The 72089-nt window shown below is 40.9% G+C and overlaps 2 protein-coding genes across 2 annotated transcripts; one reads left to right on the top strand and one right to left on the bottom strand.

The window, feature by feature from the left end:
* Positions 1–26449: 26449 nt before the first annotated feature.
* On the bottom strand, positions 26450–54142 carry PDILT (protein disulfide isomerase like, testis expressed; the record flags this gene model as incomplete). The annotated part of the gene is given in 14 exon segments (XM_080618135.1): positions 26450–26487; positions 26490–26514; positions 30307–30396; positions 33668–33848; positions 35222–35325; positions 35329–35346; positions 36662–36859; positions 37590–37715; positions 38713–38823; positions 39557–39694; positions 41949–42082; positions 44985–45191; positions 53948–53986; positions 53989–54142. Coding segments are annotated over 14 exon segments (1563 nt in total).
* A 1626-nt stretch (positions 54143–55768) lies between these two features.
* LOC308220992 (acyl-coenzyme A synthetase ACSM3, mitochondrial-like) lies at positions 55769–69648 on the top strand (the record flags this gene model as incomplete). Its single annotated transcript, XM_080617731.1, has 14 exons — positions 55769–55781; positions 57228–57493; positions 57727–57937; positions 59232–59439; positions 60280–60423; positions 61285–61441; positions 62298–62377; positions 63517–63640; positions 64384–64464; positions 64614–64715; positions 67869–67996; positions 68104–68203; positions 68824–68943; positions 69562–69648. Exons 2-14 carry the CDS (start codon positions 57293–57295, stop codon positions 69646–69648), a joined length of 1743 nt encoding a protein of 580 aa, XP_080473857.1. The 5' UTR covers positions 55769–55781; positions 57228–57292.
* Between the last annotated feature and the right edge of the window lie 2441 nt (positions 69649–72089).

Raw genomic sequence — 72089 nt, 5'->3', positions numbered from 1 at the left:
TGTACTGTTTGAGTCATGTGAGAGATTTAGTTTGAGGCTGGTCATTCTTTTCAATTATGAATTAGTAATGGTGCGTATTTCCCTATTGGTTTTATTTTCTGATCATATCTTGGAATATGCTAAAAGGTTATCAAGAGGCTGCTGCTTAGTTGAGAGATTTTGTCTTGAAAGAAAACAAGGAGGGTGAAAAGATGAATGGGCAACAGTGGCATCCTAAAGCAGTATGTAGGTATAAAACAATATATTACCCTAAAGGTCTAATTAGCAATGAATCACCTGTAGTGAGAGACTGCTTTCTTAAATGATCTTCTCAGCCCCATTCATACATGGGTTTGTACTACCATCTTCTATAAGGCATGTTAGGATACTTCTATAGAAGCAAGAGAGGGGAAGAGAATATGTGCACTGTCAGATTCCCCTTAATGACTTGAGTGGCCCAGGTGAGAGGGTGTCCTTAACACACAGCATAAAGCACAGAGATGATTTTGCAAGGGATCTGTTGTTATAAACTGTGAAGAGGAGAGATGACAGCAAAGTCTCAAGCAGCAGCAAAAATTTCATAGTGAACATAGAAGGCGTCTAATGAATCACAGAGCTAAATCCCTGAGAATTGTTACTTGGGATAACTTTATCTCAAAAACTCGATATGTGTGTTGACCAGGAAAAAATCTGTAACAAAACCAGCTGCATTTAATAGTAATTATCATACTTTGATCTATTTATGAAATGGGATATTGTAAAATATCCCCAGTCTTTCATCAAAACTGGGCATGATGCAGGTTACTGCTAACAGACAGTGCCTGCTTTCTGTGGTATAGTCCCAGGCTCCTTAATGCAAATGCTATACTGATGTTAAGACTCCTGTGAAAAAGCTGCTTACAGCAGTTAGCTCTGAACATCTTCAGTATTATCTTTATGTTAGGTCACAAATGCTGAGTCCTGAATGGTTCTGAGTGCCTGTAATACGAAATGATTTAATTTAGGGTTTGATTTTTATTTATTTCCAAGTGGAAACTCGATCTGTGTGCTCAGCAGATGCTCAGCTTCTATCAGGAACCAAGCCCTGATTAATTCATATTCCCTTTTTTGTATTTGTTCTCTGAATGTTTTTGCAGTGCGGATGAAGCTCTTGAATTTAAAAACACTCGTAAGATCGAAACATCTGAAAATGTGCTCTTTAAAATTCAGTTACATTGTGAATCAGCACTAATCTCTGAAAATAAAATCAGATTTTTCTAGCAGAATGGATCTGCTATTGGTCACCAGATTTATGTTCCTTCTAAAGCCAGACAGAGTCAGACGTTGGTAGTTTGGGTATAACACTACCCACATCTAGCAAGGAGTTGGATACACAGTAAACACATAAACTGTTGACAGAAAATGTGTTAATCTCTTCTGTTTTGACATCAGATTAAAAAAATGCCTCAATTGCCTCAAACGATGAGGCAAACTTCCTGAAGGAGATTAATACAGGAAACATCCTGGGATATCGCACTGTATTCTTGGGGCCAGATTCTTCATCCAGCATAGCTGTGTCCTAGCTGCTACTCCTCAAGATCAGTTTATAATAGGTGACTGTGAAGAGTTTTGATTGAGGGCTCAGATGCCTGTACTTAATTTTGAAGTCAGAATGAAAGGGCTGTCAGAGCCTCCAAAGCACTTTGCAGTCACAGTGATTGGTGCAACATTAGTGTAGTTTTGAGGTTTCCTGTTTTCTTAACAGAGACTTTCAGAAGAATGAGATTCGTTTTTGTCAGTGTGTCCTGGCTAGGTGAAATACAGAGTTTATAAAATATTTAGCCATGGAAAATGTAACACTTGGTACCTCTTTCTAACTAAATGACACATGAAGTCAGATAAAATGCAAAAGGAGCTTGTGCTATGCTTGTGAATAAAAGCATAGGTGTAGTGAGAATGAGCTTATGAAAGCTGACCCCTTTGAAAATAGTCATTTAAGCCTCAGTAAAACCCCCAAATATCCAAGTGCTGCTGTCTTTCTGATGGACTTGATTTGCTGTCCTTTGATGGGGGAAAAACAGCCAAATGAGGACAGGCTGTGGGGAACACAGGCTGGCAAAGAGGGTGATGAATCTGCTCACTGTAGTCTAATAACATTGTTCCTGCCTTATTAAAGGTAATGAGCTTCTATGAGAAATGCGCAACTTCCAGAGAAGATGTTTGGCAGGGGACAGAGAGGAGAGGCCCCAGCTTGCCCGCCTGCTGCAGAGCAGGGGGAAATACTGAATGCTACCTGCATACTGAATTCAGAAGTCAACACATGCCTCATCTTTTTATTAAAGTGATAAACAGATCTCCACCATTTCTTATTTGAAAAAGCACATTAATACACTGCTTCAGTTCAGATGATGCAAATGCAATAATAAATGGTGGTTTCAGCCAACTGACTTGCTGGTGTGAGAGAGGAGAGCAGCTATTCTCCAGTGTTGTGCAGTGATTTTTCTGTGTCCTTGTAGAATAGGTCCTGTATTCAATTCCTCACTAATAATTAATTTCTCTTTCTTTTCCTTTTTAAAACCAGTTTGATATAGCAAGAAAAATACATATTCTAGGGCATTTAAAGTATATATTCTGGACCTTTTAAAATAGTGAGGCAAGAGCTTTTAAAGCCACTGTATGGGCAGTCATATTTTGAAGAGATGCTGCTGTAGCTGTGGGGCTGTTCTTTTTTTACAGGATTTAGCAGTCAACAAATGAAGTCGGCTGTCTGTAACTGGCAGTTCCGAGGCCTCTAGAAATGAGTTTGACAGGTAGCTGCCTACAGCTGGTACTCTTTAGGGGGAAATGCCATTAGGAAAATAACAACAAAGAGGGAGCAAAGTAACCACCTAACTTCACTCTGTGTATTCCAGTCTTTTCACAGGGGTTGGAAGTTGCAAACAACAAGCAGATACATCCCTTTGACTCACAAATCCAAAGTCAAATAACCTGTGAATAACACTTGCAAGTAGTGGTAAATATTACATTGGATATGGGAGCATTACAACATCTGAGCTTCATGTAGACCTTCAAACTGGTCTGTTAGATCAGAAAGCTTACTTACAGCATGCTTTTGGTACTGGAATAATGAAAGCAGGAAATTATAAGTATTTCATAGGAAGTATACCTCTTAACAGAGAAAGTTACTCGCTTTCGCGACTTCTTACAGAAGAGCCACTTACAAAATTTCAGTAAACTTTGTTCACAACAGGCTCAGGACTTCACCTCTTTCTGATACAAAATTAAAAGCCTGAGCTCCCCCAGCAAAGAAAGGTTTGATGAATCAGTTGGAAAGATGGTTCTTAAAGTTCATAATTCAGTACAGTACAAGCAGGGTTGGAGACAGGGAAATCACTTATCATAATGACATTGACTGTCCTAAGGATTAAAATAAGAAGAGAGTTTAAAGCAGTGCAGACATTAACGGAACATGGAAGAGCAGCTGTGATCCAGAGCACATCCCAATTTGTTGGTGTGGTCTTATCAGTACCAGCTACTGCGGTAGTGCAAGCAATGTTTTCCTCTTTCACTTATTTCAATGCTGACTGATGACCTGCAGGATGGCGGTTAGCATCCAGCTGTTATCAGCAAGGTTTGCATTAAATAATGGAAAAGAAATGTGGGTGTTAATTTAAAGAAAAAAATAAAAACAGTATTTAAACTGGCTCCAGTTTTCCTCAAATCAGCGGGAGTGTGCCCCTTTAAATAAAGGCTTAGGCTAAATCCATAACATTAGAAACAAGACAAAAATAATGCCCTCTCCCTTTACCCCTCTGCTTTCAATTTCTCCCAGTGGTGTCTGGAAAGATGCTGCATGTGGTAAATGTGTCTGGAAGAAAGGGCATGCTTTCTATGTCCAGAAAGCATGGGGCTGCTGGCATGTAAGCAGGACAGTGCCACAGAGCTTGCAGTGCTGGAGGTGAGGTAAGCCTCCTCTGTGCCCTGGAAGGACTGTGGGATGTTTTACCCATTGACAAAGTCTCCACTTCACTACAGTGACTTGTGGCTTGTGTATTGTTTTCCTAAAGCTGTTCTGGGTGGGATACAAAGCTTGCTGTGGACTTGGCAATGTGGCAGAACAGCTGTCACCTGCAAGAATCTGTCAGTCCTAAATACAAGTATCTTTGGAAATTGCTTTTGTAATTGCCTTGTTGTTGCATTCAACAGATGTGTAGATTAGAACTACTGAAAAGTCTCTTAAATAAGGTCAATACATGCATAGCCAAAGAAATAGGTTTAAAACCATTGGGACAGTCTTTAAAAACATGACAAAATTAGTTTTGAGCCTGATTCTTCACTAGTGTTCTGCTGATTTCGATGGAGCTGACCCAGTTTTCACTTAACAAAACCTTTCATCAGCCTGTGTATGTGCTTGCTGCGAGTGATGCGCTGGAGCTGTGCTGGAGGACCATGGTTACACTGGCAATCCAGGCTCTGCACGTTCAGGCAGAATCAGGTCTGTGTGCTTTCATGGGAGAGTTGCTTATCTGAGGATTTGGGATGGAATTTCCGTTGCTCTAAAAACAGATCTCCTGCTTTTGAAGTAGGGAAGGAGGTGGATCATGAAGCACTTCTTGAAGTGAGTCAGGTTTGTTGCTGGGATAATGTTCTACCTCTACCCTGGGTGGAAATAGAGTGCAGGGTAGTGGTGATGGGAATGAGTCAGCTGTTTTGCATCAAATCATCCAGCTGCTCAGAGGGAGAGAAGGCATGTGAAAAGGTTTTATATATTGAGTTTCAGTATATGCGTGCAGCATTGCACATTTTATAGTGTTCTCCTTCTTCTAAACATAACCTCTGAAGATATTTATCTTCTGCATGGGAAAATTACCACACAATCTGCTATAAGACCATACATCTTTAAAGTGTCACAGTGCAGTATCTTGGGGTATAATACTGTCTTCTTGTCCTCTTTTTTTGTGTGTTTTTAAACACTCTTTGCTACCCAAACCAGACAAGTTGGCAGCTTGACAAAGAGAAGCTTTGAGGTTTCAGTTTTATGAACTTGCTACCTGACACCTCACACAAAGCTGCTAATTTCTTTGGCTATAAAGCAAAGGTTGAGATGCAGAATGGCTTCTGGGCACATGTTGTGTATAATGAAATCTTAGTTTAGGGATTCACTCTCCGCTCAGTATTCAAAGCTTGAGTCTGATTCCTCACATGTGGAAAATGTTCAATATTCCTCTTAAGGCCAGTGAATGGGCACTGTTACATGACAGAGGGTGCATTTGCTGTCCGCTTGCTCCATTCACAGTTTTGTTATTTTGCAAACACATTGCTTTTTCTAATGTCTGTGCCCCCAAAATTTATAGCATGAAAATACATGACCTGTTGTTTTTGATGCCAGCTGTGCTCTGTAAACAGTGGTGTGAGGCAGAAGAGATGTGACCTTTTCAGGCTGCTAAATAACTCCATATGTTGCAGTATCCTGGAGACTTTAAAATGTTACTTAATGTGAAGATCACAGCTCATTCACATCTCTAATCAGAGTGGGAGGTATTCTGTCTTAGTGTAATAGTTTTGGTCCTCAGCCTACAAGCTGGGTTAAATCATGTAGCTGAAACACAAAGGAACAGCAATAATGAAAATAAGCAGTGATCAGTGATTCTCTAGGTAAATCTTGGCCTGTTACAAAACCACTGGACCAAAGCTCCTTCAAGTCACACCATGCTGTACTTATGTGTTCTTGGGCTTCCCTTTGTTTGAGTAGGATACAGCACTGCCTTTACTTTTCAGCCTCCAGCATGTGTCTGAGCCCAATGTCAGTCTGTTATCTCCTCCATGTGGAAGTGGCTCTTAGGATGAATACCTCTTAGCCTGGCTTTGTAGATGCTCCTTTTCCCAGCACCCATTTTCCAATCCAATTGGATTTACAGTTCACCTCTCAAAAAGCAGAAGATGCTCCAGTCATGTAAGGTTTATAAAGGGTTACCCTAAACTCTATCTGAGGAAACGAGTGGCACCCTTTTGGCACCCTTCGTTGTCAGTGCATTAGCTGCAGTCTTGACTTCTACCTTGATGTGGAGACCAAAGGGGACAGCAGACAACCAAACTCCATATTGTGTCAAAATGCAAAGTCTGTACTCAGAGTCCCCACATGTTCACAGGCTTCATGGGCAGATCCACAGTAGGAAATCTGCCAGAAACATACACTCAAGGCACCCCTGGATCTTTCAGTGGTCTGGAATTTACTGTGCATCCAGCACCATAAACAGAGGACTTTGGAAGGAAAAGAGGCAAAATGAAGGTGCTTTGAGACACGTTGCTAGGATCTGCTGCAGGCCTGCCACAGGCACCAATGCTGCTTTTACTTCTGCTGACCAGGAGCTATGTGAATAAGTTTCCTTTCCTTGCCTGTTCCTCATAATCACTTCAAATTTTGCATAAATGCAATCTGCTATCAGTGTCCCAGACCAAGCAAAACATCTGTGGGGAACTTTGAATCAGCAAGAGTAGTAGCCCCATGTCTGTGGAGAAATCTGAATTTCTGGTTACCTTCCATTGCATTTCTGCTAATGGCTGATGCTCAGCTTCAGAGCACATAAAAAATTTAAAGAATCACTAAATGGTAAGTAAAATAAATACAGTGGAGTTCTCTGCACTCAGTGAAATTATTGAAGCAATAAAGAATAATGCTTTTGCAGATGAGGCTCCAGACCAGGCATTGCAGAGTAAATCAATAATGTCATACTTCTTGCCAGAATCAAAATACTAGTGGAAATAGCTGTGGAATGGAAGGGGAAAAGGTTTGTTTCAATCAGTCATGCTTGTTGTATAATGCAGTATCACAGACCAAACTAACTTGCTTGCTAGGGACTTTAAGAGCTTGAAAAGCATTTAATCAAAAATGTTGAGGCACTGTTTATCCTGAAGGCTCATTATAGAGGGATAATGTGATGGATACAGGGGAGGCAGGCTAAGCCAGCAAGGCTGCATCAGGTCCAGGACGCTTCCCATGCATGTCCTCATGCAAAAATCAGTTTTCTGATGCTTCAAGCCTGACTTTTAGTTCAGAGCATGTCATTGCATGTTCAGCCTGTGACTGCCAGTGAAACAATGGCAGAAATGCCCAGTCAGGGTGTGCAGACTGGGAGCAGCTTGCTTGGTATCTTGATGTTTGTAATGCAGCATTGCACTGGAGTCCAGCTGTGAGTCGTTCTCTACTCTGCCAGCTGTTACAGGTCACTCAGTGTTTAGGTGATCTTGCTCTTGGGTAGTTTACAGTTTAAGCAGTTAGTGTATGCTTGGAGTAGGTGAAAGTGCTAATGAAATTAAATGACCTGCTCAGGAAACGTGTAGTGGAGCTGAGAGTTGAAAACAGAACTCATGAATCCTAGGCCCAGAACTTTATAGCCAAGCTGTCCTTTGTAAACAGCACCAAGCTAATGCAGGCAAACAAATTTGCATTAGAATTGCTCTCTGAACATGGCTGCGATTGAGAGCAGCTTACGTTAATGTGTCTAGGGCCCAAAGACTTTAACAAGGGGATAATCCATGATACAGTAAGTGGCCATCCAGTCTGGAATATAGTGGAATATATAGATGGAATATATTCCATCCAACTGGAATATAGTGTCCAGGGTTTGGTTCAGGAGCTCCTGTTGCAGCTGCACAGGAGCTCTTCAGATGTAGAGCATCAGACAATGCTCTGAACTTAGTGCTGGTTTGTTTAAATGATACCTGTTTTGATACCTGTATTGAATGTGTCCGTGGAACCTCAGTTCGCCAGGTGTGAGAAAACTCTTTTCATAGCTTCCCTGTTTAAAAAAATTACTTTTTTTTAAGAAAAATAAAAGAGGAACATGATCTTCAGCTTCTGCTGAACAGAATGATGCAACAGAAATGATTGTTTCTCTAGTACACACACTCTCTGAAGCAGCCTGTATTGTGTATTGATCAAGAGGATGTGACAATTTCCCTCTCTTTTGATGTCAGTATTTTATTGCTGAAAGGGCAGCAATTCCAATTTCAGCAGCTTTTCAGGATTTGAAACACATTAATTCTGCTGTGGAGCAATATGAACTCTATTTTTATATGAATGTGGAATTGCTGTCACTTAATTTCGAGGATGAAAGTCCAGTTTTGTGGGGGACACCAAGATCCATGTGCTCTGACTCGCACATAGGAGTTCATGTGCTTAGGTCATTTCTTATCCCAGATATTCCTGACTTGGCCAGAACAGGGAACTGAACCTGAGTCTCCCTTCATTCTATGATACAGTCATCTCTGGTTTTATTTTTTTATTTTTTAAAAAGTTCAAACTAATTAATTGCCACAATTTATTTGCTAAACCAGCACAATTCTACAAGGTCCAGCTGAACCAGCAAAGTTTTGATGACTAGTTAGACTATCCTGCAGTTCTCTTGAAGGTCATCTGAAGGCTTGAAGCTTTTTGGGTTTTGGAATGGAAATTGTAATCTTCATTCGTTTTGAGTAATAGTGGAAAGAACTAGAATTATAAATTGAGATTCAGTTCTTCCTCATTCAGCTACTGAATGAAAAAAGTTGTATAAAATGAGAACCATCTTCTGATTACTCAGAACAGGATTTTCAGCCTCTCATAAGGCAGGTCAAACAATGCCCAGAAAGTTTCCCCTCCTTTCCTTAGGCCATTAGAGAATTAAATTGATTGCATCATTTTCAGCATCATTTCACAACAGTCAATAGTACATCTTCCAAATTACATCAGTGCCTCGTACCATAATACCCATCTGGAAGAAGGAGCAGCTGCCCCTTCCTGATGCACAAGGCATTTAAAATTCTCCTACAGAAAATTATTCAAACAAAACAGCAAAATGGCAGCAATTTACCAGCTATTTTCTCCTGCAAATAGTCTTTTGTAAGCAAAAATTATTTACTGTTGTTCTTTTTTCCTTCTCCCATTAAGTAGCCTAAATTCACCATTATGTAGAGAAGTTTAGATCAGAAGAGAATACACGTAGTAACTGTGCTGTAATAGTTATAGGCATTAGCTGAATAAAGCAAAGTCAAGAAGTCAGCTTGAAGGCTGGGAGGAATCAGTTCTGACAGTGTGCTGCTATGTTGCACTGTTGTGTCTTCTTACCTGGAGGCTTATTTAATGGTGGAAAGGGGAAGGACTACCAGCCTGGCTGATGTGTGCCTTGGGAGTGAAGCAGGAAAGGCAGTAGGAACTGGAATATGGTTTCACGCTTCTGGAGGCTTTTTTCCTCCCAAGCTGCAGTTATTTTTCATAACCGCTTCATGAAAAATACTCTGTCCCTGGCTGACCCTTTACAGATGATCCTTCTCCTGAACTTAGTGGTGTAAAAAAGAACTACTTAAATTTACCCTGTGAATGTATTCTGTATCAGTAACAGGGTGCAGCTGTGGTCCAGAGCAAATATTAACTTTAGCCTTTCTGCCCTTGAGTCCTGGATATGAATCAAACCAATTTATGTGTGTATTTTTGTTGTGTGATCAGCCCACGAGGAGAAAACATGTCAATAGGCTTGTAACAAATGTAGCCCCAGTCCTCCTTTCCACTCCCACTCAACTGTTGTCCCAGCCCGCTAGTGTCCGCCACAGCCTTGTGACCAGTGGAGGTTGCTGCTGATGCTACTGCCTAGGCTAAAAAGTAGAGAAAGCATGTTATAAGCAGCAGCAGTTTGTCAGTTACTGGCTCAGTACCGCTGCCAATGGGCCAGCAAAGACTGGCCATCACACTCTTAAATTGAATAATTTCTGCTTTTTTTTCCTGAGGCTTAGTGTTCCCAGAATATCAGTGAGTTAAAGGGCATGAGACAGAAAGCACATCTCTCAGCTGGCCTGACCTGTGTGTTAACCGAACAAGCTGGACTCTGGACCATAGTGCGTTTCAGTTGCTCAGCCTAAACTTCTGTTCTGCAGCCCTGAAAATGTTGCTGCAGTGCTTGGTGTGAACAGCTCAGAGTGAGCCTTCTCTACTGCTTGCTTATGGTTTGAGGGACCTCTGAGCTCAGAATTTTCTTTTCCTGGTAGATCTACAGGATTTTCCAAAGCACTGCAAAAGCAAAACATTTGCACACCTTTGTTGCCTCAACATGGAGTTGATCCCTGTGGTAAGGTGGAGCTGTAGCACTCTGTATGTCTGCTGAGGTGTGATTGATAGTATTTTAGGACAAATTGAAAGAAAATGCAGAAATTCACAATTTGTTGTTCTGCTTTCAGTAAGGTATTTGTTAAGACCCAAAAGACTTGAAGAGTCTACAGCAGAGTTTGCCTGTAGCTGTTCTGTTCGGTTCCTTTCACTTTGTTGTATTTTTCCCCCAAATAGAAATGCTACCGCTTGTTTCTTTTTCTGTAGCAAGACAGAGGGTGATAGTTGCATGAAAGGCAACCATAGTTTATATTTTTACTTTGATTTGCTGTCATGGTAGCATATGGAACAGCTAGTGAGGCGTTTAAGGAATGTATTCAACGTCACTACTTTTGCTTGGAAATGTGGCTCAGTGGTAGCCTGGCTGCGTAAAAAACAGTTCTCCTTTCTTTTTCATCCCAGATGAAGAGGTATTGGAGCATCCAGGGACTACCTGCCCTTTAAGCAATGGCTTGATCAGGTTGCTGCCTGGATTATAGAGTCTCCTGATGCCTTGTGGTCAGTGTGCATGATTGCCACATGGATAGAACTTAGGAACAGAGTTGAACAGAGTTCAGATTCAAAACTAGAGTTGGTGAACTTTTCACCACTTTGATCCATTGGTCCATCCTCTTTGTCCTACTAACCAGTCTCCAGAAAGTGCTTTCTGAACCTGTTTGCTGCTTCCTTGCCTTTAGCAGAATCTCTCAGCTAAAACTTCATTCTGCTTGCATTTTGCCACTGCAACACCTCATCGTCCCCAGGGCTGCTTGTGAGTTTGCCTCTTGGACGTTTCCCAAACTGCAAAGGGACTGTTTCCCCATCTTGCTGTGCTGAGGACTGTTGCAGAGCAGCTTCTGTGGCACAGATATTACAAGGGCATCCTTGGTCCAGTGATCCTAAATGGGAGGAAGGCCATACCAGCAGTAATAATCCAGTGCTGTGTCCTGGAGACATGAGCTGTAAGCTGTAAGATTAAAGTCTAGCAAACGTTAATTCTCAGCATGGTCTTGGTGCAGGGAAGCCTTTGGCACAAACAGTTCTCACATCCGGGGAAATATGGTAACCACTGCAGTGTTACCAGGTAGTCTGGCTTGGAGAAGTTAGGAGGTGATCCATCAGTGCCATCCACCTTGCAAACCAGACTAACTTGCAGCAGCTTAAAACATGGAGGTGTCATGGTGGAATTTGGTGCCATGTACCCTTGCACTGGTTTGGTTAAAATCAGCTGTAGTCAGCAGGGCTTAATGATTTCAGGCCCAGCACCTTGCTAATGCTGTTACTTGGCTTCTGGTTTTGGCCTTCTGGTAACAGCCACTTATTCAGAACTCTCTGGACTGTACTTGATTTGGGGTGTAGCTGCGCCCTATGTATGTAATAGAGGTATAGATAAACCAATGCTTATACTGCTGCTGACCAACACTAATCTATAGTGTTTTGTTTTGTTATTGATCTCAGCCAGTGTTACCTCATCTGTATCCTACCTCAAATGCATACATTTAGACAGCAAAGTAACTTTCCCTCTGGTGATTGCCATGTGTAAGTGAAGGCCTCGCTCCACAGGAACCGCTGGGTATGTGATTGCAATCCTCCCACCAGACCATCTGCCTGCAGTCACCAAGTTATTTTGATCCAGACCACTGTTATGAGGCTGGTAACAGAAAATCCCTTTTGGGATTGAGGTTTGAATAAGGCAAAGTGAAATCTTTGCCTTATTGATGGTGTATTAACCTGCCAGTTTAGGAGGTACCCACCCCACTGTGAATATAAACATGCTCTTAATGAGAGTGCAGAAACTGTCAGGGACCATTTTCAAAGTGAAAACAGACTCTTCAACAAGCACTGTAATCTGTTAAATTGCAGGATTACCGTTTGAGGTGATACAGGGAGGTGAGAAGAGTCCTTAGCTTGTCTAAGAAAGTAACCATTTCGGGTAGGATGAGAGTTATTTCTGATAAGGTTACTTGTAACAGTTCCAGCCACATAATTTCAGTCTCCCTGGGAGTTAATACACAGCCAGAAAGCAGCTCTCTGGGTTTAAGTGGGAGATACAAAGCTAGTGATCACATCCGTACAGGGTAGAGCTACTCCACTTGTACCCTCTTATTTTCCCAGAGGCACATCTAGGCTCACATAGAAGTTTCTCCGTATCATCTGAGACAAATCTGTTGTTCCAGATTTCTCCCCATCTCAGTGGATGATGTTGTATCCTCTCAGGAAACATCATACTCTTTTCCTGGATATTTGACAGTGGCCATTCCCCTGGCTGTTATTACATGTTTACCAGCAATTAGAATATATCAAAGGCCAGATACGGGAAATGAGATGTATAAAGTGCCTGAGAACGTAATGTGTGCCTCTGATAACAGAACTACTCTGAGTACATCATGTTAATAGGACACTTGTATCTATAGAGTTTGCTCCAAAGACCTGCAGAGACTCCATCACAGGCTTTGCACAGTTGAGAGCAGCTGTTGTGGTTTAAACCCAGGCAGCAACTAAGCCCCACTCAGCCACATGCTCACTATCCCCCAGTGGGTCGGGTGAGAAATCAGAAAAGTGAGAAAACTTGTGGGTTGAGATACAGTTTAATAGGTAAAGCACAAACCATGCACACAAGCAAAACTATACAAGAAATCCATTCACCACTTCCCATAGTCAGGCAATTGTTCAGCATTTCCAGGAAAACAGGGCTCCATCATGCATAACAGTGACTTGGAAAGACAAAACACCGTCACTCCAAACATATGTTTCCTCTTCCTTCTTCCCTGAGCAATGTTATACTGAGCGTGACATCACAGGGTATGGAGTATGAATGACTTGGAAGGAGCATTCTTTGGCTACAAGTTTGGAGGGATTGTTTTTTTCCTGTACTAGGTGAGTTGCGGCAGGCCATATTAGGGATGGAATAGCATAGCTGTATCTGTGGATGTCTGTTTGGTGCAACCAGCAGCCTGCAGGCCTCACTGAGCACTACTGATAGTGGGTTGATACCATGAGTCCTCCTGCTCCTAGGTTGTCTTATATATTCAAAGTGATGTGGACTGTATTCTGCGTGCCACTGAGGTCTGGTTGCAGAGGGAGTCAGAAACAAACTGGAAAGTGCAAATGACTGCAGCTGCACCAAGACATTCTACACAACCTGCTGTGACCTCAGTGAGAGTCTTCATGGCTCACCAGGTGGATTTATCTACTCCAAAACCAGTGTGAGACTGTGTCAAGCTCCCAAAGAAGCAGGGGGAGAGATTATCCCATATATCACTGTCAGTGGTATCATGCCACTCATAAAGCGAAGAAGTTGCATCTTCTTGCTGTTGCTATCAGCCTTTACTTTGACATTAGAATTAACACGATTTCCTCCAAAATGTATTTATATTGACCAGCAGAGACATCTACCATCAGCAGACCTACATATTCAAATATATTTTCTTGCTTTTTGTTTCTTTTCTCCAAATGACACTTTGGTCTAATAGCACTCCTACAGTCTCTTTCAGAGATTATAACTGCTGTAGACTGCATGCCGCAGGAGGTGAGCTCTGAAAATTGGCAGGTTTGCCTCTCTCTAAATCTTCTGCCAACTTGCAGAGTTCATGTGGTTCACCCTTTAGGCTAACAGCTTCGTTATATTTAAGCATACACATACGCTTGCCCTCACAGTTTTTCATCTTAACTCAGAAAAGCATTGCAGCCTTTTTGCTATTTCATTATATATTTAAATGATAATTGGCTCTCCCTTTTATAGTATAGCCACATCAGCTGGTCAATTACTATGTTCGATCTTCTGGTAGCTTTAGAGAAGAAAAGGGGGTTTGGCTTTCTCTGTGCTTATGCTGGGCACTTTAGGAACAACACGTAATGTAAATGATAGCTGATGTGAGTAATAGATGTAATCGCTATTAGGTCTGTTAAAGATAGTGGTTATGTTGTACTCCAACTATGCTGTGCCATAATTGTGTGTCTGCACATTCCCCATGCTATACTGTTTTATCTGAAAAACCTATGCCAACCAAAGGGGCAAAGTTAATACTGTTATAGGACCATTCAACAGATGCACTTAATTAGTCACAGATCTGTTCTATTCTTTGCTTTTAAGGTGATTCTTTCATGGCTATTGTCATGTATTACTCTTGTAATTACTCTTGTAATAACTCATGTATTACTTTTACTTCTTGGAGTCAGTTCTGGCCAGGAAATACTGACTGTACAGTGCCTACATGACATACATTTGGCAAACATAGCTGGTGCTTGGGAATGTGCTATTAAACATTTCGATTCAGAAAAAGACAGGAATGAGATTTTTACAAGTTATTCTGAAACATAACAGATTTATGGATCCACTGCAAAATTCAGTAGCAGGAATTCATACTGAAGATGCTGACCTGAACACCAGTTTGAATTTCTTTGTTATTTGCTCAGCTCTTCTTTCTTGTTTACCCTTTGCCATAATGTAACAGCTTCCTGGGGCCAAGTGCTGTTTTAGCTCTTATCCCTCATCCCAAAGTCACAAGGGCTGCTCAGAGCTCAGAGGAGAACCAAAATGTGATGACAAAATTCTCGTGCTCTCCCAAACCTGGAAAGCTCTCTGTCCCCCTGTTGCCATAGTAACACCTCCCATCCACATTCCTTCATCACTGCTCACTATTACCTTGCTCTATGGCTATCTTGAAGCAGTCGTTGTCTTTTTCTATCTCTATGCTGAAGCAAGGAGAAAAATTATGTAGAAACTGAAGGAACAGCCATAAGCACACAAAAGTAGGTTCGTTCTGGTGTAAAACCACCAAAGTGATTAGCCCTGAGGACAGGATAGTCAAGAGAATGAAGAACAAATTGTGTATTGGAAAGGGCAGCTCTGGTTCTCGTTAGTAATTCGCTGCCTAACTTTTATATTGATGGTTGCACAGATCATTCCCTGGCATAGCTGCTTTCATTTATGCCTCTGAAATTTGGGATTGTTTAGGAAGGTTATTGCTTGGGATTTCTCTCGGGTCATGATGAGCCACCTGGCCAAGCTAAAGGGTGTCTGGTGAAGGGTTTGTCTCAGAAAGCAGACTGGCTTGAAACTGTAGAAAATATTGTGAAGTGGGTTAAGATGAAATGCCTGCACTGCCAGTTCCCAGAGGCTCTGTTCTTCAAAGTGATGTCCAGTAAATTCATTGAAATAGGCTTGGCCCATGTGATTGAAGCTTCAGTTATGTGGCTGCTGATCTTTGTAGAGGCTATAGTTCTTTCTACTAGAAAATGCTTGATGGCAACCAGCCTGACAAACTCTCCTTGTAGATAGTATTTGTGTCACCCAAATGAACGTATGTGTGCTAGTTCCCTGAGTGCAGTGAGTTTTGCAGGTTTGTGAGGTCTTGACCTCTGCTTTTGGTCTAGCTGGCTAAAGATGAAAATTTTTTTGTGATCTCTGAACCTACGTGGCTGTGCAATGCAAGCAAGGAAGTGTGGGCTATGTCTTATTTTGATGCAAAGGTAATCACATGTAATTACACAGTTCTGTACAGTTACCTATCTTTGATGAGAAACATTGATAATCATCTGTTCAAAAGTGGATAATTGCAGTACTTCTAACTAAAACTCAGTTGTTAGTGTCTCCTAGAATGTGAATGTTCTCCCGCTCCTGAAGTATACATTTTATCTGTCACTGCATGAAGACAAGGTGAGTGACATCATGGGATGTCCTAATCTCTCGTCTGTACTTTGTCTTTTTCCTGGCAACATGGTAACTGATGTACTTGGAACAATAACCCAGCACAGCCTGGTGTAATCACATATCCACAGTGCATCCTGCACAGTCTTAATGGAAACTTCATAATCATAATTATTCCAGGAAACTTGTTTTATATCATGTTGATAGTTTTCACTTTAGGTTTAAATGGAATGTTCTCCACTGCCTGGCACTTTTCTGAGATTCAATAAAACTGCTTCTCCAAAGTAGAGGCTTTGTAAATCAAACCCACATGATTCCATAGTGGAATCCAAAGGCTTTTATTGGAAATGGGCTGAGAAGACTTGCACTGATAGTTGATCTTCTCTGTGTGAGGTGTCTTAAGGATGATGTGGCTGTGTATTTAGGACTGGATGCAGGAGTAGTAAGCAGTAAAGCATCCCTCTCTTATAAAATCGGTTCTTTCTTCTTCTGTTCTTTATGCTTATATGCTTCTCTTTTCATGAAGACTTGGCCTGTCCTACTTAGTATTTTTAGGTTTTCTTCTTTTGGGAGTCTCTCATTTTGGCAGTGGCTTGCTCTCCCACTAGTCCCATGGTATGTCTTCATTTCACAGATCATCTTCACTTTCCACTCTGCCCTTCCCTTGGTATTTTTTGTGGCACTAGAAGAACAGGAGAGGGAAAGATGGGTACAACATGATGAAGATGAGAGACTGTGTCATTCTCTGCTTGAGTATGGTGTAGTATATGTAGAAAAGTAGTATCTGCTGGAGGAATAACATGCACAGAACACAAGTCTTTCATGTTGTCCTCTAAAAGATTTCTGCTGAGATCCCGTAAGATTGAAAGGATACCAGAAAATTTAATCAAATTATTTTCTTCTCTCTATAAGCAAATGGATTGATAGCATTAAGCTTTGAGAAATGCTGGATTCCCTTCAACAAGATGTTCATTGTGTCTTGCTTCAAAGCCTTATCCTACTCCTAATGTTATACGGAGTCTGCTAAATATAGGTGATTTTTCTGATATTCAGACATGAAGAGAAGGTAATTAGTGGTGTTTGTGTACAGAAGAAGCTGATCTGTGCAGGGAAGACACAAACTCTACTTCCCTCATTTCCGTGACAGAATGAGTTTAAAACTGTAACATTTCCTTTTTCCTTCTTGCCTCCTCAGAGAAAGGGGAAAGAAGAAAACCAAGTTCTTTAGTCAAAAATGCACTCAGAGAAACTGGGAGAGTTCATCCAACACAGCAACTTGAGCAACTTTAATTGAGGATGTTTAGTAGCTGGTCGTGATCATGAGCAAATGAAAATCAGAATTGGGATGATGTCAGTCCAGTTAACTTTAATTTGATTCTCAACATGCATCAGTCAGCATAGCTCCATTAGTTGAAGAGCATGTATCTGATCCTGTTGCTGTTGTCATCAGAGCTCTTCTACACAAGAACATTAAAATCAACAAATCAATAAGATGGAAATGAACCATCAGCAGGAACTTTGCTGCTCCTGAAAGTTTCAAAAATCCAGAGAAGCTTCTTACACACAGAAAATCACAACTCTTGCACAACCAACCTCAACTTTTTGCATCTGCCTATTTATCCAGGTTTACCTGGTAAGCTAACCTTGCCCCAGCACCTCCTGGTGCTCAGTGGTGCTAGCAGAGTATTTGGACTCTAGTAAAACAAGAAGAAGTTGGCATGGAGTCCATATACTGATCTGGAGCTGTAAGTATCCTGCTCTTCTGTAGTATGCATAGTATTTCTCCAGTAAGCATTAGCTTAAGATTAGTATGCAGTAGTGCATCCGTATTTGTATAACAGAGTTAGCTCTGAAATGAGAAAATAAATATATAGACAGCTTACAAGTCAGTGGATAAAGGTACGTAAAGCTACCAAGTACGTACAAAAGTGTCTTGCAGTGTGAGGGGAATCCATGTCAGGTCTATTGACCTGTGGTAGGAGATAGCCCTCTGTTGACTTTCATCAGGTGTAGGCATTGCAGGTATGTGCTGAGGGTTGGTGTTGTGATCAGAGACAGAAATATAATGCAGGCATGAAAAGCCAGGCAGTTCAAAATGATCATCACCATGCTATGGGCTATGCCATGCTTCACTGTCCTCCAACCTCAGTTTTCACTCCTGACTTGGAGCCAGTGAGGAACTGTGGAGGAATTCTTCATGAAAAGGGGATTGATATCCACTGAGAAAATACCTGTCTCTAAACCAAACTCTCTTTAATGCTTTGAATTTCCCTAGTAATGTGTGCTGCATACAAAAAGTTGCTCATAAATAGCAAAGCTCATATTGCCAGCCTGCAGAGTGCTGATGCATACCCTGCTAGTGCAAAACATTATTCATTTGAGGTTGATAGAAAGGTACTGCCTCTGCCGAGAGGGTCACTGGGATGGTACTTCATTGAAAATACAGATATCAGAAGGAACAGATAGCATTTGGAATGCATGGCATTTCCTTATACTTCCAGTCACTATTCGTCATAGTTTGTATTTTACTATGTTATGTCATTTTTCATTTGACTGTATTTTTAGGGGATTTTGAAATTACTGCTTAAAAACCTGTCTCCATTCCTTTGAGATACAAAATGCAGATCTCATAAAATCACCTTTTCCATGCTTTAAAATTCTCTTGGGATTGGTTTAGGAGGGGCATTCCCCATTATTGTACAGCTGTGGTGCAGCAACTGTGGTGGCCAAAAAGTGATGAGTAAGAGAAGCTGTTGTAGTGCAAGCTAAGGAAAATGTAAATGGTGAACATAGAGCAGGCTTCAGAGTGTTTACATGATCTTGTAAAGGTTTTATTTTTAATCAGTTAAAGTGAGTGTTTATTCAAATACATGTTGAGTTATGCTGATGGTGGAATGGCTGTGTCAACCTCCATGACAAATGTGTAAAATGCATTTAAGTGTGATGGTAAAATGACAGTGGTGGCGATGGGAAGTCCCCAACCTAATATTGAATGCAGATGGTGTTTCAGTGTTGTCAGTCAATCAGGTAATCGATTGGGAACAAATTCTTACATTTTTGTCCTAGCTTTGAAAAGTGCAGAGAGATCAAAATCAACTGCTACTTTGCTGCCTGGACTTATTTTTCTGCACGTACAAAGAATTCATTTTTTACAGCAGAGATCTTTGGTCACTTGTAATGTGCTCTACACTGGCCTCATTACATCCCTGTTTGATGTCATCACTGTAAGCACTAGTGCGTAGTCCTTCAGAGACAACAGTTTTTGCCCAGGAGAGGATAAAGTCTTGAGTCTTGTGTATGTAGAGAACCAAAGAAACTAGAGCCAGGATGATGAAGAAGTATTGGAGGAAATGATGACAATGAAGATCTGGTAAAGAAGAACTGGGCAGATCCTGGAAGTCATCAGAAATAGGAGTACTTTGGAGGAGTAAGCCAGTGGGATATTAAACAGAGCAAAACTCAAGACCATGCACAATAGCTGGTCCAGTAGGATCAGGAGGAAGCTATTTTGGGATATTACCCTTGCTGTGAATTTGTTTTGTCAATTCTGTGGCTCAGTATAGATGGTAGAACTCTATATTTTCTGTAAACATGAGCAGCCCACTTGTTATATTTCCAGGAGACATTATTTAAATTGCAATCTGGTCTCATGATATGCACAGCAGTGTTGCGTTTGCAGCTTCTCAGAGCACATTAACATGGTAGCTCTGTTGTAGTGATGTGTTCCAATGTGAGGAGTTCAACTGGCATGTACATACAGCATATTTTGATGTGTTCTGTTTCTGTCAGTTGTTTCAAATTTGTAGAATTGGGAAAAATATTTTGATACTCTTGAAAGAGACTTAAAGACCTTGCTGTGATTTTATGCATTGACATACAATGATAGCTTTGACATAGGAGGACTTTGGGCAGAGGTCGAGATATTCTCATTTTAACTTTCTAGGCTGAGCTTTTTTCTTGGTTTCAGAAACTTTGTAGCTCTGTTTTTTCACTGATGTTTTGTTTTGCAGAAAAATGTCTAATCTGTCAGGCCAATTCCAAAAGGCCAAAATTACTCCTGTTCTGGGTAGCTTGATGTCAGCATTCCTTAGCTGGAAGTCCCTGGTTAACTGGATTTATTAAATGCATTGGCACTCAGCTGAACTCTCCAGCTAGTTCTGGAGCTTGGTGAGAGTGTTACGTACAGGTATGAACGATCAAGTAGATCTTCATTCAGCTGTTCTCTTTCACGTGGATGGGTCAGTGATCCTTAGGGTCCCTCTAGGTGTTGCCCGTGAAGTCTCTGTCAGGTACGATGTTCTTTGGACCTGTTGGTACTCTGTATTGTGCCCCCCGGGTCACTAAGTCCTCCAAGGAGCCAACACGGAGAGTATGATCTTCCGATTTACCAGCAGGTGGCATTAACGGAGCAGATAGAGATGTGCTCTGGGCATTGCTAAAGAAGAAATCAGTGGTACCGGCTTCCTGGTAAGCTTGCCTTGTTTCTGGTACCTTGTTAGTCGCCAACTCATTCCCTTGGACTGCGCTTGGGCAGCTTTCCTGACACTTTCAGATCTTGTGCAGAATGATGGCCTTAAGTTTCCATTGTTTAACAATCAGTGATTTTTCCTATGTCATATGGCCTAATTTCTCATCTCTGACTGTACCATTGAAATACATTGCTGTATGAGGCTTAGATAAATTATTAGGAACAAGCTTGTGGAGGAATGAACATATTTGGAAAATTATTTTACGTGCTCCCAATATAAATGAGAATTTGTTCACTTCAAAACTGCAGTGGCTCTCAGTTGGAAGAGAAGATTTCAGATTGCAAAATTACATTAGTTTCAAAATGAATACATTCATTTATCCAAATGGATGTTCTTTTCCTATATCACAAATTACGGTTCACCTTCACCAATGACTGCTCAATAGAAAGCCATCTTTCTTGTCCTGTATGAAGTCTTCCGGTTGCTGACAGAGCACATCCTTCACATTTCCACGTAAGTGAGCTGAGGAAATCGCCCAAAGAATTCTTGTGCCAACCAGCATCTTAGTGCCAGGGTTTTAAGGAGGAAAATACACAGATGAATTTACAGCAAATGTTGTCAAGCGCATGCTAAAAAGTGTCCAGTTTCTTCTTTCAATGAGTCTTAATAAAGGATTATGTGGGAAATTATCAATGTCTAGAACAAAACCATTTCAAACTAGAGGCATTTATTTAACACCAGTGGGAAGGTTGTTACCTCCTGCTCATGGCTCTTACAAAGGCTGTAATTGCCACCCATAAACCAAGTATTCCTGGAGGCACCTGAAGCTGTGCAGCCAGTGTAAAACAGTGATACAGACTTTTGCAATATGGTCCGAGCCTTCCACGCACGTGTGATTTCTGGGCAAATGCCTTTGTCCACTGAAGTTACTAGACTTTGGCAAATAGCTATTTATGAAAAGGATCAGGACGTGGTGGAAGAGGGTGGGTATTTTCCTATAGCAGTGCTTTGGAGGAAAAGTGAGGCATCAGAGACCCAGTAGGGTCAAACTAAGTGAAGGGAAATAATAGTTAACCAATATTTATGAACCCTTCCATCCATTACCGGTCTTAACGAACTGTATTTCTCACAACCGTAGATGACATAACCTGGGATGTACAGGCTGGAAGGAATGTTTTCCCAGCATATTGCTTTAGCTCAGGAGCAGTGTCTGAGTCTGTTAGCATGTAGTGTGCATGCTAAGAAATAACCAGCAATTGCTCAAAAATGGCAAGGCCAGAGAAAAGAAATTTAGGCAGAATTCCCAAATTATTTCAGTCTATTAAATGCATGCTTTGAAAAGCTCAGGCTTCAGCAATGATGTTTACACATGTATGGTCCTTAGCCTCTGCTGACTAATTATGATTCTACCTATGTTGTTCTTGGCAAGCAGACAGCATTTGTTCAAGGGGGCTCCTGCCAGCTGTGCTGTTGAAAGTGCTGTTCAATAAGATTCCGACTAAATGTTTTATTAATATTTATTATTCACTGTTTGCAGTTGTTGGTAACGTCTTTGCCCAGGAGAGCCTAAATGAAATGCAGGAGGGTGTTAACTGCTGGGGAGGGGGAGAAAAACAATTCTGTGATTGTTTGTGTTCGCTGCCTGGTGTATAAGTGCTGATATAGACACAGCATGTGGATGGTGAGGGTGCCTGTTCAGTGAATCCCACCCATGACCCGGTGTAGTGTAGCTGGCAGACTGATGGAAAGGCAGCCATTGCATGTTTGTTCAGTAGCGAGAGGCGTGGGCAGCAGGGCTGGCATGGCTTTAGCTCTGTCAATGTTTTACATGAAGCAACTACTTCCAGGTGATTCTCAGAAACTGGAAAATGAGGACACATTGGGCACTGTGCGTTCCTCTTGGTCCAGTGCTGCACCATGATAAACTTCTGCCTCCTCCGACACTAATGAAAGAGCTCCATTTGGCTTGGCCTTTCAGTCATGGTAGTTCCCACATATAGTGAATCAAATGTGAAACATGAGCAGTGGAATTTACCTGGAAGCCCTCTGAACTGGACACAAACTTGAGTTGAATAATTGACAGCTTCTGTGGGGCTCTTGGTGCACAGAGGCAGTAGCGATCACAAGCCCAGGTGGGTTTGAAGCATTTCCCAAATCAAAGTTTCAGACGAGCACAACCTCCTTCCTCCTGTCACAGCTGATTATACCAAGCACAGTTTTCAAATGCCTGAGCTGAGTAATTTCCATCAGCCAAACTCCACTTTACACAATAGCACATTTTTATTAAAGTGTGAATTGTTACTTTTGTTAATATTTCTGCATAAAATCATTGTGACCTCGCAGCAAACTCCCCTCTCTTTGCTCTCAGGAGTGGGCGTGAGAGAAAGGCAAGACAGTTAAAGGCTTACTAACGTGGAGTTTGTCAGTCCAAGTCTTTGAATTAAGTGCCTGAAATTTAGACATCTCACTTTGGCCATCCCATCAAACATATAACACAGTCTTCAAGCAGGTATATATGTAAGGCATATATATGTCTCTACCAGAGCCAAACTTCTGACCTTCAAGACAGACCTTCAGATTTATACCAATTATGCCACTTCCACACATCAGGGTTTTTTGAACAGTCAGCATATTTGTTGTGCATTTGTATTAATCTCTTTTAATGTACTGTGGTTCTGTTTCTGTTATGCTGATGCCAGCTGAGAGTAATTCCTGGGGAGTTAAGCTAGGATGAAACTGTTGTAAAGAGGAAAAGAATTATTGCATTTCTCTTTAGGACTGATTTTTCCTTTGCATTTAAGCATTTATGATTGATTGTCAATTCTGAACAATATTTTTCTTCCCTGAGATTTAAGAAAAGAATGAGATGAATTGCCAGCTGCAAGATGCTCAGAGGTGTATTTTAAGGCAGAATAGGCTGACATATAGTGAAAAAGGAGTCAGCATTTCTTGGGGATGGTTCAGGTTTACCCCCTTTTCTTGTATTAAACGTTGCTGTGCTTCACATTTTGTTTGTGAGCTCTTTTATAAATAGAATTCTTAGCTGTGAGTGGTGCTTCCTGTGCTGTCTGTGGATAACCAGACCATCTTGACATTGCACATGAAACCAGCTCCACGCTCGGTACACGCTGATCTCTCTTAGTCCTGTTGATCTTAATTGATAGGGCTTATTTATGTGCATGAGGAGATTTTTCATCTGATTGGTGTATTGAAAATATTGGTATTCATTTACAGGAACAAATTTGACTATTAAACATTGACTTTATTTTTTTTTAAAATGGATTTAAATAATTTTTAGAATGTTTGAGTGCAGTTATAATGGTGTACTCTTTAAAATTAAACAGATCTGCTTCATGTTTAGACTGAAATAAAAACAATGTTTGACTTAGCAAAGCTTGAAGAAGTGGTTCCATTTCAGATATTTAGGGTTCAATTCTGCTTGTGATAGTTGAGGAGCCACTATAGTGTTACGAGTTTTGTTTGTTGACAGAAGCTGTCATGATAGAGGAAGTAAGTTGGCGGTGGATTATCTGAATCTGCTTAAAACCCCTTTACATTTTTGTTCCAGGAAAATACTTTGGAACTTTGGGTCAGAGGGAAAATGAGACAACATGCAAGGTCACTTGCCTGGCACAGGGGGCATGTCCTGCCTTGGTCAAGGGTTGGAGGAACCTCACCCAGCCGGGAAGGAAGCAGGCTTTCGACCACAGGAGGAGTTGCTTTTCAGGCAGGCTTTACCAGATGCTTTTAAAAGTAGATTTACAACTCTTGTCATGCACCAGGGCATAGCATGTGTGTCTGCACTTGGCCTCTTGTCTTGACACAGCATCTGAGAGTGGCTGGAATAGAAATGAGAACATCATTTGCCGAGATGGCACACGTTTTCATTAAAATGTAATCTTACACCTTATAATAGGATAGATAGCAGCTTCAGGATTGAGCCTTGTGTACAGTGGGTAGGCACAGTGAAAATTAATTTTTTTTCATTATCTTGAATGGTAAACCCATCTGCCAGATACAGAGTGGTGCTGAACAGTGCTTGCTCTGATTTTCTGTGAGGAAGCTAATTAAAAGATTATAGCTTCTGTGTTTAATAGTTGTTCAAAATATATTGGTGGCAATGCTTGCCATTCAGATTTCATCATGTTGCAGGCAGCACAGGGAGAGCATGCTGACACTTCCCTCTCTTTGGGATTTACTTCATCTCATTCGCTTTCTAATCTGATCTCCCAGGATATCAAATGAGAGTTTCTGTTTGTTAATGAATTCCCAATGTTAAATGAAAGTGAAATGAAACCTGATATCCAGCAGTGTGTAAGGCCCTTCTGGCAGTGTCTCAGAGAACTCATGTTTGTGTCCAAAGGAGAACTGACTTTCTCAGTTGTGTGCAAGAGTAACAGCTTCGGCACACTTCAGTGGTTGAGTTGTCAAGACATTGTTTCTATCAGATACTTGTCAATAAAGTTCTCTTAACAAGGATGCTGAGAAACGCTTCCTGTTTCCTGGATCCCACACTGTCCAGCTGATTTGCAGGGTACTGCAGTTCTGTCAAAAACTTGCTCCGCCCAAAACCCATGAGAATTCAACTTTACTCGGCATCTTCAAAGAGTATTTTTTCTTTTAAGTAATAGTAGCTCAGCTGGGTGCACAATTAGAAGTGAAGGAGCAGGCTGCAGCTCATGGATTTACCATTCTGACTTTTGAGCTACAGTTTCCCTTTGTAGGTTTAAGGTCCTTTTGCCCTTGTAGATGGTGTTGATGGGAGCTGCAGCTGGCACAAACCTACATGTGTGGAGCCCGTTTGATCAGTTGTCTTCACCAATTTCAGATAGTTTAGGTAAACTGCTCATTAACTAGGTCCAAGACCTTCAAAACCCAGGTGGACCATATTGTTAATGATACTGAACACTTCCACAGGAATCCTCTTCCATTAACAGGATCTAGTTGAAGTCCCAGTGAATGTTAACCTCAACAGAGATTAAACTGTGCCTGCAAAGTATCACCATAAACTGTTGTACTTTGTGTTGTCTTGTTAACTCCTCATCAGTGAAGGCCAGCTTATGAGGTATGTGTGTTGCATGTTGAGTGCTATCTATTTGCATAAACTGAAGTAGAGAAGTTAATATTTCATCTTAAATCTCTAGGAGCAGGTGCACATTGCAGCCTTCATAGTATACAAGATATCTCACATGTACTGCACTTTTAGCAAATAATTGTAAGAGATCAGGTACTTTAAAATTGTCCATTTCTTGTTGACTTGTGTGACAGGTGAGAGTTGGGAGATTGCCACTGTTCTTTCAGTGCTGTATTCTTCACTGCTGTGATTAATCCTCCTTCCATTCAAATGGGTGTTCCTTAATTTTGTAAGATTTCACCTTTTTTCCTCTGCTTAAATAGGAAAGTAACTTACTAGCATTAACAAGTTGGGAACAAAGACTTGGAAACCTGCTTTTGAAATGGAATGCTAATGACTGTATTTCCTTCTCTAATTGTGTAGGAAAAGGTTTCAGATTTTCAAAATTATTTCTGCTTTATCTGGCCCTTGCAAGAGGAAAGAAATTAGCGTTGTCCAGCAGTTCCACCAGTTGCAGTTGCATAACTCTATATGTATGATGGTTAAGGGACCTACCATAACTGAACTGTGAATCATACCTGTGACTTTATTTATTAGATATGATCTTTTTCTTACTGGAATTAAATTATACCTTTATTTTTGCATTTTTTACTGCTTGATAATAAAAAAATTGCAAACTGGCCTTTGGTGCCCCTTTGGGCATAGCCCTGAGCTTCAATTATTACTTTGGAAGATTACTTTAGAAATGCCTTTTGTAATGTGAGTCCCATCCTTCTGTGAGCTTGTAATCTCCTTTGAAAACAACAAGGCTGTCTTAGGGTACATTGGAAAGCAACTGGTTGCAAACCTGTAGCAAATTTTGTTCAGAAATAATAGTTTTGTATCTTTATCTGTTTGCCATGGCACATGCACCTTCCAATCTGAGAGCAGTTTTATAAATAATAAAGGCATCATTTGAGCAAAATTGACAATAGATTAAGAACCGATGACAACTGATCACAGTAAAACTAGGAGTTAAATTGGATTCAGAAGAGAGGTCACACATAACTAGCCATTGATTCTGAATTCTTTACTTTTATTTTTTAATCCAGCTCTGTGTTCACTTGAGATGATTCATTCTTCTAGTGAGTTCCTTCCAGGAAGGATTCCCCACAATCCTCGGAATTTTGCTCTTTGTGCTACTAAACTTTCTCCATTATTACAGTTTCTTTTTGGCTGAGTCCTCTTTGATTCCTCCCAAAGGATCCTTTGATAAAAGGAAATGCAAGAGCTAAGCTGCTTATTGCAAAAAGAATTGCTCTAATAATTGTTTACTTCCCTCCCACCCTCCCCCCCCCCAAAAAAAAAGGATCATATGAAATGCAGATTTTCATCTATCCAGCCAAGAAACTTGAAGACTTGTTAATGAGGTCAGAAGTAGTGCAGCTGTTGCTAAAATGTGTTAAAGTTAATGTGTTAAACTAGCCTTTTAACTTATTCTTTCATATCTGTTGGAGCAACGGTACGGCCCGGCACAAGCAATCCAGGAGATTCCTTGATTGTGTGGAAGACAACTTCCTGCTGCAAGTCATAGAGGAGCCGAAAGGGGAGGTGCCATGCTTGACCTCGTGCTCACCAACAGGGAAGGGTTCGTTGGAAATGTGACGCTCCAGGGCAGCCTTGGATGCAGCGAGCACGAGATGGTCGAATTTGAGATCCTCAGGACAGTGAGAAGAGTGTGCAGCAAGCTCACTGCCCTGGACTTCAAGAGAGCAGACTTTGGCCTCTTCAGGAACCTGCTCAGTAAGGTTCCATGGTGTACAGCCCTAGAGGGCAGGGGGGCCCAAGACTGTTGGTTAATATTCAAGGATCACCTGCTACAAGCTCAGGAGTGTTGTGTCCTGACTAGAAGGAAGTGCAGCAGGAGGGCCAGGAGACCTCCATGGATGGATAAGGAGCTGCTCAGGAAAATTCGAAGGAAAAAAGAGGCCTATAAAAGGTGGAAGTAGGGACAGGCGGCCTGGGAAGAATACAGGGATGTTGTCCGGGAAGCTAGGGACCAGGTTAGGAAAGCTAAGGCCCAGTTAGAATTAAACTTGGCTAGGGATGTTAAGGATAACAGGAAGGAATTCTGTAGGTACATAGCGAATAAAAGACAGACTAGGGACAACGTAGGCCCCCTTTGGAAGATATCGGGTGAACTGGCTACCCAGGATTTGGAGAAGGCTGAGGTTCTTAATGACTTCTTTGCCTCGGTCTTCACTGGCAAAGGCTCTGACTGCACCACCCAAGTCTTGGAAGGCAGACGCAGGGAGTGTGAGAATGAAGACCCTAGGCCCACTGTAGGAGAGAATCTGGTTCGAGACCATCTTAAAAACCTTGTATGCAAGTCCATGGGACCTGATGAAATCCATCCGCGGGTCCTGAAGGAGCTGGCAAATGAAGTTGCTAAGCCACTGGCCCTCATATTTGAAAAATCATGGCAGTCAGGTGAAGTTCCCGATGACTGGAAAAAGGGAAATATAACCCCCATTTTCAAGAAGGGGAAAATGGATGACCTGGGGAATTACAGACCAGTCAGTCTCACCTCTGTGCCTGGCAAACTCTTGGAGCAGATTCTACTGGAAGGCATGCTAAGGCACATGAAAAACAAGGTGCTCGGTGACAGCCAGCATGGCTTCACTAAGGGGAAATCCTGCCTGACCAATTTGGTGGCCTTCTATGATGGGGCTACAGAACTGGTGGACAGGGGCAGAGCAGTTGACGTCATCTACCTGGACTTGTGCAAAGCGTTCGACACTGTCCCACACGACACCCTTGTCTCTAAATTGGAGAGACATCAACTTGATGGGTGGACCACTCGGTAGATAAAGAACTGGCTGGATGGCTGCACGCAAAGAGTTGTGGTCAATGGCTCAATGTCCATCTGGAGACCAGTAATGAGTGGTGTCCCTCAGGGGTCGGTGTTGGGACCGGTCTTGTTCAACATCTTTGTTGGTGACATGGACAGTGGAATTGAGTGCGCCCTCAGCAAGTTTGCCGATGACACCAAGCTGTGTGGTTCGGTTGATACGCCGGAGGGAAGGGATGCCATCCAGAGGGACCTCGACATACTTGTGAGGTGGGCTGATGCCAACCTTATGAAGTTTAACCATGCCAAGTGCAAGGTTCTACACCTGGGTCGGAGCAATCCCAGAGACAGCTGCAGGTTGGGCAGAGAAGAGATTCAGAGCAGCCCTGCAGAGAAGGACTTGGGGGTGTTTGTCAATGAGAAACTTAACATGAGCCAGCTTCAGTGTGCGCTCGCAGCCCAGAAAGCCAACTGTATCCTGGGCTGCATCAAAAGGAGCGTGACCAGCAGGTTGAAGGAGGTGATCCTGCCCCTCTACTCTGCTCTCGTGAGACCTCACTTGGAGTATTGTGTGCAGTTCTGGTGTCCTCAACATAAAAAGGACATGGAACTGTTGGAACAAGTCCAGAGGAGAGCCACGAGGATGATCAGGGGACTGGAGCACCTCCCATATGGAGACAGGCTGAGAAAGTTGGGGCTGTTCAGCCTGGAGAAGAGAAGGCTGCATGGAGACCTCAGAGCAGCCTTCCAGTATCTGAAGGGGGTCTACAAGGATGCTGGGGATGGACTCTTCATTAGGGACTGTAGTGACAGGACAAGGGGTAATGGGTTCAAACTTAAACAGGGGAAGTTTAGATTGGATCTAAGGAAGCAATTCTTTACTGTGAGGGTGGTGAGGCACTGGAATGGGTTGCCCAGGGAGGTTGTGAATGCTCCATCCTTGGCGGTGTTCAAGGCTAGGTTGGATGAGGCCGTGGGTGGCATGGTTTAGTGTGAGGTGTCCCTGCCCATGGCAGGGGGGTTGGAACTTGATGATCTTAAGGTCCTTTCCAACCCTAACTATTCTATGAAATAAAGCATGAAGAAGATCCTATGAAATTCTGTGATTCTATGAAATAAAGCATGAAGAAGAGATGACAAAATGTACACAGCTCGGACGTTGTATCTAAAAGGCTGTGTAGGACTTGAAAAACATCATTAAAGAACATGCAACAGGGGCAAACACCAAATGTAGGCTGAGTACTGGAAAACGGAATTGTGCAGTGACTGGGCAGAGCTCAATGTCTCATCCTTCACTGCAGACTTAAGTGTCCCAGTATTAGTATTGTCATCTCTCTGCATTTGTAACCACCTGTTTGAGCAGTGAATTCGGGAGCAAATCAAAGCCTTTGGTGGAAATAAGTCTGCAAACTCAGAACTGTTTCCCTGCTGGTTGAAAAGAGCATTTGCTATCCTGTAGATCTACTTCACTTCCAGGCAGAATGAGCCATGATTCTTATACTGGATGGACAGTGTCACCATCTTATGTGTCAAGCTTTTTCTGTTGCTTGGAGCTGTCTTTGTGGAGGTTGATCATGCTGTTCACATACATGTGTCTTTTTGCAGTGAAGTGTCTGGGATTGAGGAACATCCTAGGCTGATCTGGGACAGCTAATGCTTATCTGTTCTGATTTACAGGGGAGGAGAAGGAGTTGAGGAATTGGACAATAATCATAACCAGATTGTCAAAGAGAGGGGACAGTATCTGCTCTCAGTTGTGCCCTTGCTGTATGAAGAAGAGCAGCCGCACTGAATGTAGCAAGGTGAGGCAGGCAGTGGATGTTTGAACCACTCCAACCACTCCAAAATCCTGATGAAGTTTTGCTTACACCTGTTAGAGTGCAGATTCCTTTCTGCCATGCAGTACTTGGTATCAGAGTGTTAACATAGTGATACAGTGATGACATGAGAGTGGGAGAATCAGTTTTTGTGTGATGAAAACAAGGATGTGAGTGGGTGTGTGCCTGCCAGGCAGTGATACATGACTGCAGCTAGCATGCAAGCTAGTCAGCTTGGAACCAGCTAAGAGCTGGTAAGAGCCACCCAAGCATTGACAGGAGCGGTGGCTGAAGCCCATACATGTGGCTGTGCTATGGGCAGTTCAGCCATGCCTATACAAGGTGTGAACATGCCTTGGATTACAGTCAGTGTCTGGATCAAATGCCTTACCTTCTCTCCTGCTTCTGCTTTTGTCTTGCTTTGTTCTTCTAAGAACTCAGAAAATGCCTCCAAGGTGTGCTCCCCAGCATAGGCCACCTCCTATGAAAAGTTTTAAGGTTAGTAAAAAAGAAAAAGAAAGAGTTTTAAGGTTAAGTATTAACTCTGTACACAAAATGCTGGATATAATGCCATAATCAGATGCAGGATTTCAGTTCCTTAGACTGATCGAACTCTAGACTTTTGTGCTTAGTTTAGAAAGTGAGGGCAGAGGCACAGTGGGTTCCAACGTCATCTGAAACTCAAGTGTGAAAAAGAAATAGATGTATGTCCCTCAGAAGGAAAGAATTTGTATCAAAACCATAACCATTATTGTATAATACCAATACCAGACACCAGTGTCTTTTTGTGTTTAACAGTAAGCACTTCCAAGATGTTTTGAAAAACAGTCTTTCAAGTGTCCAGCCATGATATTCAGTGCTGGCTAAAGATTTTAATGGAAATAGAGTTTCTGAAAAAGCTTGGAAATACACAATCCAGAAGTACCAGCTGTTGCACAGCTTGAAAGAGCAAGATGATGATGAGCAGTGATACTAATTTTCTTACACTTCATGTTAAGTTGGGGGTTTACTGAGGATTTGCTTCTGAGGAATTTTAATGGAAGAAGCACTTTCAGTTTAGAGCTTTAAATTGTCTGGGTAGGTCTAAGCACCATACTGTATTTTAAAGATGCACCACTCCACCCCCCAAATACCTTTGCTCTCTGGAAGTATGAAAAGATCTTGCACAAGCCTTCTAAAAAAAAATTGTAGACGCTCGTGTGCATGACACTGGGAATTGTCTGCTGTTACCTGAGTATATCTAGAAATAGGAAGATAACTATTCTCACTTGGGTTACGCTCACTTATTCCCACTGAGATGAATAGTGCTGTGCTACTTTACACTAGTTAGTCTTACACTTGATGAGAGTTCAAAGGACTGTTAACAAAACACCTCCATTCTCTGTTGAATTCACTAGAAGTATGCGCAGGTTTAATGTTTCCATTCAGTAAGGTGTTCTCTTGTAATAAGAAGTGTGTCAGCTGAAACAGCAGTTTCTCAGAGCTGAATGTCCTGTAAAGCCAGAGAAGCAGCTGATCCCTGCACTGATTACTGAGGGTGTGTGTCAACACTTCTCAATAGAGTGATTGTGCATAAGAGTATGTAAATGTTATTTTTCTCACTTAATCCATAGAAACAAATAGAATAATCTTAAATCTGTCTGCATGTTTTTCTCTTACATTTGGAGTGGATGATGCAGTGGATGAGTTGTTCATCAGCTTCACAGATGGAGCTCAGATGATGCCTGGTCACTCCCTCCTCCATGTAATTCATCAGATTCTCTCTCTTGTTCCTTGAGCTCTGGCTATAACTATTCCTCAGCATAGAAACACTCAGTACTTTGGAAAACTGGACACATGGTTAAACACCCAACTATAGATCTAGATATCTTCGTTCATGCAACTCCACTGAACTTCAGTTAACCTGGACTGGCTCCTGATTTAAAAATGTTGTGCATCTAGTTTTGCATCCACTGAAATTGAGAGGGTGACTTGTCATTAACTTCAGGAAAAGTTGAGCCTATTCTTAAACAGACTAAAGAGTGACAGTCCACAGACAGTTCATAGCCTGGAGACCTAGCAGATACTAAGATCAAAGGATCAAATACGATCTCATCAGGTGGGAGGCTTGGAAGACACTGCATAATAATGTGTTCTGCACATGGCTTTGCCTCTAAGGAGGTGTAAGGATGTCTCTGGTGGCCAGAGAGCTTAATCCAGTTCTAGAAAACAGCTTTGGGTCATGTTAGCTGCATTTCTCTTTGTTTACCAGGAGCAGGTTCAGACTTCTTTATGTGCATTTTGATGTGCTTTCTAGAGTCTTCTTAACCCAGGACAATGCTATGATATTACATTTGTATCCTGTGCTCTGACTTTGGTTACCTTCCAGAAAAGAACAAATACATGTGGAAGAATTCCTAGTATAACTGCTGGTTGGGTGGGGTATGACTGCTGCATTGACTGTGTGTTAGCAGCTTGAGTGTGTCTCAGATCATTTATGCTTGCCTGTAGTGAGTAAAGGTGGATGTGGCCAGCTGTTCGTATAGTGCCAAAAGAAGGAAGGCCAGAGTCAGATATCTCTGCACTGATAGTCATGCCCAATTTAAGATCCTGAAGTTGAGGGGACTAGTATAAAAACCATGGTCCACAAGGAAGAATGTGAGATTTCAAATACTCTTTGATTTTGTGGTATTGTACATATGCAACAATCCCTTAATAGTTAATGAAAATTGTTACTGATATTTCTTGACAAAGTGACATTTATTATGAGCACTTAGTGGGTTCCTGCTTTCCTGCATAAAGACTAAACACGGTGTGAGTGCTTTCCTGCATAAAGACTAAACACGGTGTGAGTGCAGTTCAACTTATTAGGAGCTGTGCATGCACATCTGAGAGGAAAATCTCTCCCTCAAAGATTAAATGAGGACATGGGCAAATGTCTTAGAATTTAATTTAAGTTTAGGACTAGAAGAAAAATGAAAAGCTTAGTAATGTCTTCATTATAACAGTGTCTTAGCATTGAATTTTTTTTTTTCTTCAGAGATGTTTTCTTTTTAATTAGGTTATGTAGATGGAGGAATGTAACTTTAATATTTTTCCTTGCCTCTGTTTGCAGCATTTTCTGATTATTGTGTAACATAGCTGCTTATAGCTGATGGCTATAGCTGATAGGTAGCATATTGTACAGATCATTGGTCTTAGCAACAAATATTTATTCCAAATTGAGGCTGTGATGCTGGAATGAAGTAAAATTAGTGGCATAAGTGTATAGAAGAAAGTTTGGGATTTGGATTTTGTGAAAATACAGAGGATATCAAGAGTAGCACCAGCATTTCAGAGAGTATAGTCATACCTGCTCTGGAAACAACCATGGCAGGGTAGTTCTGTAACAGTACATCTCTACTCATGGTTTGAAGTAGAAAGACACTGCAGTGATGAGGAGGTATCTGTAAATTCACTCTGAGTTGAGACTGTTGCTGGAACCCAACAGGCAGATTGGAGGTTGTTCAATAGCAGAATGTAAGATTGTAATGACTTGCAGGTCCAAGTTGGTCAGTGATGCATGGGCTTCTGCCACAGCCTCCTACATAGGAAAAGACAACAGAAAGACTTCTCCTCTAATTCATGTACTTAACAGCAATGAATCCAATGTTGAGTAGATAAGGACCAAAGATTGCTCGCTTAAGGGACTCCTCACCATGACAGGCACATGCAGGCACACACACACTCATCTCTCCTCAGTGTCTCCATGTTCTTCCCTGACATCTTCTCACTTGGTAGTCTGGTCCAGCAGGAAGGAGTCTGAAGAGTGGATAGTGAGCTAATCCAACGGACAGGATGTTGTTTGCTGTGACATTTGTCTTCGTAATGATTATGTCTGTGTGACTTTCATAGTGCTCTCCTAATTCATCCCAGATTGGCAGGAATTTTCTGCAGTCATAGGACCAAGGGCATCTGCAAAATTAAAAGAAGGATAGAGTTTGGCAGAGAGCATGTAGTGGTGCAATCGCTGGGACACATTTAGCCCTTAGACTTAACAGGAGTTTAGATTTCAGTTGTGGTCAATCTCTACTTGAAATCATTCCCCTTCATGAATTTCATTGAGTTTTCATGTAGCGATTACTGCTTGTTCACTAATGCATTTCTGACAGCAGTGCTGCTTTAGCTCTGTTTAGGTTTTTTATGACTATAACAAACACACAACCCTTGCTATATGACTTTGCTGGAGGGATGTGTCAGATGACCAATGCAACCTAAGTAAGTCTTGCATCATTTCTATGGTAAAATGCTTGCCAGAAGCACAAAATGCTTTCTGCATACTAAAATTAACCATGTTAATAAACTATGCTATATTTACATTAAAAGGAGGAGTTTGAGCTATGGCAGTGTTTTGACTCTGAGCACTGCATGCATGCTGGTTAACAAAAAGGCAGACTGCTAAGAACACAGTATCCCCTTAAATAGCATACAACATGGTCACAGTCTTTCAGTCATGAGAACAGTGCTCATACTCAATTTGGATGGAATTAAACTTCCCTGAATATGCTACATCCCATTTATCCCATTTATCAGCCTTTCATTTCCAGCAGACTTGGTTCAGTTCTTGCCCAGATCAGTCTATTCATGATACTGCAATGTAAAGATGACTTGAATGAATTAAATGGCTGCAGCCAACAAGGAGAATTGCACGAACATACTACCTTTAAGAACTTTAGAATTCCAGGTAGTACAGCTGCTTGTCGTTGTCAATGCTGTATGTTTGCTCTACTGAAGTAATTAAGGCACAAACTAATCCCTGGTGTCTGGTACAGGGATAGGGCATTGATTTCTTGCTGGGAAGAGTCAAGCAGGAAAGCCACTTCCCTTGCAGGAAGAGAAGAAAAAAGGAGTTACAATTTGTTAAACCACAACTCCTCTCTGGGATTTAATCCTAGAGCATGATAACCTGACAACCTCATTTAGCTCTCCCTCTGTCCTTGGAAGACAGACCGACTCATGCTGTACAGCACCCTGTAATGTTCTGTTGTACAACATGATGCTCTAGTGTCATTTTGTCTTTCAACACTGACATTTGATATGGCCTTGACAAATATTTATTTAAGGGAGCCAGTGTTATTCAGTACAGCCCTAAGTCAGCAAAGGTATCACAGTGTTTCCACAGATAGGACACATTTTTGCTTGAATGCTTTCATCAGACAATGAAAATTCATTAAGCTCAGCTCCTGTAAAGTGTGAAGATGAGTTTGGTAAGTAAGCATGAGGTTTTGTTTTTTCACTTTAGATTGATCAAGGTAAAGCAACTTAAAACCTGAATACAACAATAACACTTAAAAACCATAGCAAACACAGTCCTGGTCTTATCGAAGACAATCCTGTTAAAATTCTTCCCAACAAGCACTTTGACAGGCATCTTGTCCCAGTCCTCTGGAATTTACTCACTGGAGAGATCTAGCTAAGCAGAAACACTTCTGTGAAGGGGCAAGGAGCATTGAGGAAGTGTACTCTAGCTCAAGTTACTGTGAGACCAGTGGGACATTTCTCTACCTAATGTGCACTATTGCTATGTGGATTTTTTTATATATTTGTAGCCAGCCTTTGTGTGCTAGTACCTTCCCTCCCTTCAGCAGGGAGCTGAGGTCTTGCATCCATGTGTAATTGGGAGTTGGAATTACTCATCCCTCTCTTGAATACAGACTCCATAGTACACAGTCTGAAAATGACCCTTTGAAACACGTTTGCATTCATTGTACTGAATTCTTTTTGCCCAGTGTTCAGAAACTAGACTAGTGAAAAGCTTACCTAGTGTTGGCTTTCAAAAGTGATATAAAACACACAAGACAGTGTGCATTGCTGCTTAAATCTCTGCCTTTTCCACCACTGACAGTCCTCACAGAACTGCTACAATTTGCAGTATATTAGCTGGCAATTTCTTTTCTTTTACACACCAGCACAGTAGTAGGAAGGCACACGTTCCCCATGGAAGCTGTTCCCTGCCGGGAGTTTGTCACTCAAGTAAATCTTGGTGGAGAAGAGATAACATCCCCACCTCTTCTGTCCTTCTGCCCCCCCTCCAACATTGAAATCAGGATCTACTACTCTAATCTCTTAAATTCTGTCTGCTGTCAGGTAGACCATTTCATCTTTTCTCCTCATGTTGGAAACAAAAGTAAATCACCCTGAAGAGCACTGAATAAACAAAACATTTTAATGTATTTTTCTTGTGAGTGTGGAGAATGATGCTTCATTATGATAACAAATACTGCGTTTACCATTGGGAATGATTCTCCTGGTGCAAAATCACTCTGAGTTCGCTTACAACAAATACCAAATCTTACTCCACTCTGAAGCTCAGTTTTCTATTTGTTGGACTTCTCCAAATCCTCAGAATCTGTTGCAGTCGTTGTTTGCATCTCTTCCCAACTAAGGGAATTAAATAGCTCAATTATAGTATTGGCAAGATCAAGACATAGGGAGTTTGAGGTTTTAAACCACTAAAGTACATCAGCTGAAATCAACTAGAACATTGTTCGATAAATGATTTATCCAGTTTTTACATAGGAGGGCTAGGGAAATTTGTAGTCCACATCAGTTGTTAAATACAGAAGAAAGCTTTGTCAGCAACTGTAGATGAATGGTTTGGAAGGAGAGTAAGTTACTAAAATGATGATCAGAACAGCACATTGTTATCATTTAAAAAAGGATGTTTTGCAAATTTGCCAGTGTTTTAGCTGGGGTAGTAAAGGGATGTCTGATAGTAATGGACATACCTTTGCTTTTCCATTTAGGTAGCTCTGGCAGACTTCCTTCAAGTTCTTCACAATCTCCTCATCTGCAAGCATTTTGTACATTGCCTCACTTGTCAGATTTAGGATTCTCAAGGCAGGAACATCAACCTCTCTGATGCGAAAGTACTCAAAAACTTGTCCTTTCCGTGGTTCATTAGTATCCACCAAGACAAACATTATCTAATAAGAAAGAATCGTGCATCTGGTTGAGTCTTCCAGCTTTGGTTTAGCCATTTTAGAGAAGTGGCCTGTGGAGCTTGACGGTGGGTTAGGATCAGACATTAAATGCAAGAAATTGTGTAGAACAAGGAGTTGTAAGTTGTTTGGTCTCAGTCCAACAACCAGCAGTTCTGTGGACTTCCATCATAGCTTGATCCTAGTTAATAACAAGTGGTAAAGCAGCCAAAAGGAGCAAAGCTTTTCCCTCTGTCATTTGCAGTGGTTTGCTATCACATGTTCTAGTAATGCTTCCAAATTATCCCTCAAAACTTTTATTGCTCCACCTAATAAATCTTAATAGGACAAAAGAGCTGAAACGCCTGTAATCCAATGTCTTTACCAATGTGATGGTGGCAGAAATTGCCACAACCTTGCTAAAACTATCTTTGGTTGGAAGTTGCTCCTGCAAAGTCGTATTTGCAATATCAGAAACCATTTTGTTGGGAGCAGCTGGAATTAAGTGTTGGTTTGTGTGATTGTTGCATTTTAAAGAATCGTTTTCAAGTGAAGGTTCTTTTTCAGCTTGTCCCCCTAACATCTAAAGAATAGTTGCTGATACTGTTTTAAAATGATTTGGTAGACTTAGAAGATGAACTGACAGCAGTGTACTTTTACCAGGAACGTTGGCGAGTGTTTTTCCATTGATCATTTGGCATTCATATTTGCAAAGCAGGAATTCAGCATTACAAACCTTCCCCATAAATTCCACAGCAGCAGACTTGTGGTTTTCATAAATTGCACTGAACATCTCCAAGTTCATTGGGGTGAACAGCAGGATGTGATTTTCAACAGGGGCATCAAAAATCTTCACAGATGTCTGGGAAACAAAAGACTTAACATCTGTTCCACTCTTTGTAAGCAGAACAGTGAATCAGAGGCTCAGCGTATCAGTGTCATTTAGTCGTGCTATTGCAAGTTTTACTTTTTAAGACTCAGTTCCAAATCATTTCCATAACTGTTGGGTTTTTTCATTGTTTTAAAGAAGATAAAGTGAGAAAAATCAGCAGCTGCTGAGTGTTTTCTCTGTTCCAGGGAAAACCTCATTGTTATTCATAGATTTTTACAGTCAGAAGGGACTGTTGTGATCTGCCAGTCTCACCTCCTGTGTAACACACACTGAAGAATTAACACTAAAGATGTGCTTGAAGTAAAAAGCATTGTTACCTAGGAAGGCCCAGCTGCAGCAGCTGTGGGAACTGGACCTGGTTGGGATACTTTCTTAATTTCTGGGTGGCATCAGCAGCTTACATCTCCTTCCCTGCATAGAGTTGCCGTTTCTCTCATGCCACCCCACCATGATCAAAGGCAGTGGGATGTCACCCAAGTAGGCAGGTATTCCCATGATTTCCATGTCTTTCCCTTCATATCTGCACTAACAGCTATTATTGCTGGCTTCTTTCTTCCTTGCCTTGGCCAAGAGGACCTGTTTGCTGCATGGGAGTGGAAGAACTGAAAACCTTGCAACCTCCAACCCGACGTAGTTACTGCAGAAGCAGCTCAGGCCTTTGTGTTGGCTCCACAGGAGGGGGGTGTTTGTGTACTCAGGCAAGTTCGCTGTTTGGCCAGCCATTCCTCTTCTCTTCTAAGAAACATCTTGCCAAAGGGAAGCATACTTTGGCATGGATTAGACCTAGAGCTGCTTCTCGAGTTCTGCTGGTGTTTCTAGATGTGGTTAGGGCTAGCCTAGTCAAATAAGCAAACAAAATTCTCAAATGCTAAGGAGCAGAATAGCTCCCTAAGTCTTTTTCTGCATGGGTTCTTGTCTTTCTTGTCTTTCTCCTGTGGCTTTTGTTAATACAATGAAATACACATACCTCAAAATTATATTCAGTGACCAAATCCAGGGTAAAGGTTTTTATTAGCCTCATTAGATCCAGTTTGTTCTGTCTGCCATCTTCCAGCGCTTCATTATGCACAGGTTTTTGCTTGGACAAATAGTGAAGTTTGTGAGGTTGTTGCCCTTATTGAATACATCAGCAAAGAGACTGTCTTTACTCTAAAATGTTGTTGTCAGCTTTGCTGTTTTATGATCCTCAGTAACTAAAATTCCATAACTTGTAAAATGAATGTCACAGCTAGATTATGGAACAAGATTATAGCTAAAATTCAAGGCACAGCTAACAGTTTTAATTTGCTTGGTAATCTTAACATACTGAAAGATCTGTTCTACATATACGCTGTGACATACACTCACTCAGGATATCCTTGATCTGACTAGTTCATAGCCTAAACTTTGGTGCTACTTCTGTGTAGTTTTATTCTTGTTGTTGGACACCTCTTTTGTGGACTGAAAGAAAAGAAGATTCCTGGCCAAAATCAACACAAAGGAAAAGAGGTGAATGTCTGCAAAACTCACTGAACCTGGCAGCATGTGTTGATCAGAACTTGGGTTGGAAAATAAAGGTATTTTATCAAGATGCCTAAGTATAAATTAGGATCCTGAATATAGGCAACCATGTTGGAAGACATCAGTTGTCCAAAGGTTGCTGTTTGCTTCTACATGTCACTCTTGTCTGTACATGTGATATTTTTTGTGATGAGCTTTTTGAATTTCAACTAGGAATTATTTAACCTGAAAAATTCCCAAACTGCCTTTCTATAACCTAAAGCTGCTATGGCAGCTACTGTACCTTGCCTCCTAGGCTTTTATACTCGTGCCTTCTGAAACACAACAAGGGTGTTCTTTTGGATGCCGTAATTAGCACAGACATCCTCACTGGCTGTCATCCCAAAAGACATCGCTGGCACATCTCTAGCCATCTCACAGAAAACTTCCACTCTGACACTGTGAAGTTCCTAGTCCCAGAAAGAATATGTATTAAGACTGTGTCCTGCATCCTGCTAGGATGTGTAGAAGTGAGAGCTATTAGTGAGGCAGGCTGCTAAAGGCTTGTTAGGTAGAGAGGAGAGTGTAATTGTGATGTGAGTATAACTTGCCATGATTACCTCCAAGGGGAGATCTTTACAACAGAGGAGATCCTAGGAATGCTATGACACTGCTAGTGCCTTCACCTTTCCAGCAAGTGCTGGCTGGCCTGGGTCAATATAGATGGTGTATGGTTCCCTGTGTCCTTGCACTAACCTCATCTGCCCAGCACTCCCCTGGCATTTCCACACTCTGCAAAGACTTCTGCAGATGGGGGAAGATCATGCCAACAACAGCTCCCCTGCTGCAGCTTGTCTGTACAACCGACAGGATGTGATGGATTAGAGAGGAGGGCTCTCTGCTTGAGAGAGGACCTGACTGATGTGTTTGGTGCTTTGACTGAGTGCTCTTCAAGGCAGGGACCTTGGCTCCTACATATGTCAAATAGTCACTGTGCTGTCCACCCTCAGACTAATAGTAAATAAGCATGATGAAAGGCAACAGCGCTTCCAGATTTGATTTGATCAGACAATTATTTCATGCTAGATGAATAGTAATTTATATGCTGAGTCCTCCCAGCACATCCTGGCACTCACATTTGTGCACAATCTGTGACTAATAGAAGGCCAAATACAGCTCTTTATTTACTTGGATGCTATTTTGTTGGCTTCCACCCATTAAATTTCTGACATGACCTAACTCATGCTCATCTATTGTCATTTCAGCCTCAGAGTGAAATCATGGAATCAAGTCAAACACATCTGCAGGCAGTATCTGCTACCAGCATGGTTCTGGGAGCTCACCAGTATCACTGCAATAGCAAGGGCTTCTCAACCTGCCCCAGCACTGGGAAACTGCCTTCCTTCATAAATGGCTTCAAGCAGATTGCTGCAAAGCAAAATTCTGGGCAGTCTGAGCATTTTCACAGTTTGTCCTATTATGCTCTACATGTTCACTAGCTCTGTTACTATGGGGCATTTTGGTAATGAATCCTGTTTTCCACATCCTTAAGACTTGGACTATCCACTGTAACCAGCACACTTGAGACCTTGTCAGCTGAGGTATAAGTCCAGACACTGTGCTTTTAACTAGGCAGAGAGATACCACAATAAAAGTCTCTTTAGTTATAGAAAATCCTTGATTGAATGTTTCAAATATGAAAGATTTCAAGGACAAATTGAAAAGCAAGAAAAAAATATTCCTATTTTACTCCCTTCTGACTTCATGCCTTGACAGCTAAAATTTATTTTGCACTACTTAATTGTTGTTCTGTATCATTCAGCCCCAAATCTTAAGAACTTTATTCTGCTATGGAAATTAATAGGAATTTGCTTGAGAAAGGACTATATGAGTTGGATCATACACAGTAAAATATTTTATGACTTCCTATCGATGCAGATTTCTTAGCTGGCAGGAACTATAATGCACAGTTAGCCTGATATTTATGGAGCTGTCTCTGCCCCCCCCGAGTTTTACTGAAGTTGTTTAAATCATCAAATGGGAAGAGGAAGAAAAGGTATCCAGTATGTTAGACAATATTTACTGCTTTTTTTTTTTTTATGGACTTAAGCAGGAAGGGAACAGTCCTTCACTAGAACAGCCTGCAACTGTTCATGCCTATGATTTTACACTGGGTTTGAATAGAAATGCAGTGATCAGGTAACCCTAGATTTTTAGTTCAGTTACAACTCTGGGCAAGGATTACAACTTTATGCATTTGGAGGCTCCAGTAGCAGCATAATCCACATCAACAATGGGTTGAGTCTTTCCAAAGAAAAAGATTAAGTAAGGATAGGTAGATCAGTAGTTCTGCCCTCTTCCCACCAGCCACCAAATTTGGGATGGTTTGGCAGAAGCTCTTTCTCTGAGGGTACAGGAAAATCTGCTGTGACCAGGGATGTGCAAACACTGCTGTCACATCATGTCCTCAGAAGCTGGTCTCAGAGTGGTAAGTCTCTGTGCTTGGGAAAAGTGCTGTGGTGCAAGATGTTCTTATCTCTGCCTGTGCTGCTTATTTAGAAGTGTGAAAAAGATAAAAACAAGTAGAAAATGCAGAGAAAACTGAGAGCCTGGAGGTATCAGGCAAGTTCTAGGTCTTCTTGATGTGTGGGATTTAGTGACAATAGCAAGCAGTATATCTCAAAGTTGAAACAAACCAGCCTTTTGAGTTTTCCAGTGAATTACCTTAAAAAAGCCAGTCACTGCCAAATCATCAGCATTTATGATGGCTTCAGCCTCATCAGTAGAGTTGATTAAAACTGTGCTAGGTCCTGTTCTTCTTTTCACCCATGTAATAAAAGCTGAGGCTTGCATGACTCCTGTGGAAAGTAAAGACTGTTAAAATGACCATTAAAATGAATGACAAAAATATCTGTGCAATCAGGATAGAGGTAGTGGGTTGCAGAAGGATGGTGAATACAAATGGACTTGGGCTTCTTAGGACTGGGATCAAAGTGATTCAAGGTGGGCCTGGGGCATCACAATTCAAGCTCAGTTCTAGTCATTGTTTAAACTATTGCTGACTGTAGAATATTAATGGTAGATCAGTGCTCCGTTTTCTGGGACCTCTGTAAATGACTGTATGTCCAATTAGCTGCTTAATCACATATGGAGAATAGAGATGAGGAAATTTAGACAAGTAGAGAACCAGTTCAGCAAGATTTCCTGTGTCCCAAAATCACAGTCAGCTATAAAGAGCTATTGACCTGAGGTTTAATCCAAAATGACTTCAAACCAATTGCAGATTTTATTGAACTGTCTCTTCAATTAAATTAGGTGTCAGAATTGTTCCTTCGGTGCTGCAGAAGGGATCTGATAGGCTTAGAGACATTAAAATTCCTCTGGGGTGCTGCAGCTTCACTGTTCGGTTTAGACACAAGAAACAAAGCTGAGGTGCCAAAGTTGTCCTGTAATTCTGGATTGTTCCAAATTACTGCTACCAGAGATGATAGTCTGTTTATCTGGTAAGTTCTCTTCAAGCTTTCAGGAGTTTTAGGAATCTTGAATCTCTTTTAAAGTTTGTAGCTATCATGTTTTCAGAGGAATTGGAGCCGTAAGTTTAGTCTCGGGAGAATAAAATCTCAGCTGTAAAGTAGCCCTTTTATTTCTGTGAGTATGACATCCTTGTTGGATTAGAGCTGAGTCCAGCAAAGAGTTAATGAAAGTTATATGTAAGAAAAAGAAAAAGTCTGTATGCTGTGAAAAGTGCTAGAGTCAAGATGTACAGTACAAGTGGATTATCAAAGATGTGAGTCCTGGTACTGTGCATTTTAGCATTATGACAAGATCAAAATTGAGTCAGACCATTTTACTGCCATCAAGTCATTTTGCAGCAGGCTGCACTGCAACTAGCTTAAAACAGTATTTTTTTAAGGTGAAGCTGGCAGACATCTGCTCTGGGGTGAATAGGCTCCAGAGCAAAGCACACAGCAGTATCTAGTGGCCACATAGTGCTTGACTTCTGCTATCTCACATGAAGATTTGAGGTCTTGCAGCTTGTCAGTGGTACAGCCCCTCAGTATATTTTTCATGTGGTTAATCTTTCTATTGAGTTCCTTTAAACAGCCTGTGTAACTTGTTTCTATTGGCCAGATTCTGGCTTTGGAGTTGTAAATGATGATTTTACAAAGCATAGGGTGTGGCTTTCACACTCTGTCCATTGCAGGACAACCATTTAAAACCTCCCTCTGCCATAAAATATTTGAGTTAATTTCTTGATTTAAGTGCAGTCTGCAGGGTTGGGTTGTTTTTTTTTTTTGTGGTATGAAGTATATACCAAGCTCTATATGAGAAGTCACTGGGCAGTCACTGCATGTTTTCAGTTGCCAATGAGCAGTGGTTTAAAAGTCATATGCCATAGGTCAGATTTTACTAGTTGTTGTACATAAGCATTTACCAGCCAACAAAGGGTAGTTTAAGACATTATTGGTGGTACGTCTGAATGGTTGATGCTATCTTGTACAAATCACAGAGCAGAATCCAGTTTCCTAATATCTTGATGGTGTGTTTTAAATAGCAGCTCTCTGCTGAAGGGTGACTGATACTCTGTGTTCACTGGTTCACACTAGTGAACCTGTCAAATTGGTTTACCGGTTTAAAAGAGATTTTCTTGTCAATGCTATAGATACAATCAAAGACTGAAGGTAGGTGCTTTCACTCTCATGTGGCAGCACCTCTAATAAAAGTTTAGTGTGGCAAATCACGCCTTTGTGGCATTTGTGCAGAAGCTGCTGTTTGCACAAGTGGTAGGAACTTGGTAAGAAATTCAATAGCAATGAGGAGCAAGTTACTAAAAATACTGAAGATCAACTTGCAGCAGCAGCAGCCACAGGGGGCTCAGCAGTTAAAGAAATCAGGGTACTTGGTTGTGTACAGGCTCAGGAGGCAAACTCAAGGTTCCTTTTTTTGTTGGCTATATTAAACTTGTGATTCAACTGTATCTGCTCAGAGCACACTGACAGATGCTTGGCCAAGTCCTGCCATTTTTGTCAACCCTGAAAAAATTCATTAGTTTAGGGAAAAATAATAAAAAAAATCTTTCTTGTATATACTTTTAGTGAAAGAAAAAGTCTCCATAAGGCCTGGATTTCCCAGGATTGCTCAGTCCTATTGTCTTTGCTTAATAACTTTTTATAAAAGACTTCAAATAATTTCATGGGTTTTCTGAGCCACGTATGAGCTCCCTCTGATGGCTAAATTGCAAAATGATTTTCCTTGGCTTAGGAAGTATATGTAGAAAGTACATTAATGTAGGAAGTATACCTAGGGACTTAGGAAGTATATTAAAGAACCTAGTGAATTCATGATTCATTGTCAGATGCACAAGAGTATTGCTCCAGCCTACTGCCATAGGTGCAGTAGAACTGTGAACTAGAAGAGCAAATGGAGCAGGTTTGGGACCAAATTCTTGTTTGGCATAACTCATTTATTTATGTTCACTGTGTAAATGGGAGTAAGTCATCTTCTTGCGGAGATTCTCTGTACTTGGTGGAATCACACCAGCAATTAATTTGGCTGAGCGAACTAAACACCTGGAAGATTAATAAAAATCAAAGTTATTGCACTGGTACAGATGTAATTGTGTATTTTAAATCATGGGCAAAACCAGTTCTCTACCTTGCGTATTCTCTGAGTATCTATATTTTTCTTCTCAGCAGCATAATAGATAGGTACATCCTGCTGTTCCATATCATTATCTTATCAGTGCATGAGGCAGTCTACCTTTGCAGTCTATGGGATCTTCCCTGCTGCCATCCACAAAAAATTCCACAGTAGGAAACTCTTGAATATTAAATTCTTTTCTCAAATCAGGTTGGTATGTGACATCAATTTTACCAAATTGGATTCTTAGAGCTGCTGTTTGAAGCTGTTCTACAGCTTCAGCAAATTCTTCAGAAAAATTCTGAGATGATTGGAATAAAGAAACATCTGGAAAGGGTCAACCAAAAGCAAATGGGTCACGCAAGCGAAGCTTCCTAGTAGAGACTTTTCTGTCACATTGTAGCTCGAATAAGCTACAACAGCTGATTGAATAAGAGGTTGAGTAAGGTTTTTTATGACTCAAAGGAAAAGTTGTATTTAGTTTTTACTTCTTTGTATTGATGGTAATTGTTGGCCACTCTGCATATCCTTGGACCAGTCACAGTGACCAGCAAGTAAGATTTCAGTACTCTTCTGTTGGGAAGAAATGACATGGAATTAAAAAGTAGTTTGTCTGACAATACTGGGTATGAATCAAAGGGAGGTCAAGAGCAGAGTTAGTTATTACTCACATTAGAACTCTGATTAGATACCATTTTTGTAAGCACTTCACTAAGACAAACCTTTGTGATGCAGAAACTACTTTTCCAGATAAGAGATGGCAGTGGGGGAAGGAGAGCAACAAAGTACAGTCTTTTAGAGACTTGGAGAAGTATTTCTTCATGTTATGCTATGTGCCAGCCCTTCTGGAGCTCAGATGATAGAATGCAGTTGTGAGTTTAGAGGAAGGAGAAGGGTCATCCTAGTCTTAGCCCTGGAGCTGTAAGTTATATTAATGTGAAAAAAGGATAAGAGAAAGAAACTAGTCACACATCAGCTGCTCTGTATTCAAAGTCACGTAAGAGGTGGAGGTCTAGAGCTTCACAGTTTTGCAACTTGGGTTGGCAAGAAAATAAATTCGGCTTGTCTTTTGATTAAAATTTAGATAGCCTGTCTTGTTGAATTTGTTTTGTTATAAAGAGCAAAACTTTTTTCTTTAGATTCTGCACAGAAGAGTATGTATCATCAATATACTTTTCAAATAGGAACAGATGAAAAACATCCAATTAATGTTAGTTTCATACATTTATGTGTGTTCCTCTGTGTGTGTATACACACATTTAGATACATACTTAGACAAGCACACACACTTTGCTTTGACACCTGTGTGTCAAAGCATAAATCTAACAGAGTTATCTCGCTTTTGTTCTTCCACAAAATTACAATTGCACTTCTGTACAGCCTACCTGGGGAAGATATTGCCCAAAAAGTGAAGGAACATTTCTGTAGGAGTTCGGATAAACGAAAGATAAAACCACTAATCTAACTCAGTGCTGAGTTACACTTCTTGCATTATTCATCATTATCCTTGCTCTGAATCCCAGGCATCAATCATCTTTTTCCACCTAACTGCTACAGCAAGGAGTGGGAAGAGTAGCATTAAATAATGTTATTTTCTCAAAACATTAACGTCATAGGCCCTATAAATTCTGTCACATATAAACCCATCTTGACTTAGGCTCACAGAAACCCTAGCACTGGAACAGCTGCTCCAGCTGCTTATGTGCCAAAGAGGGTTCCTGCTGGTAGAACAAAACTTAGTGTCTATTCAGGAGGCACTCAGATACCACAGTGATGAATCAAAGGTGCTTCTCTAAAAAAGTAAATGATCCTTAAGGCATCTGTCCAAGGCAAACTGTGTTTTTAGGATCCATTTTTCTCTGAAATATTCCAGTTACGAACAGATACTTTAAGAATGATCTGTTACCACTGAATGACCTGAATAAGCAGAGTTGCAGGTAACTAACTAGTAATGTAACTAGCATGCTTAGGTAATGAGAGTTGGCAAAGTTAGTAGCTCCTGGCTGGAGCTGGGGAAAGTGTATGACTCCATCCCATAAAAAGTATTCATTGCAGTCAGAGACCAGTAGAAATCAGAGTATCATTAACCTGGCAACTCTGAGACTGAAGTTCAGTGAGTGAACAGCCTTATTCATCAGACAGATAAAAACTCTTTCCTTAACTACCTAAAAAGCATGTGGCAACATCCATTACACACCTTTCGTGAATGATTAGGCTCCTCTTCAGCTTTCCATCAATTCCTTTTCATTCCACTCATTCTCTGTTTGCCTCCCAGGTGCTTTATTTTTCAAGTCACTTCAATGTTGCAGGAAATCATCACTCCTGTTATTTGAAGCCTTTTCTTGAGTTTTGTTTCACTTCCTCTGGTTTAGATTTTTATTGACACTGATTGCTTCAGGCATTGGGGTGAGGAAGCAGCTGCTGAGGCTAACACAGCATCGCAGAGCTCGACTTAAGGAGAGCTGAGCACCAGCAGAATACAAGGGCTGACAGAGATGAGAGGTAACAGAGGTGGTGGGAAGGTCATGAGGGAAATGTGCATGGTGGTGGGACATGGGTTTGCTGAGATTTTAAATCTTTTTTCCTAGATAGTGTTTTTGACCTGCCTTTTGAAAGTATCACTGAACTCCCTCCCACCCTGTGTCACTGCTGTTTTGTGAGGTATCCTTTTCAAAACACATGCAAACCCCTAATGGAGCATTTTAACAGACTTCCACCATTTGGTCATGGGTACAGAAGGTCCTGAAAATAAGTTGTCTGAGAACAGCTCAGGCTCTTTGTCTCAAATATGGGAAGAATTAAAAGGAACCACAGAACTAGGAGAGTTAAAAGCACCTGTGAGTTGTCTTCTTGAATTTCTACTCTTTCTTTTTGATAACAGTTAAGCTCCAACTGGTCACCTTTTTAAATCACTTGTAGGGGGAAGCTGTAGCACCATTTCTGCAGCCGCTTTGCTCTGACAGTATTGGCATGTTGTCTTTGTGAGGAGAAGGCCCCGCACTGAAGAATGTCACGTTTTCAGCACCTTCCCTGACAACTAAAGTTTCCCTTATTTTAGAAACTGTTCTAAGAATGCTTCTCTCTAAAGGTCATGCTGAACAAATCTTACATGCACTCTCATTCCACAAAGCAAGCGTGTTGGGTGTGGGAAGATTCACACGTTTTCCATTTCATGAGCTATAGTAAAGAATATTTTGTTGCTTTTGTTTTATATGGACAACCAGTGAACCAGGTTAACACAAAATCCTATGTACATTGGAAGCGAAGCCTGACAAACTGAAAGGGAATACAGATTTTGAATCAGATTGTCAAAACTGCTGATTTTCACAGCTGAAGCTGCTAGCCGTTTTGTTCTGGGCACTGTAAAATGTTTTGTGAGAAACCAGTCCTACTTCTCTGAAGAATTTACAGTGTGACTGTGTAAGGATCAAGAACAAGGTGAGTATCATTGCATGTTATCATCTCTATTTTAGAGAGGCAGAGTATATTCTGCCGGAAGCCACACCAAATGGATATGGCAAAAGTGGGAAGAAAACCAGGAATCCTGTACTTGGAGAGACTTTTTCTCTTGTGCACATCAATAGCCCGAGTAAGTTGATTCTTCTTTTTCAATGCACTTTACTGAACTAAAATATATTGAAATGTGGATAGAGAAAATTTTTGTTGATAACATAAATGTGTTTATGTGTTTAAAGCATTTTTGAAGTGAGCATACATGAAAGCATGGTAAGTTCTTCCTTTAGCTAATTGCTGTACAGATCTGTAATTTTCTCTGTAGCAGACTCCTGAGATGAAGAATGGATTTATGTTTAACATACCAGAGTTGGAGGGATGTTAATCTTGTTGCAGTTGAGAACTTTCTTGTGTGACCTTGAATTCTCCCATTCTCTCCTCTGCTGACCTCTGTACTTTTAGACTTACATTTATAGTTCACTTGAGATCATCTGCTATGCAAACATCAAAGATTATTCTACAGCTTGAATCCTTATTCAAAGCATTCAATAAAATAAGCATGTGTAAGACATACCTACAGAAGGGACCCATGTTAATCAGGAAGTCTGTGCTGTAGCTGTAGGTAAGTAGAACATAACCTAGTGACTCTTGTACCTGTCTGGACATACATTTCCACTGTCCTGCTCTTTTTTGCATGTATACTTTGTGAACAATTTAAGTGACTCTTTTAAGAAAATTTATTTCTACAAGACTGACACAGATTCCTGAGAAAACCTACAGGTGTGAGTTACCCATGTTCCACTGTTTTTCACGCTGCAATACATTCTTACAGTAAGCTTAGTTATAAGAAATAGCTGTTCTGGGTGGTTTTGAACTGTTTGCATTCATCTCCTGTGTTAAGGAGACCATTGTATGCTGAAATCAACTCTTAGCACAGGAATGAGTATGCTTTGGATGTTGGCTTTGTAAGTGAGCTGATCATCTGATCTATACAACTGATTTAAGATCAGTCGTGTTCCCCACCCTGTTTTCTAGAAATCCTCCATATCTATACATAAGGAGCAATTTATTGGTGGTTTGGTGTTTTTTTTTCAATAACATCACCTTCAGCTTTTGTGCCTTGAACAGGAGATGTTTGTCTTTATGAGTAACCCATATCTTACTGATTAAATGTCATTATCTCAGCGCAAATTGTTAGTCATGGGCTGCAGGAATCTTATGGCTGACCCGGTGCCTCACTGGGTGTATAAATGTTTTGCTAGAAAAGGTAAACATTGCTTTTTCATAAATGAGAGTGTCCTTAGCACACAGAACAGCAGCATGAGTTCTGCCCTGCTTGTGTTTGTCCCTAGGTTATCCCGATGTTTATCTAGGGACTGAAAACTTCACTGGAAAGGACAAGAGCAGGCATTCTCAGAGATCTGGGGAGTCAAACATTTGCTGAGATCTAGGCCTTTTCCTGAATTCTTCTCTTCAGGCAGGAGAAGGTGGCTTTAGCATGTGCTCTGCACCCATTTTGTTTCCCAAAATATGCTATTAACCAGGTTAAAGGCTTGTAGAACTAGAGCTGTAAGGGGCTTGGAGAGGTTGTTTGTCTGGCCTAAAAAAAAGCAAGAAATGATACCTAAACCAATCTTGACAGCTATTTGACTAATCTGGCTTTAAATATTGCCATGAGTGGACATGCCAGAGCCACCCTAGGCATCATTAGCCTTCCCGATAAATTATCATCTTTATCTCTGCCTATGATATCTATAGTGTTTAAATCCATTATATTGCCAGTGAAAATGAATAACAGCGTAATACTTGTTTCTATGCAGAAACAGTGAATTTGGTTACATTTAACATGTCTCCTCTCAGTCACAGTATGGTCTGTTGCTGATGTGGGCTGATGCACTGTATTTTATCCCTGGGCTGGAGCGTATTGTGGGATATTTCTGCCTCTCTGGCCTGGGAAAACCTTAAGCATGAATGGTATTCACCGTACTGTTTGGGAGATCTGAGGACTGTTCTTCCATGGAGAAATATGAGACAATTGCAGAGTCCTGTGAAAACCATTCTGACAACAGAAAATAGGAAGGGTTTACAAAAGGCTTCTGAAGAGAAACAAAACAGAAGATGTGCCTCACTGTGTTCTGATAGTTGCTGCCCTGGGAAAATCAGAGTAATGCATGACTTCAGCTAGTTACAGTTTGCAGTGGTGTGCAGCAGTGCTTTTAGCATTTGTGGGTTTAAGTGTACAAAGCTTATTTTCCTTGTGATGAAGACATTTGTGAAGTGCTTGGGATTTTGGAGTTTGTTAGGTTTTTTGAAAGCATCAGTATTCTGCAATGAAAGTTAACATAGGGACTTATATTTATCTAATGTATAGTGTAAAGCATAAAACTCTCCAATGCAGGCAACACTGATGTAGTATCTACCTTCTGCTGGGGGCAAGTGCTCTATCTTCCCTGTGCTGATAGGCATTTCTGCGATATTTAGATCAGTTTAAAATGGATAGGGAGATGCCACAAACTGCAGCAGACGACAGTTTCCAGTTGAGCATTTAGATTAGGTCCTCCTAGAACATGCAGGACATATAACTCAGTTGGGTAGGCAGGAGGACTTGCATCTGTATAGGAGGGTAGGCACATAGCTGTGTGCTGCTTGCATTGGTTTCAGACATTGTTCCCTGTGCCTTCCCAAAAAAAAAAGTGAAGCTGGAACCTCTTTTTGCTCACCGTCTTTATGCTGCCCCTTCAGCTACTCTTTTGTTGAATGCAGTTCTTCAACAAAAGTTGACAGAAGAGTGCAGATTTCTGGGTCACTACTTTGTTTCCATGCTGGGTACCTGCCCAGTGGACTTTGCTCAGACTCTGAGGGTAGCCTCATGCTGCTTGGCAGAAAGTCAGCGTACATTTTTGTAGTGAACCTTGCCTGAAAGAAGGCAGATCTGGGACTCTGTGAGAGTGAAACTGAAGGACATTAGGAGGACTTGTGAGTCACTGGGCAGAAGACATCAAAGCAAGCCTCACCTGATGAATATTGTGGGATTGGTAAGTACATAATGGTACGCAACAGGGAAAGCGTTGGGATTTTCACATAAAAGATAGGCCTGGGGCAGATCCTAGAGTGCTGAATCATTTCCCCGTATTGGTACAGCGCTGTATCAATCCCGCTTTCTGGGAAACATGGGATTCCTTCCCATTCTCTGACTGTGTCTTTGTGATTGAGAATTGGTCAAGAAGAGAACAGTCTCAGGTACTCCATTCATTCTGGATTTCTGAAGCTAATTCCTGACAGGCCCACAGACTTCCTGTGTCTCTGGGGAATATTGCTTTGTCTCTCATTATGTAAATTCCCTTAACAGTTCCATATTCACACAGACTGTTTATGTAGCCTGTTTTAAGGAGTAGGACATAAAATATTAGGGCTTTATGGTTTCTCTGTGCAGGTGCGTGTGTGTGTCCTGTCTTTAGTCTCTTTCTGTTGTGACAGTGCAAATGATTACAGGAAATGAACCATCTGACTCAGCATTGCGGACCCGGGTTTCCTACAACCTGGGGCAATGCCGTACTGCAGGATAGTTTTTCACTGCCTCAGAGGCTGTTTAGTGGGATATCTCCAAAGAGAGCTATTGAGATTGAGGTCAGTGATTTCCAGATAATGTGTGTGAGCTGTGGAGCTCATCACTTTCATGAGTGATTCTCTAATTCTCTACAGAATCTGTAGATGCCTTTATGGTTTATGGGGGAAAGGCAATCCATGAGTTTTCAGTAAGCTCTTGACCTTGAGTCCAAACCAGAAGGCAGTGAGAATCACTAGAGCAAAGTAAAGTTGAGGAGCAGTGTTTCATCACTGACTTTTTTAGAAGATGCATGGAACGGAAGAGTGTTTCTGCTTCCCTTCTGATGAAAGCCACTTTTGAGGATAATGGGATATGAGAGAAGTCCAAAATTCTGTTCTGAAGAAGGGGGAAGAAATCCTGATTTAGATCTCCTGCATCCTTTGAGTGCCCAAGTCCCTGGGTTAATGTATTCTGAACAATACTTTCTTCATCTCTTCATGAAAATTTTCATATCTTTCCATTCAGTGTTAGGTTGAAATCATGGAGTGTGTTGCAGTATCTCATTGTTGATCAGCTCTGCCAGTACTAAGGAGCTTTGGCTGCAAACTCTTCTCTGATCTGTATGTTTAGGTTCTGTGCTTTGAATCAGCTCTTACATAGCTGAGAATGGAGCTTGACTGAGGTTTTTCTGCTAGATTATTTTTTCACCAAAATAATGCATCTTCTGAGGGATCAGAACAGTTCACAGGTGCAGACTGGATTTGGCAAATAGACCTCCACAACTGAAAAATAAAATCTTGCTAACTGTCAACACTTTCAAAGGTGTTCGAAAGTCTTAACCATTAAGTTTTATAGAAATTTCTGATGGACTGTTCTGAAAGTTTTCAAAATATTTGAAGTTTTATAACATTATTTCAGGATTAATGAAATGTTTGGTATGTTCCAAGCACATTTTTAGTTTAGTTAATCTGTTATTGTATATTTAGGTTTTGTTGTTGGAAAAATACAAGTGTTTTCAGTTCAGATTCACCTACACTGCTACTGCTATTTATTATCATCATCATCCAGGTTTGATAGTGAGGCAAAAGAACAATTTATGTGCACTTCTGCAAAGTTGGGATATTGCCTTAATTTCAAATATCCCTTCCAAATATGAAATAGATTGGGGTTTTTAGCTTGTGCCTGCTTTGATGCCTGTCTCCAAAGGTGTGCTGCTTTGCAAGGTGTTGGTATAATTTAAGGCTGTGTGGATGCATGCACTGAGCTCAATGAGTATGGCACAGTGAAGCAATGTCAAGGTGAAGTAATGGAGACAAAGTTTTTGCTCTCTTATGCACATGAAGAGTTTCTCCTACCAGCAAACTGCTGGGAAATACAGCTCCATGTTTGTGAAGACAGAATTATGCAGTGTCTGAGCTTTTACATGGGTAACATCATGAGAATGTACCTTTTGGCTTTTGCTTTTGTGATACACTTTCTGTGAAGTTCAGATCTTCTAACAAAGTCAGTTACTTGAAAGCACTCACTACTTTCTTCCCCATGAGGAATGAACATGAACTTAATAGAAAAACCAAAAAACTGGCCTTCACCTTGTCAAGTGCTAATTTCAGGTGAAGAGTCCAACAATACCGCAATTAGAGACACCAGAATATTGGAAAAGACACTCCCTGAAGCCCTCTCTCACAGAGGAGACGCGCCACCCAGCAAAACCCTTACACAAAGCACTAATGAAAATATAAGAGGGAGAAAAGCCTTCTCTGATTTTTTTTTTTTAATACCCATCACTGCTGTGAAACACATACTTGCAAAATCAGGCAGTGGAAGCAGAGAATGCCAACTCAGTATTGTATGTGCGGACCCATCTTACTCACAGTATCCATCTTACGTAGCAGACTGGTATTTACCCACCCCAAAAGGGAATAAAAATGTACTTATGGTCAGAAATAGAGACATGGAGAAAAACAAAAGAAACAAGGACTGCTTGGGGACAGAGCAATGGTAAAGCAAGCATACTAAAGTGCCACAGCATCCGTCATGCTCTGCACAGCCATCAGTGTGAGAGACAGCAGAAACTGATACTCGCAGAACTCCACCAGCAGGTACTTAGTTTCCTTCATTGCCCAAAGTTGCTCTTTTTCAGCAAGAGGGCATTGTTCTCCCTTTTTATTTTGAGGAGTTCGGCTTTCTTTGGCTTTGTTTCATTTGGGCTTATGCTGTCTGCTGCCAGGAAGCCTCTGAGAAGCAATAATGGCAGAAGGAAAAACTGATGTGTCTTCATCTGTGTGGTTACTGAGAAAGAAATCAAAGGAGCGCTAAGAAGTAGGGTGTGCTGCTTAAACGGCTGCTGTTCTGTCAGCCAAACTAAGAGGCTGATAAGGTTGATAATGGAGTCTATCACCAGTGGAGCCAACTGCACCTTTCCACAGGAAGATTAATATCCTTAATGACTTCAGCAGTGTTTGGAAAAGAAGTATGTGTGGGGAAGGTGGGTTTAGTGTTCCTTGCCTGCAGAAGCACCATTCGATTTGCAGTGCACTTCTCTAATTAGACAGCCTGCTTGTGCCACCATTAGCTAGTGCAGAGCTGCAGACAAAACAGTAAGTGGGGTACCTGGGGCAGTATTTGAGGGCTGCTCCTCTGCTGAATATTTGGATGTCCGTTGCACTTATAGAGCTATCTTATTATGGATATATTTCAAAGCATGCTGTAGTCAGGGAAAAACTCCCATTGCTTTGCATGTGTAATTTTAATGTCTATGTTTCTTCAGTGCCTTGTCTGTGAGGCTCCCATCTCTGCTAAGGGGTGGGAAGTGACAAGTTGTAGCTTAAGTAAGGTATGACTTTGTGGGTTAAACCAGAGATTTTGCCATTGGTTTTCAGTGAGCACGATTTCATGCAGCTAATACTTGTAGAGTAAGCTGAAGGCACTAAATGTTCTTTTCATTCTTAGATAGATATCTCATTCTTAGAATAATCATCAGCTGTGTCTGTGAACTATGAGGCCTCCCTGGCTGGTCTTTTCAGAACCTTTTAAGAATTATCTTACAAAAAATATTGAGGCACCATTTACTAAGAAATAGTTATTTCTGTAAATCTGTGCCAGTCTGTAATTGTAGCAGAAACCCTTTCTTTAACCCTTAAACTGTGCTGAAATTGTGAACTGTACACCCAAAGCGGTAGCCTGTCAAGAGGGGACCAGGTATTCTGGTGATGATTTTGCTGGCACAGACAAGGACAGGTAGGTCTGGATTAGTAGAACCAAACTGATAGTTGAAGAAATTGCCTCCAATAATGACTCTTGCTTTCTCTTCTGGGGCAGTTAAGTGCTGCTTGTTCCTTCATGCCATTAGGCTACAGGATGGAGTGTTCCTAATGGTGGTTGATGTGGTAGCCCCCATTTATTGGGGGTGAAGGATATTGGGTGACATATAGCTCCAATTTAGGTTGTTTTCGTGTCTGGTGTGAGTGGGGTTGGGTCTCAAGTGAACTCTTTCCTCTCAATCTCAAAGGCTGTAATGTACCTTCAGATGTGTCCTATGAGCACTTGCAGAGGGTGCATAATGAAATCAGAGGGAGCTATATATTCAGGCTGCTTGCAAGATAAGATCACACGTAAATATAGATGCAGTAATTAGGTACTAAACGAAAGAAAAGGGCAGAAAGATAAGAGTCTCCTGTTTGACTTTGTGGTCTTTTTCTCTTCCTCACAGGCTCCTTTCCAAAGATGCCTTCCAAGTAACATTCTATGACTGTTAAAAAGCATCTTTTGGAAGTACAGGGAAGACCGAACAAGGCCTGTCTTACCTGAACTGGCTGTGTTGTAAGCCCAGAAAACAGCCTGAGGCTCCCAGAACATCAGTAGGATGACAAAACCATTTGCTTAGAAAGCTGGTTTTCCTCTTTCTGCCACTAAAACAGGTAACAGTCAACACAAAAGCCTTTTGGAAATCTCCTACTAGGAAATGGGCACTATTTTTTATAGGACTTCTAACCTCTATGTCCTGGAAGGAAACTGCAGTTTCCATCAGATTTGCAATGAGGAAAGGAGTTGGATTTAGAGGAGCTGAATAGAAAATTGAAACTGATGGAGTACAGTGTTGGTTTGGGCATACAGCAGATTAGGTCACATTTCTGCACATTTATCAGTGCTGACTAGTTCTGGCTCTTTCATTGTGTGCTTTACAGTTTTTGAGAGGTATATGGAAAATCTGCCTTTTGCAGAAGTCACAGGCTGGTCAGCAGGAAACACTGAATGCAGAATAAGTACAATTCTTGGGCCTTCTGCTCGGTTACTACCCACACCCTGGAAATCATTGTATGATCTAGAGCCATTGACGAATGCCTCACATGTGAGCACCTTCTATTTGCATTTCTGTTTTGCCTCACAAATACAGTGATTTTAGAGTGATGACACTGTTATTTATTGGCATTAAACACTTTGACCTGTTACGAGATCTACGCTTGGAATACATAATGAAAGTAACTGTGTAGTATCCATGTTAGAAAGGTATGTGCTATTAAATAAGGAGAAGGTAATGCCACAGAAGGGTTTAAAAGCATCAAAAAATTAGTTACACTCAAAACAAGTTTATCAGAAGATTCTGCATCTATGAATAAAGATCCAGTTTTATTGACTTACAAGGCTGGGCTTTAAATAACTGCAGTATCATCAATTTTGTCTCTTCCACATGTACCTGTATGGTGTGTAGGAAAGACTAGGAGGAAGTGGAAATGCTGGAATTTCCTTTGCAAGTTTGTTTTACAACATGTATCGTTTTCTAAGTTGCACACTTCAGCTGAAGTGCAAAGCAAATGGAAGTCTTTGACATTTCACCTTTCATTGGCTAGTGTTTATTTTGTATTTATTCCATGCCCCAAATGAAAATAGAACTCACAAGGAAATAAATCAGATTCATCTGTTTTATTGGTGTCTAAGATCAGTGTGAATCGCCATCTAGTGTATATTTAAGACACTGCATAATTACAGAGACTTTTAAATCAAGGTCATAAAGTGTCCTCAAAACACTTTCTATAGCTAGTGGCATTTTATTTCTGTATGCAGGCAAAATAAAATCTAAAATCTACAGGATTTTAGAGGACTGGCAAGTGAAAGTTTAGAGATATGAGATTCATTCGTCAGCTGGCCAAGTAGAGGGCAAAGATTATAATGACAAAACCAGCACAAGATCTCTGCCAGAAATGGAGAAACACTTATTTTACAAATCACATAAAATAATAGGGGAAAATGAGAAGAGACACAAACAACCTATTTATTGAAGCTGACTTGCATTAATTTGTCCAGCACCACAAAATAGGCAGCATCCAATATGTGGCTGATTTCAAATGTGTTTTCTTTCATTTCAGATGACTGATTCCTGCAGGTGTGCATCTGATTTTTTAACCCACTGTCTGATAAAACATCATTTATCATGAGGACATTTATTAAATCATGGATTCCTCAGTGTTTGCGGATTCTTGGGTCACCTTGCAGGTTATTCCATGGATGCAACAGGCTTTTTACATCTCAGATTATTTCTTACTATGACTCTATAAACCAGTGTAAAAAGGAACTGCCGGAATATTTCAACTTTGCAAGTGATGTCTTAGATGAGTGGTCACGACTGGAAAAGGTAGCATTTTTCTTTCACTTCATAGACATTGGAACAAATCTCAGATGATACAAATCAATTTTCCTGATTGATACTGGGTAGTATAAGCTGCACAGTAGAATCCACTGGTTTATTTTCTGTGTCAGAAATATGGGTGTCACTTTAAGACACTAGTTGTTGGGGTGAGTTGGTTATCTGGAGTTATTTTGGATAGAAATGAAACATTTTAAGGTTTGTCTTCTGTTGCATTCTAGGTTGGAAGACAAACAGCAAATCCAGCTTTTTGGTGGGTAAATGATGAGGGAGAAGAGGTAAAGTGGAGCTTTGAAGAGTTGGGATTTCTTTCTAGGAAAGCAGCTAATATACTTTCTGAGGCATGTGGTTTGCAGAGAGGAGACAGAGTTATAGTAGTGCTGCCTCGTGTTCCTGAATGGTGGCTACTGTATGTAGCCTGTATGCGAACAGGTGAGTGACTTTACTGATGCAGAAAAAATAAATAGAATAAATGAAAAGTACACTAAATTAAATTGAAAAAAAAAATGTAAGCAGGAATATGCTGCTGTGCTCTGTACAGTTCAGCTTTTGCATAGAGGGAGCATTGGCAGCACCCACACAGGAACCAAAGCGACACTGCACTAGGTGCTGAACAGACATGGTCCAGTTAAATGCCTTCTTAGTTGAAGCCATTGAAGGTTGAATGGTTATAATCTAAAGCCAGATTTGACCAGATACATTGTCAGTATGAACAGTTTTAATGCAGTAAGTTATATGACCAGACTGGTTAAGAATTCAATACAATATTTTTTTGCTCTACTATTACAGTTTTGCAAATTCTCTGGCAGAATTTAACCCATTGCATTTTTAGAGCGCTAAGCATCCATAATAGAACAATTTACCATCACCAGGGACATGATCAAGTATTTTTTTCACACCTATAAGCTCTGTGATTTCGGCGGGTTGTAAATGGGGTTAAGGCTCAAAGAATCCAATTCTATCTTATCCAAGATTTTTTTGGACTATGATGTGGGAGTAGCATTCAGTATCTCAGTGTCTCGGTTTCCCAGTTGTAAAATTTGGTAGACATCTCTGAAGGTACATGAAGACTGTAATAAGTATAGGTCAATTCTGTTGAAATCCTTGGGAAAAGGAGGATATACAAATGCACTAAAGTGCATAGAAGTGCACTAAATTGACATTCAACCACTCTCAATGTGATTTCAGTCACATTGTAGTCAGTATCCAAACTTAGGTTTGTTCACATTACAAAATGAATCCAAGCTTGAGGGATTTGTTGGCTGAGCAGTGTATGTAAGCTGCCTGACTCAGTCTATTTATCCCATATCAAGATGTATTAATTCCTTATTGAAATGAACAATGGCTTTATTCCAGATGTAAATATAATCTATTTGCTGGTTGTCTTCATATACTTAATAAACGGGATGATAACACTTACTTCCTGAGTTATAAATCATGAAGGAAATGCTCAAAACCACTCTAAATCTACATCTTACTCATGATGTAGATACCTTTAATATGGATGACACAAAACTTAACATCAGTGCTTCAGGGTTTGAAGATCTTTTAGAGCCAGATAATCCCAGGCCATTTCTAGGCCACAAATTCACCCAAGCTCTGCCTTCAAACATGAATTATACTTGACTCCTGTTTCTCAGAGAATAAGAAATAGCTGGGGTCATGTCCTGTGAATGTAATAAAGAGAAATGGTCAATTTTCTAAATTGCTTGTTGCTTTTTTCCAGGAATTGTCTTCATTTCAGGAACATCTCAATTAACAGCCAAAGACATCTTATACCGACTCCAGACTTCAAAGGCCAAGTGCATCATTACCAATGACACACTGGCATCTGCAGTGGAATTGGTCGTACCTGACTGCCAGTTTCTGAAAAGCAAAGTAATTGTAGCCAAAGGGAGCAGAGATGGGTGGCTGAACCTCAAAGAACTCTTTGCGTGAGTATCCAGCTGTTACACAGTCACCCCTGTGAGGTGAAAGAAGCTGTATCAGGTGACATTGCTGGATTTTTTAATTGATTTCCAGAATGCAAATGAAATACATTTCTGCACCCCTTTGCCAACTTGCTGTAATCACTGCATTAAGTACAAAACCCCCCAAACACACTTCTTGGAAGCTACATTCAGATCTTTCTGCTTCTTTTTATTCAGCAGCCTGCCAGTTTGTAAAAGCTCTTTGCTTCTACTGTGATCACAGGACAAGCATGCAGAGTACTAATCTTGCAGTTGTTTCACACTTGTCTTCTAGAGCCCAGCCTAATGCCTCTTGAATTCAATGAGAAGATGCCCGTTGCTAGCTCTTAGAGCTCAGCTAACCTGGGATCAGTTATTTCTTCCCTTTGCTATGTTGGTAGCCCGGACAATCTGAATTGCTCATCAGTCTCTTGAACATAAGTGGTATAGTATATGTCTAGGACCTGGCATGATAGACTCAATTTGGCCCCCATTGACTTCATATTGTGAGACAATACGTGTTGAGATAGAAGCTGGTTTTGTTCTGTAACAAGCACCCTGAGTGCCCTTGCAAAATAGTTGTAAACAAAGTCACTGGAATATGCTGTAGGTGCTCACATCTTGAAAGTTACAGCATACAGAGCACACTTGTGACTAGCAAAATGTGCTCCCTAACTCTTACCTGTGGTGTCTAATGCAACTATTTATTTAGTGAGATCATACAGTCTGGGGCTGTTTTCCTGTTTATTTCCTAAACCTTAAGAAGTACTGCTTCCTTCGTGAAAAACTACATGCAGTAACTGTCATATACGGTTTCTTCTGAAGGGTGGCATCTGCTGACCATAAATGTGTGAAGACAAGGAGTCAAGACCCAATGATAATTGGTTTTACTAGTGGAAGTACAGGCTTTCCAAAAATGGTGGTGCAGTCCCACAGCAGTTACGGCATTGGATTTGCAACTAGTGGCAGGTAAACCTTGCAGTTGCTCCCAGTGTCCTGGTTAAGTGACATGATCGCAGTTAAATTTAAAATGTGACTGTAAAAACTCCAGTAAATGTAGGCATTTAATAAGTGTAAGTTCTTGCTTCTTCCTCACCTTTCCCCTCTCACAGTGAATCCTTATTTTAAAAAGCTTCTTGAAGACTCAGTTGACAGCATCAAACAAAGTGTTCTGGCACTCAGAGGACTGACTGCAGAGTAGCAATAAGGGTAGCGTCCTTGTAGCAAAACCAGATAAAGTGCTTTAGTATTGTGTAAACCTTCCTTGAGAATGAAAGCAACCTTGGGCCATAGCATTATACCTTAAAATTTACAGTTTAGTATGAATCTGTGTTTTGGTACTGATTTACTTTCATTTAACATCTTCTGTTTATGCTTTGAAGGAGTGAGAAATTTCATTAAAATCAAAGGATACATTTCCCAAGGAACACTGAGGTGGAAGTTGATGGTATATAATCCATAGAAGTAATATGATTAGTTTTGTAAAGGAATAAAATGTGATTTAGCTGATGTCACTAATCCACAAGGTGGGGAAGGCCTACTCCAAATGATCTGTTTGGTTTTTCATCTAGATACAGATTGTGCAACTCAAGCCAAGGATGTTCTGCACTGTTCAGGAGAAAAACAAATGCTGGAAATGTTAAACAGGAGGGAGTGATGGGAAATAAGAGAGTATTTAAGATACTTCAACTCTAGAAACTTTCTAAAAAGCCCTACTTGCTGACATCACATCTTCTAATGGGAGCCTCTTGCCCTTTAATTATGCTGTGACCTGTGCCTGAGCCTTTCACACTCTATGAAGCATTTTTTTTCTCTCTGTTGTATCATCAGGCACTGGATGAACTTGACTCCTTCAGATATAATGTGGAATACTTCTGATACTGGCTGGGTAAAATCAGCTTGGAGCAGTGTTTTTGCACCATGGATCTGTGGATCCTGTGTCTTTGTACACAATATGCCACAGTTTAAACCAGAAGTTATTGCACAAGTAAGTGTAACATTTATAACTGAGTTTTATTTCCATTTTGCATAACAGGAGCAAAGCTTATACAGAGCATGGGTACCCACTGTTTTGTAGCAGAAGGGATAATAATTCCAACATCCCAAGCAATCATCCCTCCCTTTGGTGTCCAGAAACCTAAAGGAACAAGTGTTTTCCATCCTGGTTAGGCCGTGTGACAAGGCTACAGTGTAGAGGGGATGTGGTGAAAGATGCAGGATAAAAAGAACTCAGGATCACTGCTGTCTTGTCCCATATTTAGCCAAAATTCACTTCAAGTACGGACTTCAGCTGCTTTAGGTTCAGGATGAGCATAGGCCAGTGATCAGAGTATGGCATAGATGTGAATCAGGGCCTTCTTATCCTGAATTTTCAGTGAGTTGCCAAAATGCCTGTTCCTCTGCTCTGCCATTTCACAAAACCAGTCAGCTGGCCTATTTGCCCCAACATTGGTCTCTTGTGTCGAGAAGAGACCCAGATCTCCCAAGAATAAAATTGGAAAAGCTTTGATGTAGTTCACTGTTGTCACTTAGTCTTGAGCCTAGGACACAGTTGCCTGGGAAGCAGAAAACAATCTTAACTAGAACTGCTACTCTCAGTGGACGTTCATTTGCATGAGAATGATATTTCTGACAGCAGTGAGACTGACAGGTACAGCCACTTCGCAGTCAGGATTCGATCACTAATGTATAGGTGTTCTCTGTGTCGAATGTATGTTGCATTTTTATAGTTTTCATTTTGCAGACATTTGAGCACATAACTTGTGTTAATCACCTTCACATTTACAGGGTCAGACCCAACATTACATTCTCTTTTCAACAAAATAACTTTCTATGTTTCCTAGACTCTCTCAAGATACCCCATCACTACCTTTTGTACTGTTCCCACCGCCTACAGCATGCTGGTCCAACATGATCTGAGCAGGTACATCTGAGCATCCGTCCATTCCAGGGGTAGCAGAGAGAAGCTGGGATACAACGCTGTGACAGCTCTGCCTATTTAGTCCCTTATGTTGCTTATTTTCTTTTCTTTTTTTTTCAATTAAAAGAAATATAATTGAAATTGCTCTAGAAAATTCTCATTGTCTTATTTGATCTAGGATGTTGGCACGTAACTCGGCTTTCCACAAATATCTGATGTGCTTGCTCAGACTTCTCCTTTCTTGTTAGCTCTTCCAAGAAAACACCTTTCCCCCCTCTTCTTCCAGGAAAAAAAAAAAAAGAAAAAAGCTACTTCTGTAGGCTTAAATTATAGGTTTAAACTAACAATAGTTCGTGTGGCTTGCAACTAACATAGTACAGCAAACTGTTCTAACCTGCTAATACGCAGAGAGAAAGGAATGTTCGGCTGACGAGGGAAGAAACATCATGGGACGGATAACAACTAAGGAGACCCAAGGATGCTAGCCTTCAAGATAGCAGAGTGGTGCCCAATGTGGAGCGAGACTGGAACAGAACAGAAGCAAGGACATACCATCTGCTCAGTACTAGGACCTTCTGAGCATGTGCAAGCACTGAAGTCATTCAGTAAACACAGTGAGGAAGACTGTCAGTGACCACCAGAGACCCCCACTCAGCAAGAAAGCGCATACATAATTAGAATGCAGATATTATAATTAGTTTATGGAAATATCATGAATATGTGAAACATTTCCTGGAAAAGCTGTAAATATTCATGAGCATGCTAAATATGTAACTATTGCCAACAAGTAACGGGCACGCTCACCTTTGCAAAGCTATTCACATGTGTGCCCAGCTCTGCAATAAAGAATACCTGCTTGCTGAAACTCCAAATTGAGTCTTAAAGAGTTTTGCTGGCCAACTTTTATGATAACACTCCCAGTGACACAGATATAAACCACATTGTCCTCAGTGGTAACATGAGCAATCTAGGAGTTCAATCCAGATCTGTGTAGCGGGATGATTATTGTAATTTCCAAAGTAGCTTTTGAAGTTTTAGGCATACTAGCTCTGAAAGTTGAGGGAGGCTGTTCAATAAAGACCATTCACTGCTCTTTTCAGGAGTTTAAAGAAATAAATATTTAATTTGCTATTTCTCTCAAGGTATAAGTTCATGAGTCTGAAACACTGTGTAACTGGAGGGGAACCGCTCAATCCTGAAGTGATGGCGAAGTGGAAAATCCAGACAGGGGTGGATATCCATGAAGGTTATGGCCAGACAGAAACCGTATGTTTGCATTAATTCTTCCAGTATGTCTTTTCAAAGGTAACAATACCAGAGGCACATTGTGCTTGATAAATCAATGAAAAAGGTGAGAATCATTTAAATGAATTATAGGCAATATATAATTATGCTTATATAGTTCCAAAATCAACTAGCAGCGTGTTTTAATGTTTATAGGAAGCACTGTGACTGTGGAGTTCAGCCCCTTGCAAAAGCCGTGCCAGAGATTATCTACTTGTAGTAGATCTCTTCCATCATCTTTACTTAAAAGGCAGAACTAAAAAGAAATAAAATAAATTATTTGCTCTGGGTATCAATTTGGCCTGTCTGAGGTTTTAATGAAAAATATTAAATCAGTTCACATCCAGACTTCTCTGCAAGTGAACATTAACGAAGCTATTAAGAGTCAGATTTCAGGCATTCTGTCTCTCTTCTTACCCTTGGTATGGTCCCAAATTAATTGTCCCATTAGTGAAATAAGATCTGTAATAATTTCACATCTGCTGTCTTGCAAAATCAAGTGTTTGCAAAAGAACCCACTGGCTCAGACTGAACACAGCCAAACTCATTCCACAGGGCTGAACTGAAATGCCTCTCAACCCTCTCTGATGTGCTTGAGAACCACAGTGCGTTAGTCCTGATTCAGCCCTTGTCATGACAAAGTCATGAAGAGGTGTCACGCCTAATGCAAACAATAATAAAGTCTACAAGATGTTGCAAAAATTAAAAATAAGATCTATTTGCAGGTGACAATTTGTGCCAATATGAAAGGAATGAAAATTAAACCTGGCTCTTTGGGAAAACCTGTTCCTCCTTATGATGTGCAGGTATGTTCATACGTCTCACCTGAGCTCAGCTGCAGTTGTGGATACAAGAGTAAGGGAGTGCTGTCTGTGTCCCTTCTCTGTCCTGCACTGTGCTGTAGCAGATATTTCATTGAGCTAATCAAAGCAGTAATGATGTATCCTGTCTGCAGATCATAGATGACCATGGGGCTATTCTGCCTGCAGGAGAAGAAGGCAACATTGCTGTCCGTGTTAAACCAACGCGACCATTCTGCATGTTCTCTGAGTACTTGGTAAGTCTGATTTGGTCTGTCTATGCCTTCCAAGAAGCTCTAGAGAGATCCAGGGCAAAGTTCTGACTTATTCAACAAGCAGAATTTCATCTAGGATCTTCACAAAGTCTTCCTGGACTGCTTGAGGATTTTGAGCCTGATCAGTACATTGTTCTGATAATCCTGGAACAGACTGACTGGCAGAGTATAACTTCAAGATGCAACATAAACCAAGGGCTACCTTGTTCCAGACCTGTACCTGGAAGTTTGCTCAAACTTCGCATTCAATGCATCACTCCCTTCCATTCTACTCCCATCCTTGTCTAAGGATTAATGAAGGAAGCCCATAAAGGGTACTGTAATACATGAAAAGTTCACACAGTATCACACAGTATGTTAGAGATTGGAAGGGACCTCAAAAGATCATCTAGTCCAATCCCCCTGCCAGAGCAGGAACACCTAAATAAGGTTACATAGGAATGTGTCCAGGCGGGTTTTGAATGTCTCCAGAGAAGGAGACTCCACAACCTCCCTGGGCAGCCTGTTCCAGTGTTCTGTCACCCTCACTGAGAAGAAGTTTCTTCTCAAGTTTAAGTGGAACCTCTTGTGTTCCAGTTTATACCCATTACCCCTTGTCCTATCATTGTTTGCCACTGAGAAGAGCCTGGCTCCATCCTCATGGCACTCCCCCTTTATATATTTATATACACTAATAAGGTCCCCCCGCAGTCTCCTCTTCTCCAAACTATAGAGACCCAGCTCCCTCAGCCTTTCCTCATAAGGGAGATGCTCCACTCCCTTAATCATCTTAGTTGCCCTGCGCTGGACTCTCTCCAGCAGGTCCCTGTCCTTCTTGAACTGAGGGGCCCAGAACTGGACACAATATTCCAGATGCGATCTCACCAGGGCAGAGTAGAGGGGAAGGAGGACCTCTCTCGACCTACTGACCACCCCCCTTCTAATACACCCCAGGGTGCCATTGGCCTTCTTGGCCACAAGGGCACAGTGTTGGCTCATGGCCATCCTGCCATCCACTAGGACCCCCAGGTCGGTCTCCCCTACACTACTCTCTAACAGGTCGTTCCCCAACCTATACTGGAACCTGGGGTTGTTCCTGCCCAGATGCAGGACTCTACACTTTCCCTTGTTATATTTCATCAAGTTTCTCCCTGCCCAACTCTCCAGCCTGTCCAGGTCCCGCTGGATGGCAGCACAGCCTTCTGGCGTGTCAGCCACTCCTCCCAGCTTAGTGTCATCAGCAAACTTGCTGACAGTACACTCAATTCCCTCATCTAAATCATTGATGAATATATTAAATAATACTGGTCCCAATACTGACCCTTGAGGCACTCCACTAGATACAGGCCTCCAACTGGACTCCGCCCCATAGACTACAACTCTCTGGCTTCTGTCCTTCAGCCAGTTTGCAGTCCACCTCACTACCTGATCATCCAGACCACACTTCCTCAATTTAGCTATGAGGATGCTGTGGGAGACTGTGTCAAATGCTTTGCTGAAGTCAAGGTAGACCACGTCCACCGCTCTGCCATCATCCATCCACAATGTTATTTCCTCATAAAAGGCTATGAGGTTGGTCAAGCATGACTTCCCCTTGGTAAAGCCATGTTGACTGCCCCTCATAACCCTCTTATCCTTGACATGCCTTAAGATGGCATCAAGGATAAGGTGTTCCATCACTTTCCCAGGGATGGAGGTGAGGCTGACCGGTCTATAGTTACCCGGCTCCTCCTTCTTGCCCTTTTTGAAGACTGGAGTGACATTTGCTTTCCTCCAGTCCTCAGGCACCTCTCCCGTTTCCCAAGACTTGGTAAAGATGATGGAGAGTGGTCTAGCAATGACTTCCGCCAGTTCCCTCAGCACTCGCGGGTGCATCCCATCTGGACCCATGGATTTATGGATGTCCAGATTGCTCAACTGGTCCCTAACCCATTCCTCGTCGACTAAGGCAAACTGCTCCAGTGACCTGACTTCATCTGAGGTCTCAGGAGTACAGGGCTCTTCAGGACTGCCTCCGGCAGAGTAGACAGAGACAAAGAAGGCATTCAATAACTCTGCCATCTCTGTATCTTCTGTCACCAGGGCACCCATCCTGTTCACCAGTGGGCCAACCTTGCCTCTGGTGTTAGTTCAGGAAGACTTTCCAAAGAGCACAAGTATCTTATGACCTCATACCACTGTCAGAGGTATCCATAGATTTCTCTTGTACATCTTTAAAAGTTACCAGCATCCACATATAGCTGGTGTCAGAGAAACCCTTTGTACAGTGATGATCCCATGGGTTTGTGGTAGTGGCATATGTAATCTAACATCACTATACAAATGGGAATGCTCTACCCACTGAAAGCAGAACAGGTTTAACAAAATTCAGAAAAATGTCCAACTTGGTTCAGGTCAAAGGTCCATCTAAGCTAGTATTCAGTCTGCAATGGTGCTGAGTTGTAGTACATACTTAAGAAAACACTAGGATCAGGCAGATACAAAGATACTCTTCACTGCATTTGAACTATCGCATTGTGTATGCTTTGGGAATCTGTCTATGAGTTTAAACCTCCTCTGAAACCGCATAATATTTGGATATTTTTAGCATCCTCAAACAACTGGCACAGAGTAATTACTATGTGATAAAAAACTTCTTTTGGTTCAGTACTATTATTTCAACTTCTCATTTTGTCTTCTGTCATCAAGGTGTTTTTCCTGTGTAATCTACACCTGATAGGTCAGTTTAGATAGTGAAGTTTTTCTTGTAGGTCACCTCATTTGTGTTTTGATCTTGAAGGTTGGGGTAAACGGTTTCCACTGACAGGAGGTTATTGTGGCAACCCCCTGCAGTGATAAATCATTTCCCTGAAGACAGTGGGTTATTCAGTTTAGTAATTTGCTGTGATGGATGAGCATTTTGATTTAACACAGCCTTTTTTCCCTAGAACATGAAACCATATCTACACTAATGATGTTTTCCACCTCTCACAAGTTTCCACCACAAAATTGCTGTTTTTCTTAATTGAAGACATAAAATAATACTTATGTTGAGAACAACTTAAAAATTGTCTTGATCATTTAGCATCACTGCGAATAAATGCATTACATTTCATTACGTACATTACCTTTCACTAACAATCAGATACATTTTTTTACATGTTTGATTGTTGTCAGGATAATCCAGAGAAAACTGCTGCCTCTGTGCGTGGAAATTTTTATGTCACTGGGGACAGAGGGATTATGTGTGAAGAAGGATATGTCTGGTTTGTTGGAAGAGCTGATGATATAATTAATTCTTCTGGGTAAGTCAGTTGCTATTAGCAGTGCTCATTTGTCTGTTAGAAGTCAGTCTGAAACACCAGTTGAGTGGCTGCCTTGCTGCAGCTGTCATATCTGCATTTTCTCCCAGGTATCGCATTGGCCCATTTGAAGTTGAAAGTGCATTAATGCAGCACCCTGCAGTCTCAGAGGTAGCTGTTGTCAGCAGTCCTGATCCAGTTCGAGGGGAGGTAAATATTAAAAAAGAAGATATAGAAAGAAATGTGCTTTATTCTGAGCATCAAGTTCCTTGTATGTACCACGCTGCTTTGGAATTAAGATGTTGCTAATTTATAAGATTAAAATTAGTCAAAAAAACTTAAACCTATACCTTGACAAATCTTAGAATTTCATAATTATTTACTTGTTTGCAGGGTTTTATTTGGGGAAAGAAAATTTTGGCTCTTAAGACTTACTTTGGCATCTTTTTTCAAGAACTAGGATTCAGATTATTTCTCTTTTCGTCACTAAGCACCTGGTGGCAATTATATGCAGAGTATCTAATTTTTCTTTATGTTTCAAAGTTGAAAATATAGAAGCTTTGAGCTCCGGGGTGAGATTTTCAGCTGGTTATTTTTTTGGTTGTTCTACAGCTTTCTGAAAGTTTAGTAGTGTATAAAGTGGAAAAAATAGCTGCAGAATGTTTCCTTCATAATATTGCATTCTGTAATAAACAGCCAATGAAAAGAGAAATTAGAGAAAAAGCTCAAATTTTTGCATTCTGAATTTTGATACTCAGTTCTGGCAAGAAATATATCCCTTTATTCCCATGTCTGGAAGGTAATGGAGTCCCTTAACTTATGTGGTACAGGTAGTCAAAGCCTTCATTGTTTTAGCTCCTGCTTATGTGTCACACGATCCAGAAAAATTAACTCATGAGGTTCAGCAATATGTCAAGAAGGTGACTGCACCTTACAAGTATCCAAGGAAGGTAAGTACACCACAGAAATACAGGTCTTCTAATGGCATGAAACATTGAACAGTCTTTGTCCTGCTTTGGCTTCTTTTCAGCTGCATTCTGACAAACACCCCAACCATAGTTAAATAAAATCAAAATAAATTACAGGGTCTGTTGCAGCTGTGGCCTTGGGTTCACTATATGTGCTGGAAAGAACCCATAGGAAGGAAATTGTAGTGTAAATTGCTTTTATCAGTTGTTTCATAAAATACTGAGGTTTTCATAGCAACTCAAGGGCAAGGCGTTCAGCTCTTACAAATTCTTCCCTGGAGTTCTGTTCAGTCTCTCACCCAAAGCAAAGGGAAAATCCTTGCTGGCATCATATGGGTTGTAATCCATTCCTTATAACCAGAAAAAACATCAGTAACTCCCTGTCCTAACACCTGAAACACTCACCTCTTCAGGACTGTCTCCCTGCAAATACTGCCTGTGCAGTCAGCTAAGATGTGTGGTGAGGAGTTTCACCATCCCAGCCCCAAGCTGTGCAGCTTTCCATCTTTTTACTCCAGCCATAATTAAAGTGTCCCTTCCTTGCACCTGGGAGTTTAATCAGAATGTTATTCCGCTAAAAGTGAGCATTTTTGCCTTCAGGTGGAATTTGTTCAGGATCTGCCAAAGACAGCTACTGGGAAAATCAAGAGAAATGTTCTAAGGAACAAAGAGTGGGGAAGAGTCTAATGTGATCTGGAAACTGAGGAGACTGAGGAGAGAAGATTCCCATCATCTTTACCAGCCGTAGCACATCACACTTGGCATGTGGTCATGACCCAAGCACTGGGAGAACTTAGGAAAAAACAAGCCGTAGGGAAAAAAAAGGGGGAAGTAACACTCACATGGCTTGAGGATGCCATCAGCCTACAGATTTCCAGAAGGCAGAAGGTGCAAGCAATTAAGAATGAGGAATAGGAAAGAAAAGGGTGATTACGAAGGTTTAATTATTTTACTGGAATTAGTATGAACAGCTTCCTTAAAAAAAGTGTAATGACAACATTTTAATAATGTTTACAAATAAATGAGAAATTAATAAAAATTATCTTTCTCCTGTAGTGGGTATCAGCAGTGAAGTGATATTCTCTCTTCAAAACCTATCACTGTAACATTCTCATTTTCTTTCTGTCTGGAAGGAAGAAGACATACTCTTTAACACTTTTCTCTTCATGAATTTGTTATCTACTTAAGTAGTTAAAGTGGGGGAAGAAAGAAGACACAAAGTACTTTAGGTAAAGGTGCAATTTACGCACAATTGATAACAGTGTAAATGATTACATGAAAAAGGTTACTCTACAAGAAGAATTATGCTGCCTGGTCTGTTTTGTGCTATGTCCTGTTCTCATTATTGCAAAAGAAGCAAGTGAAGAGTAGAAAGAGTTTCACTCGAAATCCTTTTTGGCAGAACGTCACATTTGTCACGTTTAGATAAAAGCTAATCTTTACAGTGCCTTGTTTGGGAAACGTATGTCCTGAAAGCAGAATGAACTGAGTGAAGAGGATCTACCCAGCCAGCTCTCCATCTATACTGTCCACAACAAACAGGTCAGGAAAACATTGTTTAAATTCCTAGTGTTGCTGACGGTTGAGAAGCAGCAGATGGTACTAAATTAGGAAAAATAATGTCTGATTCTTGCAGCAGTTCAGAGATCTTTGCCATTACCAGGTCTTTTCCTCAATTTTTTTACTTCATTTTCACCTGTAAGCTTGCAGGTGAAAAAGTGCTAAAAACTGAAGGCTGTCACAGCAAAACTGTGATGACGTTTTTTAGACCACTAGGGAATCCTGGATTTAAAATATTTATCATTCTATCAGTCCTGAATGCCATTTCCAATCTTGAATACTGTTCCTGAATGTTCTTTCTCTCCTATTTTTTTCACAGGCTATTGTGTAAATTTTGTCATTGCAATGCTCTTAAATCTGGAGATTAGAGCTAAACCATAGAACCAGAGCAGACTAAGAAATGAGAAATATCTGTGTTATTAAAAAGAATAATCAGAGTTATTAGGTTCTTCTGTTAAGGGAATTAAAGTGGATCCATTGGCTTTTAGCATTAACTGTGGAGGTCATGACCTCAAAGAAAGGTGACATTTAACAAAAATCTTATCTATTTTTACTGGCAGTTGTTTCCTCATGTAAGAAAAAAAAAAACAACCCGAATAAAAAAAAATGTATATCCCAAAATATTATATAAAACCCCTGAATTAATATCCATTTTCTATGGATGTAATTAGGGAATACAAAATGCCTTTCTTCACCAGTAAAATCCTTTTAGATTAATTTTTTCTACCAGGTGCTATTAATAGAGTTTTGATTTAAAAACTCTATGTAAAATATAAGTACTATCTAAATAAGTTTCTGCTCTATAATCATCATTCTGAAGCGGGTGACACTTAGGGACACAACACTTAGTTTTATATCCATGTCCTGTGATTGTTTCTCAGGAGCAAATTATACCTTACAGGTTTATTTACAGCTGGTCGGTATTTCTCTACCCCAATCTCAATGCAGCATGAAGAACACTGTGAATTACTGTTGATTTAACAACATATCTGTTCTGGGGGAAAAATTATGCTGTCAGATATCACTGAAAAGATCAAGTTGTCCAAGTTCTAGGTATTTGAGTTCATTCACTGGGTAGGCAGATTAAATATTATTGTAAAAGCTTCTGCTAAAGAATAAGGAGCTGTTAAATAATTTACTTTTTCTCAGGGGGTAAAAATTGACCAAAATTGAGATCCAGGCCTCAGAGATGTAATGATAAGTGGTTACAGTTGAAGGCACAGGACAAAAGGTAAATAAATACAAAAAAACTTTAAACCTTGGGACAAAGGGCAAAACTTTGCAGCTTTGTTCAGGCCACAGAACTTCCCACATGGAAAGGAACTTAGCTGAGAGTTTACCTATAATTTGGTTCCTAGTTTGTGCATAGCTTCATCCTCTGTAAGAACAGAAAATTAACCTGTATTTCAACAGTAACTCACCTTAAACTTAGTAACTTGTGTTTGTGGTTAAAAAAGGAATAGATAGACCTAGGTTTTAGGATCATCAACTGGCTCCTGCTCTGACTGCAGGCTCTCCCAGATACGTTTGATAATCTTCATGTGCATGTACAAGAAACCTCTTCATAG

The sequence above is a fragment of the Psittacula echo genome (assembly GCF_963264785.1).
Source record: "Psittacula echo genome assembly, chromosome: 5".
NCBI classification, from domain to species: domain Eukaryota; kingdom Metazoa; phylum Chordata; class Aves; order Psittaciformes; family Psittacidae; genus Psittacula; species Psittacula echo.
This window is presented reverse-complemented; position numbering and strand designations above follow the sequence as displayed.